This window comes from Cyrtonyx montezumae, unplaced genomic scaffold, assembly GCF_038088225.1.
Source record: "Cyrtonyx montezumae isolate F1298 unplaced genomic scaffold, pur_monq_1.0 scaffold_66, whole genome shotgun sequence".
NCBI lineage: Eukaryota > Metazoa > Chordata > Aves > Galliformes > Odontophoridae > Cyrtonyx > Cyrtonyx montezumae.
The window spans coordinates 249,705-318,470 of record NW_027072074.1 but is presented as its reverse complement, the minus strand read 5'-3'; the positions used below and the strand labels follow the sequence as shown (position 1 = coordinate 318,470).

The following is a 68,766-nucleotide window of genomic DNA, read 5'->3' as shown; positions in this document are numbered from 1 at the left end:
GTTATCCGTGACAGTGACCCAAGGGAAACCGAGAAGGGAGAGAGGAGAGAAAAAGAAACTGCGTCAGTGGCCGCGCGGCCGCCCGAGCAGAGCCGCGCTCCGGGGGGGAGGGGGAAACAGCGGGAAGAGATGGGTCTACAAGAAGACAACGGCACGATCTGAGAAGGAACGGGAACTTTACTAAATCGAATCCCATGGAACAATTGAGAGAGAGAGAAAGTTTCCAAAGCAAAAGCCGTGAGCTGACGTTAAGGCGGAACTGCAGGGGAAGCACACGTGCTGAACCTCCACGGCAGCCCAGAGGAACGCGCCCAGGCAGAGCGCCGCCTGGCATCTATGGGGTGGCTATGGGGCGGCTATGGGGCATCCGGTGCGGAGCTCCGCCCCTCTGCTGCTCCCACAGCATTAACTCCTTCAGTGCTGCGTGATGCTCTGATGTGGAATACGGCATCAACACCGCAACACCACAACACTGAGCCACCTCCAGGAGCGAGGCTGCTCAGCTATGGGGCGGCTATGTGGCGGCTATGGGGCTGGGTTCCGTGTGGGGCGGCTATGTGGCGGCTATGGGGCTGGGTTCCCTGTGGGGCTGCTGTAGGGCAGCAGGTTATGGTGTGGCGGTTATGCGGTGTTCTGTGGGGCGGGCTATGGGGTGCCTTACAGGCTCCCGGTGGCGGTTATGGGGCGGTGGTTATGGGGCGTTGTATGGGGTGCCCCACAGGCTCCCGGTGGCGGTTATGGGGCGGTGGTTATGGGGCGTTGTATGGGGTGCCCCACAGGCTCCCGGTGGCGGTTATGGGGCGGTGGTTATGGGGCGTTGTATGGGGTGCCCCACAGGCTCCCGGTGGCGGTGGCGGTTCCGCTGTGGTGGTATTTGGGGTCGCCCCCCACCCCGGCGCCGGAAGATGCAGCTCATGGTGGGGGGGGCGCGGCGCTTCGCACGGTACTATGGGGCGGCGGTCACGTGACCGGGCTCTGAGGGCACGGGGCTGGGGTCGGAGGTCACGGGGCAGGGGTCAGAGGTCACAGGGCAGGGATCCCCCACAGGGATCGTGGGGGGGTGGAGTTATGGGGGAATGTGGGGAGCACTGGGAGCTGAGCAGCGAGGTGAACTGGGAGCACTGGGAGCACTGGGAGCTGCTCAGTGCTGCGCTTTGGAGGCCGCGTTCGTGCACGGCCCCACACACTGCAGCGAGGCACCGCCCCATAACTCCAAGCTGGGCAGAGCTGCAGAGACCGACCCCAAACTGGACCCCAACCCGGAGCCCGACCCGGATGCATCGCTGCAGCAGGGAGTGCCCCTCCCCCAGCCCCCCCCGCAGCCCCATATCCCTCTGCCCCATATCCCACAGCTCCTCAACCTGGGACAGCGGCTCCAACGCCTCCCAGACCTCTACGGGGCTCTGTGGGGTCACTAAAGGGTCTGTGGGGTCACTGTGTCTCTCTTTGGGGCTCTATGGGGTCTGTGGGGTCACTGTGTCTCTCTGTGGGGCTCTGTGGGGTCTATGGGGTCACTGTGTCTCTCTGTGGGGCTCTATGGGGTCACTGTGTCTCTCTGTGGGGCTCTGTGGGGCTCTATGGGGTCACTGTGTCTCTCTGTGGGGCTCTGTGGGGTCACTTTGTCTCTCTGTGGGGCTCTGTGGGGTCACTGTGTCTCTCTGTGGGGTCTGTGGGGTCACTGTGACTCTCTGTGGGGCTCTGTGGGGTCACTGTGTCTCTGTGGGGCTCTGTGGGGTCTGTGGAGTCACTGTGTCTCTCTGTGGGGCTCTGTGGGGTCACTGTGTCTCTCTGTGGGGCTCTATGGGGTCTGTGGGGTCAGTGTCACTCTGTGGGGCTCTGTGGGGCTCTATGGGGTCTACGGGGTCACTGTCTCTCTGTGGGACTCTATGGGGTCTGTGGGGTCTGTGGGGTCACTGTGTCTCTCTGTGGGGTCTGTGGGGTCATTGTGTCTCTCTGTGGGGCTCTGTGGGGTCACAGTGTCTCTCTGTGGGGCTCTGTGGGGCTCTGTGGGGTCACTGTGTCTCTCTGTGGGGCTCTGTGGGGTCACTGTGTCTCTCTGTGGGGCTCTGTGGGGTCACTGAGTCACTGTGGGGCTCTGTGGGGTCACTGAGTCACTCTGTGGGGCTCTATGGGGTCACAGTCTCTCTGTGGGGCTCAGCGGGGTCACTGTGTCTCTCTGTGGGGCTCTGTGGGGTCTGTGGAGTCACTGTGTCTCTCTGTGGGGCTCTGTGGGGTCACTGTGTCTCTCTGTGGGGCTCTGTGGGGTCACTGTGTCTCTCTGTGGGGCTCTATGTGGTCTGTGGGGTCAGTGTCACTCTGTGGGGCTCTGTGGGGCTCTATGGGGTCTACGGGGTCACTGTCTCTCTGTGGGACTCTATGGGGTCTGTGGGGTCACTGTGTCTCTCTGTGGGGTTCTGTGAGGCTCTATGGAGTCACTGTGTCTCTCTGTGGGGCTCTATGGGGTCACTGTGTCTCTCTGTGGGGCTCTGTGGGCTCTGTGGGGTCACAGTGTCTCTCTGTAGGGCTCTGTGGGGTCACAGTGTCTCTCTGTGGGGCTCTGTGGGGTCACAGTGTCTCTCTGTGAGGCTCTGTGGGGCTCTATGGGGTCACAGTGTCTCTCTGTGGGGCTCTATGGGGTCACAGTGTCTCTCTGTGGGGCTCTATGGGGTCACTGTGTCTCTCTGTGGGGCTCTGTGGGGTCACTGTGTCTCTCTGTGGGGCTCTGTGGGGTCACTGTGTCTCTCTGTGGGGCTCTGTGGGGCTCTATGGGGTCACAGTGTCTCTCTGTGGGGCTCTATGGAGTCACTGTGTCTCTCTGTGGGGCTCTGTGGGGTCTGTGGGGTCACAGTGTCTCTCTGTGGGGCTCTGTGGGGTCACAGTGTCTCTCTGTGGGGCTCTATGGGGTCACAGTGTCTCTCTGTGGGGCTCTGTGGGGCTCTATGGGGTCACAGTGTCTCTCTGTGGGGCTTTATGGAGTCACTGTGTCTCTCTGTGGGGCTCTGTGGGGTCTGTGGGGTCACTGTGTCTCTCTGTGGGGCTCTGTGGGGTCACAGTGTTTCTCTGTGGGGCTCTGTGGGGTCACAGTGTCTCTCTGTGGGGCTCTGTGGGGTCACAGTGTCTCTCTGTGGGGCTCTATGGGGTCACTGTGTCTCTCTGTGGGGCTCTGTGGGGTCACAGTGTCTCTCTGTGGGGCTCTGTGGGGTCACTGTGTCTCTCTGTGGGGCTCTGTGGGGTCACTGTGTCTCTCTGTGGGGCTCTGTGGGGCTCTATGGGGTCACAGTGTCTCTCTGTGGGGCTCTATGGAGTCACTGTGTCTCTCTGTGGGGCTCTGTGGGGTCTGTGGGGTCACTGTGTCTCTCTGTGGGGCTCTGTGGGGTCACAGTGTCTCTCTGTGGGGCTCTGTGGGGTCACTGTGTCTCTCTGTGGGGCTCTGTGGGGTCACTGTGTCTCTCTGTGGGGCTCTGTGGGGTCACTGTGTCTCTCTGTGGGGTTCTGTGGGGTCACTGTGTCTCTCTGTGGGGCTCTGTGGGGTCTCTGTGTCTCTCTGTGGGGCTCTATGGGGTCTATGGGGTCACAGTGTCTCTCTGTGGGACTCTATGGGGTCACTGTGTCTCTCTGTGGGGCTCTGTGGGCTCTGTGGGGTCACTGTGTCTCTCTGTAGGGCTCTGTGGGGTCACAGTGTCTCTCTGTGGGGCTCTGTGGGGTCACAGTGTCTCTCTGTGGGGCTCTGTGGGGCTCTATGGGGTCACAGTGTCTCTCTGTGGGGCTCTATGGGGTCTCTGTGGGGCTCTGTGGGGTCACTGTGTCTCTCTGTGGGGCTCTGTGGGGTCACTGTGTCTCTCTGTGGGGCTCTGTGGGGTCACAGTGTCTCTCTGTGGGGCTCTGTGGGGCTCTATGGGGTCACAGTGTCTCTCTGTGGGGCTCTATGGGGTCACTGTGTCTCTCTGTGGGGTCTGTGGGGTCGCTGTGTCTCTCTGTAGGGCTCTGTGGGGTCACAGTGTCTCTTTGTGGGGTCTGTGGGGTCACTGTGTCTCTCTGTGGGGCTCTGTGGGGTCACAGTGTCTCTCTGTGGGGCTCTGTGGGGCTCTGTGGGGTCACTGTGTCTCTCTGTTGGGCTCTGTGGGGTCACTGTGTCTCTCTGTGGGGCTCTGTGGGGTCACTGAGTCACTGTGGGGCTCTGTGGGGTCACTGAGTCACTCTGTGGGGCTCTATGGGGTCACAGTCTCTCTCTGTGGGGCTCAGCGGGGTCACAGTGTCTCTCTGTGGGGCTCTGTGGGGTCACTGTGTCTCTCTGTGGGGCTCTGTGGGGTCACTGTGTCTCTCTGTGGGGCTCTGTGGGGTCACTGTGTCTCTCTGTGGGGCTCTGTGGGGTCACTGTGTCTCTCTGTGGGGTCTGTGGGGTCACTGTGTCTCTCTGTAGGGCTCTGTGGGGTTACAGTGTCTCTCTGTGGGGCTCTGTGGGGTCACAGTGTCTCTCTGTGGGGCTCTGTGGGGCTCTATGTGGTCACAGTGTCTCTCTGTGGGGCTTTATGGGGTCACTGTGTCTCTCTGTGGGGCTCTGTGGGGTCACTGTGTCTCTCTGTGGGGCTCTGTGGGGTCACTGTGTCTCTCTGTGGGGCTCTGTGGGGTCACTGTGTCTCTCTGTGGGGCTCTATGGGGTCTACGGGGTCACTGTCTCTCTGTGGGACTCTATGGGGTCTGTGGGGTCACTGTGTCTCTCTGTGGGGCTCTGTGAGGCTCTATGGGGTCACTGTGTCTCTCTGTGGGGCTCTATGGGGTCACTGTGTCTCTCTGTGGGGTCTGTGGGGTCACTGTGTCTCTCTGTAGGGCTCTGTGGGGTCACAGTGTCTCTCTGTAGGGCTCTGTGGGGTCACAGTGTCTCTCTGTGGGGCTCTGTGGGGTCACAGTGTCTCTCTGTGGGGCTCTGTGGGGCTCTATGGGGTCACTGTGTCTCTCTGTGGGGCTCTGTGGGGTCACTGTGTCTCTCTGTGGGGTTCTGTGGGGTCACTGTGTCTCTCTGTGGGGTTCTATGGGGTTACTGTGTCTCTCTGTGGGGCTCTGTGGGGTCTCTGTGTGTCTCTGTGGGGCTTTGTGGTGTCTGTGGGGTCACTGTGTCTCTCTGTGGGGCTCCGTGGGGTCACTGTGTCTCTCTGTGGGGCTCCGTGGGGTCACTGTGTCTCTCTGTGGGGCTCCGTGGGGTCACAGTGTCTCTCTGTGGGGCTCTGTGGGGTCACAGTGTCTCTCTGTGGGGCTCTGTGGGGTCACAGTGTCTCTCTGTGGGGCTCTGTGGGGTCACAGTGTCTCTCTGTGGGGCTCTGTGGGGTCACAGTGTCTCTCTGTGGGGCTCTGTGGGGTCACTGTGTCTCTCTGTGGGGCTCTGTGGGGTCACTGTGTCTCTCTGTGGGGCTCTGTGGGGTCACTGTGTCTCTCTGTGGGGCTCTGTGGGGTCACTGTGTCTCTCTGTGGGGCTCTGTGGGGTCACTGTGTCTCTCTGTGGGGCTCTGTGGGGTCACTGTGTCTCTCTGTGGGGCTCTGTGGGGTCACTGTGTCTCTCTGTGGGGCTCTATGGGGTCTATGGGGTCACTGTGTCTCTCTGTGGGGCTCTATGGGGTCTCTGGGGTCAGTGTCACTCTGTGGGGCTCTGTGGGGCTCTATGGGGTCTACGGGGTCACTGTCTCTCTGTGGGACTCTATGGGGTCTGTGGGGTCACTGTGTCTCTCTGTGGGGCTCTGTGAGGCTCTATGGGGTCACTGTGTCTCTCTGTGGGGCTCTGTGGGGTCACTGTGTCTCTCTGTGGGCTCTGTGGGGTCACTGTGTCTCTCTGTAGGGCTCTGTGGGGTCACTGTGTCTCTCTGTGGGGCTCTGTGGGGTCACTGTGTGTCTCTGTGGGGCTTTGTGGTGTCTGTGGGGTCACTGTGTCTCTCTGTGGGGCTCCGTGGGGTCACTGTGTCTCTCTGTGGGGCTCCGTGGGGTCACTGTGTCTCTCTGTGGGGCTCCGTGGGGTCACTGTGTCTCTCTGTGGGGCTCCGTGGGGTCACTGTGTCTCTCTGTGGGGCTCCGTGGGGTCACTGTGTCTCTCTGTGGGGCTCCGTGGGGTCACTGTGTCTCTCTGTGGGGCTCCGTGGGGTCACTGTGTCTCTCTGTGGGGCTCCGTGGGGTCACTGTGTCTCTCTGTGGGGCTCCGTGGGGTCACTGTGTCTCTCTGTGGGGCTCCGTGGGGTCACTGTGTCTCTCTGTGGGGCTCCGTGGGGTCACTGTGTCTCTCTGTGGGGCTCCGTGGGGTCACTGTGTCTCTCTGTGGGGCTCCGTGGGGTCACTGTGTCTCTCTGTGGGGCTCCGTGGGGTCACTGTGTCTCTCTGTGGGGCTCCGTGGGGTCACTGTGTCTCTCTGTGGGGCTCCGTGGGGTCACTGTGTCTCTCTGTGGGGCTCCGTGGGGTCACTGTGTCTCTCTGTGGGGCTCCGTGGGGTCACTGTGTCTCTCTGTGGGGCTCCGTGGGGTCACTGTGTCTCTCTGTGGGGCTCCGTGGGGTCACTGTGTCTCTCTGTGGGGTTCTACGGGGTCACTGTGTCTCTCTGTGGGGCTCTGTGGGGTCTCTGTGTCTCTCTGTGGGGCTCTATGGGGTCTGTGGGGTCACTGTGTCTCTCTGTGGGGCTCTGTGAGGCTCTATGGGGTCACTTTGTCTCTCTGTGGGGCTCTGTGGGTATTTATGGGGTCACTGTGTCTCTCCGTGGGGCTCTGTGGGGTCACTGTGTCACTCTGTGGGGCTCTGTGGGGCTCTGTGGGGTCACTGTATCACTCTGTGGGGCTCTATGGGGTCACAGTGTCTCTCTGTGGGGCTCTGTGGGGTCAATGTATCACTCTGTGGGGCTCTATGGGGTCACAGTGTCTCTCTGTGGGGCTCTGTGGGGTCACTGTGTCTCTCTGTGGGACTCTCTGGGGCTCTATGGGGTCACGGTGTCTCTCTGTGGGGCTGTGTGTGGTCGCTGTGTCTCTCTGTGGGGCTCTGTGGGGTCACTGTGTCTCTCTGTGGGGCTCTGTGGGGTCGCTGTGTCTCTCTGTGGGGCTCTATGGGGCGCTGTGGGTCCCGCTCACTTTTTGCACAGTGCTGTTGCAGTTCCGCAGAGCGGAGCTGAGCTCCGTGACCCCATTGGAGCGGTTCTGCCCCACTGCGCTGCCCCCCAAGGACGACCCCCGGGAGCAGGACGGCATCCCCGCCCCACAGCGCGCGGCAGTGGGGCAGGAAGGCACTGCGGTGCCCAGCCCTACAGCCCACGGCCTCTGCACCCCACTGCTGGGCGGACAGGTATGCGTCAGCGCCCCACATCTGCTCCCCGTGCCCCACATCTGCTCCCCACACCCCACAACGTTTTCGTTGCCGTCCCAGGGCAGCAGCAGTTGGATCTCAGAGGACGGTTTCTACCAACGCCCTCCCCTGATCCGTGCCCTGCCCCACGGCACACCCCCAGCCCCACATCTGCAGACCTCTCCCACAGCTGGGCTGCGATTTGGGAGCACGCAGACGGGGAGGGGCGGGAGCCCCAAGGATCCACGAAATCATTCCCACAGAAAACCGGGAGTCCCCCCCCCCAATCCCCCCGGCTTGCCGTGCCCACCCGTGTCCCCCGCAGGCAGCGAGTGCTTCCCAGCACGGCAGCACCCACGCTACGTGGCCGCCAGGAGGAACATCCCCGTGCACTTGGTGTGCTACACGCGCCGCCCCGCCGCCATGCAGTGGTACCGAGCGGCCGCGCACGGGGAGCGGTTCCGCGCTCTGAACCACAGCTCCGAGCGCTTCAGCATCGAGAGCACCAACAGCAGCATCAACCTCACCGTCCTCAGGATCGGCGTCGAGGACAGCGGCGTCTACGTGTGCGACAGCAGCAACCTCACGGAGGAGGGCAGGCAGCTGTACCTGTGCGGGACCGAGCTCAGGGTCACGAGTGAGTGGGGGCCCCAAACCCGGACTTCCTTCTCTTTATTCCTTCTTTCTCCCAGATCTGGGCACCCACGTCGCGATCCTGTGCACCGACATCCCGATGCTGCGCATCCACGTCGCGATCCTGTGCGCGCACGTCTGGATCCTGTGCGCCCACATCTCAGTCCTGTGCGCTCACAAGTCGGTCCTGTGCGCTCACAAGTCGATCTGTGCACTCACAGCTCAGTCCTGTGCTCTCACAAGTCGGTCCTGTGCACTCACAGCTCAGTCCTGTGCACTCACAAGTCGGTCCTGTGCACTCACAGCTCAGTCCTGTGCTCTCACAAGTCGGTCCTGTGCACTCACAGCTCAGTCCTGTGCACTCACAAGTTGATCTGTTTTCTCACAGCTCAGTCCTGTGCTCTCACAGCTCAGTCCTGTGCACTCACAGCTCAGTCCTGTGCACTCACAGCTCAGTCCTGTGCGCTCACAAGTCGATCTGTTTTCTCACAGCTCAGTCCTGTGCTCTCACAGCTCAGTCCTGTGCACTCACAGCTCAGTCCTGTGCGCTCACAAGTTGATCTGTTTTCTCACAGCTCAGTCCTGTGCTCTCACAAGTCGGTCCTGTGCACTCACAGCTCAGTCCTGTGCACTCACAAGTTGATCTGTTTTCTCACAGCTCAGTCCTGTGCTCTCACAAGTCGGTCCTGTGCACTCACAGCTCAGTCCTGTGCACTCACAAGTCGATCTGTGCGCTCACAAGTCGATCTGTTTTCTCACAGCTCAGTCCTGTGTGCTCACAAGTCGATCGGTGCACTCACAAGTCGATCTGTGCTCTCACAGCTCAGTCCTGTGCACTCAGAAGTCGATCGGTGCTGTCACAAGTCGGTCTGTGCACTCACAGCTCAGTCCTGTGCTCTCACATGTCGATCTGTGCGCCCACGTCTCGATGCTGTGCTCTCACAACTCGATCTGTGCGCCCACGTCACAATCCTCTGAGCCCACGTCACAATCCCGTGTGTGTCACAATCCCGTGCGCCCACCAATCCCGTGCCCCCACGTCACAATCCTCTGAGCCCACGTCACAATCCCGTGCCCCCACGTCACAATCCCGTGCGCCCACCAATCCCGTGCCCCCACGTCACAATCCTCTGAGCCCACGTCACAATCTGGGCAGGTCAGAGAGGGCACACATTGGCTTTGGGGTCCTTGGAGGGGAGCATTTGATGGGGTGTGTCACGGTGTTATCCGTGACAGTGACCCAAGGGAAACCGAGAAGGGAGAGAGGAGAGAAAAAGAAACTGCGTCAGTGGCCGCGCGGCCGCCCGAGCAGAGCCGCGCTCCGGGGGGGAGGGGGAAACAGCGGGAAGAGATGGGTCTACAAGAAGACAACGGCACGATCTGAGAAGGAACGGGAACTTTACTAAATCGAATCCCATGGAACAATTGAGAGAGAGAGAAAGTTTCCAAAGCAAAAGCCGTGAGCTGACGTTAAGGCGGAACTGCAGGGGAAGCACACGTGCTGAACCTCCACGGCAGCCCAGAGGAACGCGCCCAGGCAGAGCGCCGCCTGGCATCTATGGGGTGGCTATGGGGCGGCTATGGGGCATCCGGTGCGGAGCTCCGCCCCTCTGCTGCTCCCACAGCATTAACTCCTTCAGTGCTGCGTGATGCTCTGATGTGGAATACGGCATCAACACCGCAACACCACAACACTGAGCCACCTCCAGGAGCGAGGCTGCTCAGCTATGGGGCGGCTGTGGGGCGGCAGTGGGGCTGGGTTCCGTGTGGGGCGGCTGTAGGGCAGCTGTGGGGCTGGGGTCGCCATGGGGCTGCTGTAGGGCAGCAGGTTATGGTGTGGCGGTTATGCGGTGTTCTGTGGGGCGGGCTATGGGGTGCCTTACAGGCTCCCGGTGGCGGTTATGGGGCGGTGGTTATGGGGCGTTGTATGGGGTGCCCCACAGGCTCCCGGTGGCGGTTATGGGGCGGTGGTTATGGGGCGTTGTATGGGGTGCCCCACAGGCTCCCGGTGGCGGTTATGGGGCGGTGGTTATGGGGCGTTGTATGGGGTGCCCCACAGGCTCCCGGTGGCGGTGGCGGTTCCGCTGTGGTGGTATTTGGGGTCGCCCCCCCCCCCGGCGCCGGAAGATGCAGCTCATGGTGGGGGGGGCGCGGCGCTTCGCACGGTACTATGGGGCGGCGGTCACGTGACCGGGCTCTGAGGGCACGGGGCTGGGGTCGGAGGTCACGGGGCAGGGGTCAGAGGTCACAGGGCAGGGATCCCCCACAGGGATCGTGGGGGGGTGGAGTTATGGGGGAATGTGGGGAGCACTGGGAGCTGAGCAGCGAGGTGAACTGGGAGCACTGGGAGCACTGGGAGCTGCTCAGTGCTGCGCTTTGGAGGCCGCGTTCGTGCACGGCCCCACACACTGCAGCGAGGCACCGCCCCATAACTCCAAGCTGGGCAGAGCTGCAGAGACCGACCCCAAACTGGACCCCAACCCGGAGCCCGACCCGGATGCATCGCTGCAGCAGGGAGTGCCCCTCCCCCAGCCCCCCCCGCAGCCCCATATCCCTCTGCCCCATATCCCACAGCTCCTCAACCTGGGACAGCGGCTCCAACGCCTCCCAGACCTCTACGGGGCTCTGTGGGGTCACTAAAGGGTCTGTGGGGTCACTGTGTCTCTCTTTGGGGCTCTATGGGGTCTGTGGGGTCACTGTGTCTCTCTGTGGGGCTCTGTGGGGTCTATGGGGTCACTGTGTCTCTCTGTGGGGCTCTATGGGGTCACTGTGTCTCTCTGTGGGGCTCTATGGGGTCACTGTGTCTCTCTGTGGGGCTCTGTGGGGCTCTATGGGGTCACTGTGTCTCTCTGTGGGGCTCTGTGGGGTCACAGTGTCTCTCTGTGGGGCTCTGTGGGGTCACTGTGTCTCTCTGTGGGGTCTGTGGGGTCACTGTGACTCTCTGTGGGGCTCTGTGGGGTCACTGTGTCTCTGTGGGGCTCTGTGGGGTCTGTGGAGTCACTGTGTCTCTCTGTGGGGCTCTGTGGGGTCACTGTGTCTCTCTGTGGGGCTCTATGGGGTCTGTGGGGTCAGTGTCACTCTGTGGGGCTCTGTGGGGCTCTATGGGGTCTACGGGGTCACTGTCTCTCTGTGGGACTCTATGGGGTCTGTGGGGTCTGTGGGGTCACTGTGTCTCTCTGTGGGGTCTGTGGGGTCATTGTGTCTCTCTGTGGGGCTCTGTGGGGTCACAGTGTCTCTCTGTGGGGCTCTGTGGGGCTCTGTGGGGTCACTGTGTCTCTCTGTGGGGCTCTGTGGGGTCACTGTGTCTCTCTGTGGGGCTCTGTGGGGTCACTGAGTCACTGTGGGGCTCTGTGGGGTCACTGAGTCACTCTGTGGGGCTCTATGGGGTCACAGTCTCTCTGTGGGGCTCAGCGGGGTCACTGTGTCTCTCTGTGGGGCTCTGTGGGGTCACTGTGTCTCTCTGTGGGGCTCTATGGGGTCTGTGGGGTCACTGTGTCTCTCTGTGGGGCTCTGTGAGGCTCTATGGGGTCACAGTGTCTCTCTGTGGGGCTCTGTGGGGTCACAGTGTCTCTGTGGGGCTCTGTGGGGCTCTATGGGGTCACAGTGTCTCTCTGTGGGGCTCTATGGGGTCACTGTGTCTCTCTGTGGGGCTCTGTGGGGTCACAGTGTCTCTCTGTGTCTCTCTGTGGGGCTCTATGGGGTCACAGTGTCTCTCTGTGGGGCTCTATGGGGTCACTGTGTCTCTCTGTGGGGCCTGTGGGGTCACAGTGTCTCTCTGTGGGGCTCTGTGGGGTCACAGTGTCTCTCTGTGGGGCTCTGTGGGGTCACAGTGTCTCTCTGTGGGGCTCTGTGGGGTCACTGTGTCTCTCTGTGGGGCTCTGTGGGGTCACTGTGTCTCTCTGTGGGGCTCTGTGGGGTCACTGTGTCTCTCTGTGGGGCTCTGTGGGGTCACTGTGTCTCTCTGTGGGGCTCTGTGGGGTTACTTTGTCTCTCTGTGGGGCTCTATGGGGTCTATGGGGTCACTGTGTCTCTCTGTGGGGCTCTATGGGGTCTGTGGGGTCAGTGTCACTCTGTGTCTCTCTGTGGGGCTCTGTGGGGTCACTGTGTCTCTCTGTGGGGCTCTATGGGGTCACTTTGTCTCTCTGTGGGGCTCTGTGGGTATTTATGGGGTCACTGTGTCTCTCCGTGGGGCTCTGTGGGGTCACTGTGTCACTCTGTGGGGCTCTGTGGGGCTCTATGGGGTCACTGTGTCTCTCTGTGGGGCTCTATGGGGTCACTGTGTCTCTCTGTGGGGCTCTGTGGGGCTCTATGGGGTCACTGTGTCTCTCTGTGGGGCTCTATGGGGTCACTTTGTCTCTCTGTGGGGCTCTGTGGGTATTTATGGGGTCACTGTGTCTCTCCGTGGGGCTCTGTGGGGTCACTGTGTCACTCTGTGGGGCTCTGTGGGGCTCTATGGGGTCACTGTGTCTCTCTGTGGGGCTCTATGGGGTCACTGTGTCTCTCTGTGGGGCTCTGTGGGGCTCTATGGGGTCACTGTGTCTCTCTGTGGGGCTCTGTGGGGTCACTTTGTCTCTCTGTGGGGCTCTGTGGGGTCACTGTGTCTCTCTGTGGGGTCTGTGGGGTCACTGTGACTCTCTGTGGGGCTCTGTGGGGTCACTGTGTCTCTGTGGGGCTCTGTGGGGTCTGTGGAGTCACTGTGTCTCTCTGTGGGGCTCTGTGGGGTCACTGTGTCTCTCTGTGGGGCTCTATGGGGTCTGTGGGGTCAGTGTCACTCTGTGGGGCTCTGTGGGGCTCTATGGGGTCTACGGGGTCACTGTCTCTCTGTGGGACTCTATGGGGTCTGTGGGGTCTGTGGGGTCACTGTGTCTCTCTGTGGGGTCTGTGGGGTCATTGTGTCTCTCTGTGGGGCTCTGTGGGGTCACAGTGTCTCTCTGTGGGGCTCTGTGGGGCTCTGTGGGGTCACTGTGTCTCTCTGTGGGGCTCTGTGGGGTCACTGTGTCTCTCTGTGGGGCTCTATGGGGTCTGTGGGGTCACTGTGTCTCTCTGTGGGGCTCTGTGAGGCTCTATGGGGTCACAGTGTCTCTCTGTGGGGCTCTGTGGGGTCACAGTGTCTCTGTGGGGCTCTGTGGGGCTCTATGGGGTCACAGTGTCTCTCTGTGGGGCTCTATGGGGTCACTGTGTCTCTCTGTGGGGCCTGTGGGGTCACAGTGTCTCTCTGTGGGGCTCTGTGGGGTCACAGTGTCTCTCTGTGGGGCTCTGTGGGGTCACAGTGTCTCTCTGTGGGGCTCTGTGGGGTCACTGTGTCTCTCTGTGGGGCTCTGTGGGGTCACTGTGTCTCTCTGTGGGGCTCTGTGGGGTCACTGTGTCTCTCTGTGGGGCTCTGTGGGGTCACTGTGTCTCTCTGTGGGGCTCTGTGGGGTTACTTTGTCTCTCTGTGGGGCTCTATGGGGTCTATGGGGTCACTGTGTCTCTCTGTGGGGCTCTATGGGGTCTGTGGGGTCAGTGTCACTCTGTGTCTCTCTGTGGGGCTCTGTGGGGTCACTGTGTCTCTCTGTGGGGCTCTATGGGGTCACTTTGTCTCTCTGTGGGGCTCTGTGGGTATTTATGGGGTCACTGTGTCTCTCCGTGGGGCTCTGTGGGGTCACTGTGTCACTCTGTGGGGCTCTGTGGGGCTCTATGGGGTCACTGTGTCCCTCTGTGGGGCTCTGTGGGGCTCTGTGGGGTCACTTTATCACTCTGTGGGGCTCTATGGGGTCACAGTGTCTCTCTGTGGGGCTCTGTGGGGTCACTGTATCACTCTGTGGGGCTCTATGGGGTCACAGTGTCTCTCTGTGGGGCTCTGTGGGGTCACTGTGTCTCTCTGTGGGACTCTCTGGGGCTCTATGGGGTCACGGTGTCTCTCTGTCGGGCTCTGTGGGGCTCTATGGGGTCACGGTGTCTCTCTGTGGGGCTGTGTGGGGTCGCTGTGTCTCTCTGTGGGGCTCTGTGGGCCTCTGTGGGGTCACTGTGTCTCTCTGTGGGGCTCTATGGGGCGCTGTGGGTCCCGCTCACTTTTTGCACTGTGCTGTTGCAGTTCCGCAGAGCGGAGCTGAGCTCCGTGACCCCATTGGAGCGGTTCTGCCCCACTGCGCTGCCCCCCAAGGACGACCCCCGGGAGCAGGACGGCATCCCCGCCCCACAGCGCGCGGCAGTGGGGCAGGAAGGCACTGCGGTGCCCAGCCCTACAGCCCACGGCCTCTGCACCCCACTGCTGGGCGGACAGGTATGCGTCAGCGCCCCACATCTGCTCCCCGTGCCCCACATCTGCTCCCCACACCCCACAACGTTTTCGTTGCCGTCCCAGGGCAGCAGCAGTTGGATCTCAGAGGACGGTTTCTACCAACGCCCTCCCCTGATCCGTGCCCTGCCCCACGGCACACCCCCAGCCCCACATCTGCAGACCTCTCCCACAGCTGGGCTGCGATTTGGGAGCACGCAGACGGGGAGGGGCGGGAGCCCCAAGGATCCACGAAATCATTCCCACAGAAAACCGGGAGTCCCCCCCCCCAATCCCCCCGGCTTGCCGTGCCCACCCGTGTCCCCCGCAGGCAGCGAGTGCTTCCCAGCACGGCAGCACCCACGCTACGTGGCCGCCAGGAGGAACATCCCCGTGCACTTGGTGTGCTACACGCGCCGCCCCGCCGCCATGCAGTGGTACCGAGCGGCCGCGCACGGGGAGCGGTTCCGCGCTCTGAACCACAGCTCCGAGCGCTTCAGCATCGAGAGCACCAACAGCAGCATCAACCTCACCGTCCTCAGGATCGGCGTCGAGGACAGCGGCGTCTACGTGTGCGACAGCAGCAACCTCACGGAGGAGGGCAGGCAGCCGTACCTGTGCGGGACCGAGCTCAGGGTCACGAGTGAGTGGGGGCCCCAAACCCGGACTTCCTTCTCTTTATTCCTTCTTTCTCCCAGATCTGGGCACCCACGTCGCGATCCTGTGCACCGACATCCCGATGCTGCGCATCCACGTCGCGATCCTGTGCGCGCACGTCTGGATCCTGTGCGCCCACATCTCAGTCCTGTGCGCTCACAAGTCGGTCCTGTGCGCTCACAAGTCGATCTGTGCACTCACAGCTCAGTCCTGTGCTCTCACAAGTCGATCTGTGCGCTCACAAGTCGATCTGTGCGCTCACAAGTCGATCTGTTTTCTCACAGCTCAGTCCTGTGCTCTCACAAGTCGGTCCTGTGCACTCACAGCTCAGTCCTGTGCACTCACAAGTTGATCTGTTTTCTCACAGCTCAGTCCTGTGCTCTCACAGCTCAGTCCTGTGCACTCACAGCTCAGTCCTGTGCACTCACAGCTCAGTCCTGTGCACTCACAAGTCGATCTGTGCGCTCACAAGTCGATCTGTTTTCTCACAGCTCAGTCCTGTGCTCTCACAAGTCGATCTGTGCACCCACGTCTCGATGCTGTGCTCTCACAACTCGATCTGTGCGCCCACGTCACAATCCTCTGAGCCCACGTCACAATCCCGTGTGTGTCACAATCCCGTGCGCCCACCAATCCCGTGCCCCCACGTCACAATCCTCTGAGCCCACGTCACAATCCCGTGCCCCCACGTCACAATCCCGTGCGCCCACCAATCCCGTGCCCCCACGTCACAATCCTCTGAGCCCACGTCACAATCTGGGCAGGTCAGAGAGGGCACACATTGGCTTTGGGGTCCTTGGAGGGGAGCATTTGATGGGGTGTGTCACGGTGTTATCCGTGACAGTGACCCAAGGGAAACCGAGAAGGGAGAGAGGAGAGAAAAAGAAACTGCGTCAGTGGCCGCGCGGCCGCCCGAGCAGAGCCGCGCTCCGGGAGGGGGAGGGGGAAACAGCGGGAAAAGATGGGTCTACAAGAAAACAACGGCACGATCTGAGAAGGAACGGGAACTTTACTAAATCGAATCCCATGGAACAATTGAGAGAGAGAGAAAGTTTCCAAAGCAAAAGCCGTGAGCTGACGTTAAGGCGGAACTGCAGGGGAAGCACACGTGCTGAACCTCCACGGCAGCCCAGAGGAACGCGCCCAGGCAGAGCGCCGCCTGGCATCTATGGGGTGGCTATGGGGCGGCTATGGGGCATCCGGTGCGGAGCTCCGCCCCTCTGCTGCTCCCACAGCATTAACTCCTTCAGTGCTGCGTGATGCTCTGATGTGGAATACGGCATCAACACCGCAACACCACAACACTGAGCCACCTCCAGGAGCGAGGCTGCTCAGCTATGGGGCGGCTATGTGGCGGCTATGGGGCTGGGTTCCGTGTGGGGCGGCTATGTGGCGGCTATGGGGCTGGGTTCCCTGTGGGGCTGCTGTAGGGCAGCAGGTTATGGTGTGGCGGTTATGCGGTGTTCTGTGGGGCGGGCTATGGGGTGCCTTACAGGCTCCCGGTGGCGGTTATGGGGCGGTGGTTATGGGGCGTTGTATGGGGTGCCCCACAGGCTCCCGGTGGCGGTTATGGGGCGGTGGTTATGGGGCGTTGTATGGGGTGCCCCACAGGCTCCCGGTGGCGGTTATGGGGCGGTGGTTATGGGGCGTTGTATGGGGTGCCCCACAGGCTCCCGGTGGCGGTGGCGGTTCCGCTGTGGTGGTATTTGGGGTCGCCCCCCCCCCCGGCGCCGGAAGATGCAGCTCATGGTGGGGGGGGCGCGGCGCTTCGCACGGTACTATGGGGCGGCGGTCACGTGACCGGGCTCTGAGGGCACGGGGCTGGGGTCGGAGGTCACGGGGCAGGGGTCAGAGGTCACAGGGCAGGGATCCCCCACAGGGATCGTGGGGGGGTGGAGTTATGGGGGAATGTGGGGAGCACTGGGAGCTGAGCAGCGAGGTGAACTGGGAGCACTGGGAGCACTGGGAGCTGCTCAGTGCTGCGCTTTGGAGGCCGCGTTCGTGCACGGCCCCACACACTGCAGCGAGGCACCGCCCCATAACACCAAGCTGGGCAGAGCTGCAGAGACCGACCCCAAACTGGACCCCAACCCGGAGCCCGACCCGGATGCATCGCTGCAGCAGGGAGTGCCCCTCCCCCAGCCCCCCCCGCAGCCCCATATCCCTCTGCCCCATATCCCACAGCTCCTCAACCTGGGACAGCGGCTCCAACGCCTCCCAGACCTCTACGGGGCTCTGTGGGGTCACTAAAGGGTCTGTGGGGTCACTGTGTCTCTCTTTGGGGCTCTATGGGGTCTGTGGGGTCACTGTGTCTCTCTGTGGGGCTCTGTGGGGTCTATGGGGTCACTGTGTCTCTCTGTGGGGCTCTATGGGGTCACTGTGTCTCTCTGTGGGGCTCTGTGGGGCTCTATGGGGTCACTGTGTCTCTCTGTGGGGCTCTGTGGGGTCACTTTGTCTCTCTGTGGGGCTCTGTGGGGTCACTGTGTCTCTCTGTGGGGTCTGTGGGGTCACTGTGACTCTCTGTGGGGCTCTGTGGGGTCACTGTGTCTCTGTGGGGCTCTGTGGGGTCTGTGGAGTCACTGTGTCTCTCTGTGGGGCTCTGTGGGGTCACTGTGTCTCTCTGTGGGGCTCTATGGGGTCTGTGGGGTCAGTGTCACTCTGTGGGGCTCTGTGGGGCTCTATGGGGTCTACGGGGTCACTGTCTCTCTGTGGGACTCTATGGGGTCTGTGGGGTCTGTGGGGTCACTGTGTCTCTCTGTGGGGTCTGTGGGGTCATTGTGTCTCTCTGTGGGGCTCTGTGGGGTCACAGTGTCTCTCTGTGGGGCTCTGTGGGGCTCTGTGGGGTCACTGTGTCTCTCTGTGGGGCTCTGTGGGGTCACTGTGTCTCTCTGTGGGGCTCTGTGGGGTCACTGAGTCACTGTGGGGCTCTGTGGGGTCACTGAGTCACTCTGTGGGGCTCTATGGGGTCACAGTCTCTCTGTGGGGCTCAGCGGGGTCACTGTGTCTCTCTGTGGGGCTCTGTGGGGTCTGTGGAGTCACTGTGTCTCTCTGTGGGGCTCTGTGGGGTCACTGTGTCTCTCTGTGGGGCTCTGTGGGGTCACTGTGTCTCTCTGTGGGGCTCTATGTGGTCTGTGGGGTCAGTGTCACTCTGTGGGGCTCTGTGGGGCTCTATGGGGTCTACGGGGTCACTGTCTCTCTGTGGGACTCTATGGGGTCTGTGGGGTCACTGTGTCTCTCTGTGGGGTTCTGTGAGGCTCTATGGAGTCACTGTGTCTCTCTGTGGGGCTCTATGGGGTCACTGTGTCTCTCTGTGGGGCTCTGTGGGCTCTGTGGGGTCACAGTGTCTCTCTGTAGGGCTCTGTGGGGTCACAGTGTCTCTCTGTGGGGCTCTGTGGGGTCACAGTGTCTCTCTGTGGGGCTCTGTGGGGCTCTATGGGGTCACAGTGTCTCTCTGTGGGGCTCTATGGGGTCACAGTGTCTCTCTGTGGGGCTCTATGGGGTCACTGTGTCTCTCTGTGGGGCTCTGTGGGGTCACTGTGTCTCTCTGTGGGGCTCTGTGGGGTCACTGTGTCTCTCTGTGGGGCTCTGTGGGGTCACAGTGTCTCTCTGTGGGGCTCTGTGGGGCTCTATGGGGTCACAGTGTCTCTCTGTGGGGCTCTATGGAGTCACTGTGTCTCTCTGTGGGGCTCTGTGGGGTCTGTGGGGTCACAGTGTCTCTCTGTGGGGCTCTGTGGGGTCACAGTGTCTCTCTGTGGGGCTCTATGGGGTCACAGTGTCTCTCTGTGGGGCTCTGTGGGGCTCTATGGGGTCACAGTGTCTCTCTGTGGGGCTTTATGGAGTCACTGTGTCTCTCTGTGGGGCTCTGTAGGGTCTGTGGGGTCACTGTGTCTCTCTGTGGGGCTCTGTGGGGTCACAGTGTTTCTCTGTGGGGCTCTGTGGGGTCACAGTGTCTCTCTGTGGGGCTCTGTGGGGTCACAGTGTCTCTCTGTGGGGCTCTATGGGGTCACTGTGTCTCTCTGTGGGGCTCTGTGGGGTCACAGTGTCTCTCTGTGGGGCTCTGTGGGGTCACTGTGTCTCTCTGTGGGGCTCGGTGGGGTCACTGTGTTTCTCTGTGGGGCTCTGTGGGGCTCTATGGGGTCACAGTGTCTCTCTGTGGGGCTCTATGGAGTCACTGTGTCTCTCTGTGGGGCTCTGTGGGGTCTGTGGGGTCACTGTGTCTCTCTGTGGGGCTCTGTGGGGTCACAGTGTCTCTCTGTGGGGCTCTGTGGGGTCACTGTGTCTCTCTGTGGGGCTCTGTGGGGTCACTGTGTCTCTCTGTGGGGCTCTGTGGGGTCACTGTGTCTCTCTGTGGGGTTCTGTGGGGTCACTGTGTCTCTCTGTGGGGCTCTGTGGGGTCTCTGTGTCTCTCTGTGGGGCTCTATGGGGTCTATGGGGTCACAGTGTCTCTCTGTGGGACTCTATGGGGTCACTGTGTCTCTCTGTGGGGCTCTGTGGGCTCTGTGGGGTCACTGTGTCTCTCTGTAGGGCTCTGTGGGGTCACAGTGTCTCTCTGTGGGGCTCTGTGGGGTCACAGTGTCTCTCTGTGGGGCTCTGTGGGGCTCTATGGGGTCACAGTGTCTCTCTGTGGGGCTCTATGGGGTCTCTGTGGGGCTCTGTGGGGTCACTGTGTCTCTCTGTGGGGCTCTGTGGGGTCACTGTGTCTCTCTGTGGGGCTCTGTGGGGTCACAGTCTCTCTCTGTGGGGCTCTGTGGGGCTCTATGGGGTCACAGTGTCTCTCTGTGGGGCTCTATGGGGTCACTGTGTCTCTCTGTGGGGTCTGTGGGGTCGCTGTGTCTCTCTGTAGGGCTCTGTGGGGTCACAGTGTCTCTTTGTGGGGTCTGTGGGGTCACTGTGTCTCTCTGTGGGGCTCTGTGGGGTCACAGTGTCTCTCTGTGGGGCTCTGTGGGGCTCTGTGGGGTCACTGTGTCTCTCTGTTGGGCTCTGTGGGGTCACTGTGTCTCTCTGTGGGGCTCTGTGGGGTCACTGAGTCACTGTGGGGCTCTGTGGGGTCACTGAGTCACTCTGTGGGGCTCTATGGGGTCACAGTCTCTCTCTGTGGGGCTCAGCGGGGTCACAGTGTCTCTCTGTGGGGCTCTGTGGGGTCACTGTGTCTCTCTGTGGGGCTCTGTGGGGTCACTGTGTCTCTCTGTGGGGTCTGTGGGGTCACTGTGTCTCTCTGTAGGGCTCTGTGGGGTTACAGTGTCTCTCTGTGGGGCTCTGTGGGGTCACAGTGTCTCTCTGTGGGGCTCTGTGGGGCTCTATGTGGTCACAGTGTCTCTCTGTGGGGCTTTATGGGGTCACTGTGTCTCTCTGTGGGGCTCTGTGGGGTCACTGTGTCTCTCTGTGGGGCTCTGTGGGGTCACTGTGTCTCTCTGTGGGGCTCTGTGGGGTCACTGTGTCTCTCTGTGGGGCTCTATGGGGTCTACGGGGTCACTGTCTCTCTGTGGGACTCTATGGGGTCTGTGGGGTCACTGTGTCTCTCTGTGGGGCTCTGTGAGGCTCTATGGGGTCACTGTGTCTCTCTGTGGGGCTCTATGGGGTCACTGTGTCTCTCTGTGGGGTCTGTGGGGTCACAGTGTCTCTCTGTAGGGCTCTGTGGGGTCACAGTGTCTCTCTGTAGGGCTCTGTGGGGTCACAGTGTCTCTCTGTGGGGCTCTGTGGGGTCACAGTGTCTCTCTGTGGGGCTCTGTGGGGCTCTATGGGGTCACTGTGTCTCTCTGTGGGGCTCTGTGGGGTCACTGTGTCTCTCTGTGGGGTTCTGTGGGGTCACTGTGTCTCTCTGTGGGGTTCTATGGGGTTACTGTGTCTCTCTGTGGGGCTCTGTGGGGTCTCTGTGTGTCTCTGTGGGGCTTTGTGGTGTCTGTGGGGTCACTGTGTCTCTCTGTGGGGCTCTGTGGGGTCACTGTGTCTCTCTGTGGGGCTCCGTGGGGTCACAGTGTCTCTCTGTGGGGCTCCGTGGGGTCACAGTGTCTCTCTGTGGGGCTCTGTGGGGTCACAGTGTCTCTCTGTGGGGCTCTGTGGGGTCACAGTGTCTCTCTGTGGGGCTCTGTGGGGTCACAGTGTCTCTCTGTGGGGCTCTGTGGGGTCACAGTGTCTCTCTGTGGGGCTCTGTGGGGTCACTGTGTCTCTCTGTGGGGCTCTGTGGGGTCACTGTGTCTCTCTGTGGGGCTCTGTGGGGTCACTGTGTCTCTCTGTGGGGCTCTGTGGGGTCACTGTGTCTCTCTGTGGGGCTCTGTGGGGTCACTGTGTCTCTCTGTGGGGCTCTGTGGGGTCACTGTGTCTCTCTGTGGGGCTCTATGGGGTCTATGGGGTCACTGTGTCTCTCTGTGGGGCTCTATGGGGTCTCTGGGGTCAGTGTCACTCTGTGGGGCTCTGTGGGGCTCTATGGGGTCTACGGGGTCACTGTCTCTCTGTGGGACTCTATGGGGTCTGTGGGGTCACTGTGTCTCTCTGTGGGGCTCTGTGAGGCTCTATGGGGTCACTGTGTCTCTCTGTGGGGCTCTGTGGGGTCACTGTGTCTCTCTGTGGGCTCTGTGGGGTCACTGTGTCTCTCTGTAGGGCTCTGTGGGGTCACTGTGTCTCTCTGTGGGGCTCTGTGGGGTCACTGTGTGTCTCTGTGGGGCTTTGTGGTGTCTGTGGGGTCACTGTGTCTCTCTGTGGGGCTCCGTGGGGTCACTGTGTCTCTCTGTGGGGCTCCGTGGGGTCACTGTGTCTCTCTGTGGGGCTCCGTGGGGTCACTGTGTCTCTCTGTGGGGCTCCGTGGGGTCACTGTGTCTCTCTGTGGGGCTCCGTGGGGTCACTGTGTCTCTCTGTGGGGCTCCGTGGGGTCACTGTGTCTCTCTGTGGGGCTCCGTGGGGTCACTGTGTCTCTCTGTGGGGCTCCGTGGGGTCACTGTGTCTCTCTGTGGGGCTCCGTGGGGTCACTGTGTCTCTCTGTGGGGCTCCGTGGGGTCACTGTGTCTCTCTGTGGGGCTCCGTGGGGTCACTGTGTCTCTCTGTGGGGCTCCGTGGGGTCACTGTGTCTCTCTGTGGGGCTCCGTGGGGTCACTGTGTCTCTCTGTGGGGCTCCGTGGGGTCACTGTGTCTCTCTGTGGGGCTCCGTGGGGTCACTGTGTCTCTCTGTGGGGCTCCGTGGGGTCACTGTGTCTCTCTGTGGGGCTCCGTGGGGTCACTGTGTCTCTCTGTGGGGCTCCGTGGGGTCACTGTGTCTCTCTGTGGGGCTCCGTGGGGTCACTGTGTCTCTCTGTGGGGCTCCGTGGGGTCACTGTGTCTCTCTGTGGGGTTCTACGGGGTCACTGTGTCTCTCTGTGGGGCTCTGTGGGGTCTCTGTGTCTCTCTGTGGGGCTCTATGGGGTCTGTGGGGTCACTGTGTCTCTCTGTGGGGCTCTGTGAGGCTCTATGGGGTCACTTTGTCTCTCTGTGGGGCTCTGTGGGTATTTATGGGGTCACTGTGTCTCTCCGTGGGGCTCTGTGGGGTCACTGTGTCACTCTGTGGGGCTCTGTGGGGCTCTGTGGGGTCACTGTATCACTCTGTGGGGCTCTATGGGGTCACAGTGTCTCTCTGTGGGGCTCTGTGGGGTCAATGTATCACTCTGTGGGGCTCTATGGGGTCACAGTGTCTCTCTGTGGGGCTCTGTGGGGTCACTGTGTCTCTCTGTGGGACTCTCTGGGGCTCTATGGGGTCACGGTGTCTCTCTGTCGGGCTCTGTGGGGCTCTATGGGGTCACGGTGTCTCTCTGTGGGGCTGTGTGGGGTCGCTGTGTCTCTCTGTGGGGCTCTGTGGGCCTCTGTGGGACTCTGTGGGGTCACTGTGTCTCTCTGTGGGGCTCTGTGGGGTCACTGTGTCTCTCTGTGGGGCTCTGTGGGGTCGCTGTGTCTCTCTGTGGGGCTCTATGGGGCGCTGTGGGTCCCGCTCACTTTTTGCACAGTGCTGTTGCAGTTCCGCAGAGCGGAGCTGAGCTCCGTGACCCCATTGGAGCGGTTCTGCCCCACTGCGCTGCCCCCCAAGGACGACCCCCGGGAGCAGGACGGCATCCCCGCCCCACAGCGCGCGGCAGTGGGGTAGGAAGGCACTGCGGTGCCCAGCCCTACAGCCCACGGCCTCTGCACCCCACTGCTGGGCGGACAGGTATGCGTCAGCGCCCCACATCTGCTCCCCGTGCCCCACATCTTCTCCCCACACCCCACAACGTTTTCGTTGCCGTCCCAGGGCAGCAGCAGTTGGATCTCAGAGGACGGTTTCTACCAACGCCCTCCCCTGATCCGTGCCCTGCCCCACGGCACACCCCCAGCCCCACATCTGCAGACCTCTCCCACAGCTGGGCTGCGATTTGGGAGCACGCAGACGGGGAGGGGCGGGAGCCCCAAGGATCCACGAAATCATTCCCACAGAAAACCGGGAGTCCCCCCCCCCAATCCCCCCGGCTTGCCGTGCCCACCCGTGTCCCCCGCAGGCAGCGAGTGCTTCCCAGCACGGCAGCACCCACGCTACGTGGCCGCCAGGAGGAACATCCCCGTGCACTTGGTGTGCTACACGCGCCGCCCCGCCGCCATGCAGTGGTACCGAGCGGCCGCGCACGGGGAGCGGTTCCGCGCTCTGAACCACAGCTCCGAGCGCTTCAGCATCGAGAGCACCAACAGCAGCATCAACCTCACCGTCCTCAGGATCGGCGTCGAGGACAGCGGCGTCTACGTGTGCGACAGCAGCAACCTCACGGAGGAGGGCAGGCAGCTGTACCTGTGCGGGACCGAGCTCAGGGTCACGAGTGAGTGGGGGCCCCAAACCCGGACTTCCTTCTCTTTATTCCTTCTTTCTCCCAGATCTGGGCACCCACGTCGCGATCCTGTGCACCGACATCCCGATGCTGCGCATCCACGTCGCGATCCTGTGCGCGCACGTCTGGATCCTGTGCGCCCACATCTCAGTCCTGTGCGCTCACAAGTCGGTCCTGTGCGCTCACAAGTCGATCTGTGCACTCACAGCTCAGTCCTGTGCTCTCACAAGTCGGTCCTGTGCACTCACAAGTCGATCTGTGCACTCACAAGTTGATCTGTTTTCTCACAGCTCAGTCCTGTGCTCTCACAAGTCGGTCCTGTGCACTCACAGCTCAGTCCTGTGCACTCACAAGTCGATCTGTGCGCTCACAAGTCGATCTGTTTTCTCACAGCTCAGTCCTGTGCACTCACAAGTCGATCGGTGCGCTCACAAGTCGATCGGTGCTCTCACAGCTCAGTCCTGTGCACTCAGAAGTCGATCTGTGCACTCACAGTTCAGTCCTGTGTGCTCACAAGTCAATCTGTGCTCTCACAAGTCCGTCCTGTGCACTCACAAGTCGATCTGTGCGCTCACAAGTCGATCTGTTTTCTCACAGCTCAGTCCTGTGCTCTCACAAGTCGATCTGTGCGCCCACGTCTCGATGCTGTGCTCTCACAACTCGATCTGTGCGCCCACGTCACAATCCTCTGAGCCCACGTCACAATCCCGTGTGTGTCACAATCCCGTGCGCCCACCAATCCCGTGCCCCCACGTCACAATCCTCTGAGCCCACGTCACAATCCCGTGCCCCCACGTCACAATCCCGTGCGCCCACCAATCCCGTGCCCCCACGTCACAATCCTCTGAGCCCACGTCACAATCTGGGCAGGTCAGAGAGGGCACACATTGGCTTTGGGGTCCTTGGAGGGGAGCATTTGATGGGGTGTGTCACGGTGTTATCCGTGACAGTGACCCAAGGGAAACCGAGAAGGGAGAGAGGAGAGAAAAAGAAACTGCGTCAGTGGCCGCGCGGCCGCCCGAGCAGAGCCGCGCTCCGGGGGGGAGGGGGAAACAGCGGGAAGAGATGGGTCTACAAGAAGACAACGGCACGATCTGAGAAGGAACGGGAACTTTACTAAATCGAATCCCATGGAACAATTGAGAGAGAGAGAAAGTTTCCAAAGCAAAAGCCGTGAGCTGACGTTAAGGCGGAACTGCAGGGGAAGCACACGTGCTGAACCTCCACGGCAGCCCAGAGGAACGCGCCCAGGCAGAGCGCCGCCTGGCATCTATGGGGTGGCTATGGGGCGGCTATGGGGCATCCGGTGCGGAGCTCCGCCCCTCTGCTGCTCCCACAGCATTAACTCCTTCAGTGCTGCGTGATGCTCTGATGTGGAATACGGCATCAACACCGCAACACCACAACACTGAGCCACCTCCAGGAGCGAGGCTGCTCAGCTATGGGGCGGCTGTGGGGCGGCAGTGGGGCTGGGTTCCGTGTGGGGCGGCTGTAGGCCAGCTATGGAGTGGCTATGGGGCGGCTGTGGGGCTGGGTTACCTATGGGGCGGCTGTAGGGCAGCTGTGGGGCTGGGGTCGCCATGGGGCGGCTGTAGGGCAGCTGTGGGGCTGGGTTCCCTGTGGGGTGGCTGTGGGGCGGCTGTGGGGCTGGGTTCCCTATGGGGGAGCTATGGGGCTGAGCTCACCAGTGGGGAGCTGTGGGGCAGCTATGGGGTGGCTATGGGGCGGCTATGGGGCTGGGTTCCCTATGGGGTGGCTGTGGGGCGGCTGTGGGGCTGGGTTCCCTGTGGGGCAGCTGTTGGCAGCTGTAGGGCAGCTATGGGGTGGCTATGAGGCGGCTGTGGGGCTGGGTTCCCTATTGGGTTGCTGTGGGGCGGCTGTGGGGCTGGGGTCGCCATGGGGCGGCTGTAGGGCAGCTGTGGGTCTGGGTTCACTATGGGGTGGCTATGAGGCGGCTGTGGGGCTGGGTTCCTTATGGGGCAGCTATGGGGCAGCTATGGGTTTCGGTATGGGTCCCGCTATGAGGCAGCTATGGGGCAGCTGTGGGTCCCGCTATGGGGCAGATGTGGGTCCCGCTATGGGGCCCGCTATGGGGCAGCTGTGGGTCCCGCAGTGGGGCAACTGTGGGTCCGCGGCGAAAGGGGCGGGACCTCTTCCTCCGCCCGCCTATCAGCGCCCGGCCCGCGCGAGAATGGGGGCGGGGCCGCGCGGCGCGGCAGCCAATGGGAGGGCGCGGGGGGCGGAGCGTCGGGCGGCCGTTGGGCAGCGCGCGGCGGTGGGCGCGGAGCGGGGACCCCCGAACCCCGCCGAACCCCCCCGAGTCCTTCCGGAACTCCCCGAACCCCTCCCGGAACTCCCCGAGCTGTCCCTGCGGGGTCGTGCCGTGGGGCGCTATGGGGCGGCGATGGGGCTGAGTTCGCTGTGGGGCGGGGGAGCGAGGCTGCTCAGCTATGGGGCAACTATAGGGCAGCTGTGGGGCTAGGTTCACTATGGGGCGGCTATGTGGCGGCTGTGGGGCTGGGTTCGCTATGGGGCGGCTATGTTGCGGCTATGGGGCTGGGTTCCCTATGGGGCGGCTATGTGGCGGCTATGGGGCTGGGTTCCCTGTGGGGCCGCTATGTGGCGGCTATGGGGCTGGGTTCCCTGTGGGGCTGCTGTAGGGCAGCAGGTTATGGTGTGGCGGTTATGCGGTGTTCTGTGGGGCGGGCTATGGGGTGCCCCACAGGCTCCCGGTGGCGGTTATGGGGCGGTGCTTATGGGGCGTTCTGTGGGGCAGCGCAGCGCAGTGAGCAGATGTGCGCAGTACCGCCGTGCGTACAGATGAAGCGGCGCCGCAGTTGTGAAGTGAGCGATGTCCGCGCGCAGTGCGCAGTTCCGGGAGAGGCGCGCGGTTATGGGGCAGTGCGGATCCGTTCCCCGCCGCGCAGCGCCGCAGAGCGCCCTCATGGGCGCCCCGTGCGGGTGGGCCCTTCCCGGTGCTCACACTCTCCTGGGACCGGCAGTGTGTGCAGTGGGGCCGGCAGCGCTTCCCAAGGCACTGGCAGCCAACCCGGGCTCGTTACAGAAACAATGAGAATCTCGAAAACTGATTTTTTCCTCCTGCTGGATGTATTATGAATATTTGTATTGTTGTGCTTCCGTACACTGAATGTGAAGGGGCTGCCTGATGGTGTGTTAAATGGAGGAATAATCTCCAGCCAGAGCCTGTAACCTCGTTTATTTACAAGAAACCCCTCTAACTCTTTGCCTCACTTCAGAAATGAGCACTGCCAATAAAGGCCTGCTCTTATTGGCATATATATGGACACAGATCCATGAAGATCAACACGGACACGTTCTCCTCGACATCACCGTGCAGCATAAGGGAACTTCAGCAAGGGCCTTCCCATGCCCAGTTTGAGACCTGGCAAACACAGGGTGTGGAGGGGCACTTTCACCCCCACGCTCTTCAAGCACCCCATGGGACCACACGGACGGTCTCTTCCTCAAATAAGCTTCTCACCAACGCAGAGCTGTAACGGCCAGCTCCGAGGGCTCGTTTGTGCTGTGCCTGGAGAAGGAGTGCTCTCAAAGCCGTCCCCCACTCCATAAGCACAATGTCGATCACAGTTTAAATTGGGCTGTAACAATGAAGGCACAGGATTAGTGCGCTTACAGGGGCTGCTCCCTGCATCCCTCTCAAACTCTCCTTGCTTACCGTGACCTACCAGCCCTAATCCAGCAGAAATAGGCAGCAGCTCATTCAAGGAAGGCTGGTGGATTAGTGGGGCGGTCAGAAGACCACCACATCAGGTTTGCTCACGTACTGGTGTCTCTGCGGACGCAGCCAAATTCCTCACGTGCTCTGCTGTGACTGCTGCGGACAGGACACTTGCCTCCTTTCCTCAGGTACCTGGTGGGAGCTGGCTCGCTCTGCTCTGCGTGCCGCTCCTCCTGCAGTGTCAGCCGGCCCCTGAAAATCACCGAGATCCTTGTCGAGGAAGCTCTGCTGCCATTACCGGTGCGGCCTTTCACCCTTCAGGACATTTGATTCAAGCCGAGAGGGAAAAGCGACTCACTGGGACGGGGCTATTTCCAGAGCAGGACTCCTGAGAGCCCTCGTCTCAGCGCTCCCAGAGAGGACCTGTACTGTTCGCTCCCTACAAAGCAACAGCCTTTTACATTTACTTTTTCCACTTCATTCCAGAAATGCACACTCTGATACCGTATCCTCATTTTCCTGTAAATAATTCAGAGGCTGCAACAGAACTGTCACGGTAGGAGCCTTAGCGAGCTAATGTTCCTCCTTACGGCACCAATCTAAGGAGTGCAGCTGCAAACCTCGAATGTCACAACGCTCAGAGACCTTCTGGTGCAAACAGACAAAGCAGCAAGCTGCCTGCTGGCACCTCACAGGTCAGCAGCAGAGGGGTGGGAACCTCAAACTAACACCATCCCTGCCTGCCTGTCCTGCTCACTTGCACAGAACCACAGCGGTTGGAAGGGACCTCCAGAGATCAGCGAGTCCAACCCCTGCCAAAGCAGTTCCCTACACCAGGTTGCACAGGTAGGCGTCCAGGTGGGTCCTGAGTATCTCCAGGAGACCCCACCGCCCCCCGGGCAGCCTGTGCCACTGCTCCTCACCGTCACCGTAAAGAAGGTTTAATAAGAGCAAGTGTAGAGTCTTGCAGCTAGAGAGTGCGTGCCCCAGTACAGGTTGGGGGATGAGCTGCTGCAGAGGAGCTGTGCAGAGAGGGACCTGGGGGTCCTGGGGGGTGACAGGTTGGTCATGAGCAGTGCGTGCAGCTGTGCCACTGCTCCTCACCGTCACCATAAAGAAGTTCTTGCGCACATTTTGCGGAACCTTCTGTGCTGCAGTTTCTGTCCGTTCCCCCCCGTCCTGTCCCCACACACTGCTGAAAAGAGTCTGGCCTCGCCACTGTGCCCCCCACCCCTCCGATATTTCTCCCCCTGGATCAGGTCCCCTCTCACTCTTCTTTTCTCAGGGCTGAACAGACCCAGTTCACTCCGCCTTTCTTCGAGGGGAGATCCTCCAGGCCCTTCCCCATCTTTGTGGCCCTGTGCTGCACTCTTTCCAAGAGATCCCTGTCTGTTTTGGACTGGGGAGCCCAGAACTGCACACAGTGCTCCAGATGAGGCCTCCCCAGGGCAGAGCAGAGGGGGAGGATCACCTCCCTCGACCTGCTGGCCACGCTCTGTTTAATGCATCCCAGAATGCCATTGGCCCTCCTGGCCACGAGGGCACACTGCTCATGGTCAACCTGTCACCCACCAGGACACCCAGGTCCCTCTCTACAGAGCTCCTCTCCAGCAGCTCATCCCCCAACCTGTACTGGTTCATGCAGTTATTCCTCCCTAGGTGCAAGACCCTACACTTGCTTTTGTTAAAGCTCATCCGGTTTCTTCCTGCCCAGCTCTGCATCCTGCCCAGGTCTCGCTGGATGGCAGCACGGCCTTCAGGCGTGGCAGCCAATCCTCCCAACTTCGGATCCTCAGCAAACTTGCTGAGGGTGGCCACTATCCCCTCATCAAGGTCATTGATGAAGATGTTGAACAAGACTGGACCCAGCATGGACCCCTGGGGGACACTGCTGGTTACAGGCCTCCAACCGGACTCTGCACCGCCAACGACAACCCTCTGTGCTCTGCCAGTTCTCAACCCACTGCACTGCTCACTCATCTATCCCACACTTCCTCAGCTTTGTTATAAGGATGTCATGGGAGACAGTATCAAATGCCTTGCTGAAATCAAGGTAGACCACATCCACCGCCCTCCCCCCATCCACCCAGCCAGTGACAACATCATTAAGGTCACCAGGTTGGTCAAACACGACCTCCCCTTGGTGAACCCATGCTGGCTACTCCTGATAACCTCCTTTTCCTCCAATATAGTTGCAATATACTTCTGGGTATACCTGTCTCAGAAGAGAAGGACTCCGTACCCCAGAGGACTTTGTTTTGCTTTGCATTTCTATGTTTTTCTGCTCAGACGGAAAGATGAAAGCTGCGTGTCACAAGTCATGAAATAGAAAAACACTCTCCTGTGGTAATCAGTCCAGCAGCGGGTGCTCGCTGCCATCTTGCCTTCAGCGTTAGCATAAGGCCTTTGGTTTAACCAACACTCTCTTGCTCATTTTGTTTGATTTATTACCTTCGATTCCAATGATATTGTATCATTTTGCATTCTGATATCTATTTAGTAAATTAGCTTTCCTCCTCAGACCGTTGTGGCTGTTTTGTTCCTAGGCCCATCTCCCTTTTCCCTTTCCCCCTTCCCCTTCCAACTCTAAGGACTCTACGATTCTGTAATTCAGTGGTGTGCAAGAACAGGACAAGGGGCAAACTGCAGCACATGAAGTTCCATACAAACAAGGAAGAACTTTACTGTGAGAGCCCCGGAGCCCGCTGCCCAGAGAGGTCGCGCCGCCTCCTTCCCCGGAAACAGTCCAGAGCTGTCCGGCCGCCGACTGCGCGCTCTATCAGGGGGTGGGACTCTATGATCTCCAGAAAGAAGGCTGACGCCGCCAGAAAGCGCTTCTGCTGTGCGGAAAGCGGAGAGACGAGAGCGATGTGAGCGGGACGCCGGCAGCCGCTGTCCAGCGCCGTGCGGCGCGCAGGAGCGGAAGTGCGGAGCCCAGGAGCGGAAGTGCGGCGCGCCGGAAGTGTGGCGCCGCGCGGCTGCCGGCGGCTGCGGTCAGGGTCTGAACCTCCCGGCGGGAGCGTGGCGGAGCGGGGCTGAGCCGTGCTGGGCTGAGCTGTGTGGCACAGCGAAGATGAACGCGGTGCTCGCCATGAAGCAGTACGTGTCCAAAATGATCGAGGACAGCGGGCCAGGCATGAAGGTGCTCCTGATGGACCGGGAGACGGTGAGCGGCGGGGCCGGGCCGGGCCGGGCCGGGCCGGGCGGGGCGCGGGGCCGTTATTCGGCGCGCGGTGACGCGGCGCTCCCCGCAGCCCGGCGCGGTCAGCATGGTGTACACGCAGTCTGAGATCCTGCAGAAGGAGGTGTACCTTTTCGAGCGCATCGACTCCCCCGGCAGAGAACCCATGAAACACCTGAAGGCCGTCTGCTTCCTGCGGCCCACTGAGGTGAGAGCCCTCCCCGAGGGGATGGGGGATGGGGCTGACCCCTCTGATCCCCACTCTGTCGCTGTGTATTCGTTCAGGAGAACGTGGACTATCTCATCCAGGAGCTGCGGAGGCCAAAGTACAGCATCTATTATATCTGTAAGTACGTTCTGTTCAGAGCTTCTGACGTTCAGTGAAGCACTGATGGGAGATACCGACCCCCCCCACTGCAGAGTGCTGCTGAGATGCTGAAAATGTCTGAATTGGAGGTTTTACATTGTTTACCTTGTCAGATCTAAATTTACCCTTTAACGTCTTTGTCGATGGCACAGACAGTGGGATCGAGTGCTCCCTCAGCAGTTTGCTGATGGCACCGAGTGGACTGGTGCAGTTGGCACGACAGAAGGAATGGATGGCATCCAGAGGGACGTGGGCAGGACGAGGAGTGGGCTCGCATGAACCCAGCAAGGCTCACTAGGGCTGAGGGCGCGGTGTTGGGTTGGGGCTCTCCCAGATACGAGTACAGACTGGGAGAGGAGCTCAGGAGTCCTGGTGAACGAGAAGCTGGAGATGAGCCAGCGGTGCACGCTATCAGCCTGCAAGGCCAACTGTGTCCTGGGCTGCACCTGTAGAGGGGTGGCGGTGGGGCGGGGGGGGGGTTGTACCCCTCTGCCCTGCCCTCGTGAGGCCCATCTGGAGTAGTGCATCCAGGACTGGGCCCCAGGTGCCCATGGAGATTATCGCAGAGCTGGAGCGCCTCTCCTGCAGAGAATGGCTGAAGGAGCTGGGGTTATTCTGCCTGGATGAGAGAAGGTGCTAGGGAGACCTGAGAGCAGCAGCGGTACTTAAAGGGAGCTTGTAAGCTGGAGAGAAATCAACTTTTTGCACAAGTTGATAGCGATAGGACAAGGGGGAACGGTTCTAAGCTACAAGAGGCAAGCTGATTTGGGGGTGCGGGGGGGGAAGGGGCATCCAGTCCATGGCAGGGGCATTTAAATGAACTCTGAGATCTCAGATCCCTTCCAACTGAAGCCATTATATGAAGTTCTTTTGGAAAAAGTTACGTGCGTATAAGGTAAAATAGCCAAACTGAAACAACTGATAAATGATCTTTATAAAGCAATGCCACGATCTGTGTTACTCTTATATGACTTATTCCTGAAAACTTGGATTGTAAAGCTTCACAGTGCTCCATGAGCGTGAAATAAGTTTGATACTGACTTCAGGGTGCCTCCATTACAATGAAAACAGGGAGAGATGAGGCGCTGGCCTGAATATCGAAGGTCAGTCATTTAGGGACACAACTTCACATCCCAGTGCTGGACTGAACCCGCCGCGCTGCATCTCGTAGTGCCCGGTGGGTCAGGCAGGTGTTCCTCACGCGTCCTGTTGGTGCTGTGGAATATCGTAAGGGTTTGGAAGTGAAGCACGGTAACTCCAGCGGCCGTTCTGCTGTGACGTAACCTCGTGCACGTGAGGTTCTGGGCAGTGATCTGAGGCGGCCTGTAGTTGGTACTGTCCCCCGCAGTGCCGGAGGAGCAGCTCTGGGTTGCAGGGTGCGGGCTTTGCGAGCGGTGGTGGTGACCTACTGCCGCGGTGATGCGGAGAAGCTCCACTTGTGTTAAGTTGTCCGCAGTGTTAAACTATTTGATACTGGTCATCTCTTACCTTTACAAATCTACTAACTACAGCTGTCAGCGTCGCCCAATGGAGCGTGTGCTGAGCAAGGAGAGGTAAGAGACCATCTGCATAATAATCTGCATAATAATCTGCATAATAATTGCAGGGGTGAGGGCAGGTGGTCTCTGCTGTAATCCACTCCTGCTCCAGGGGAGAAGCGGGTCGTACTGTGCTGTGGTGTTTTCTGTGTCGCTTACAGAGCCCGGCTGATCTTTTGCTGCTATTTTCTTCCAGATTTCAGTAATGTGATCAGTAAGAGCGATATCAAGGCGCTAGCTGAGGCCGATGAACAGGAAGTTGTGGCAGAAGTTCAGGTGAGTTTTGAGTCTTTTAAGTAGATTTTTTAATTCAGAAGCACTAGGAGGTGAACATACGAGCTAGCAAACGTGCACGTGGCAGTGGGAGGACTCTGTAGGTCCTGAACAGTATGCAGCAACTGCAGAAAACCCACGAATTCTGTTTCTCCCCGCCCTCCAGTTGCTGAAGCCACTGCTGGCACTGCTGGCACTGCTGGCACTGCTGGCATCTGCATTTCCCAAGGCTGCGACGTGTGGTCTGGGGCATCGGTAGAGAGTGACGTGCATGAAAAGCACGAGAGAAACTGACGGTGAAGGTGTGAGCAGAAGTGGTGGGATTTTGAGTATGGAGGCAGGAGAAACGCTCAGAGTCGATGTGTGCAGCGCTTAGGATTTCGATGTTGCCGATACACGCGCTCCTGTCGGCTGGACAGGAGTTGGCAGGGCACTAACTGTTTGCTTTCACTTGTTGGCAGGAGTTCTATGGAGATTACATTGCTGTGAATCCACACGTTTTTTCTCTCAACCTCTTGGGCTGCTGCCAGGTATGATGAAAGCCAGTGCTGCTCCCGGGCCTTGTTTTATGGTTAACAGAAAGCCCAGTGGGCACAGCAGACTGGGCTTGGTGGTGGTTCCCCGCAGGCAGAGTGCTGTGTCCAGCTCAGAAGGGCTGGCTGGTCTTCACAGAACAGGATCTGGTGTTCCGGATACACTTTTGGTACTGCTCCTTTAGTCAAAATACAGTCCCCTTGGAGGGAAGTGCAGCTTTATGGGAGAAGGGGTTTGGGAATGGCATATCCGTCTCATACAAAACCTTTCCTTCTAGGGTTGCAACTGGGATCCAGCCCAGCTGTCCAGAACAACTCAAGGGCTGACTGCTCTGCTTTTGTCCCTGAAGAAATGCCCCATGATCCGGTACCAGCTCTCTTCTGAGCCAGCAAAGAGGCTTGCTGAATGCGTGAAGGTACAGTGAGCAGTATTAAGTGAGCGTGGCAACTTCTTTTTGTTTAATCTTTTCTCTTAATGTTGTTCAGCCAGTCCTTGTAAGTTCTTCCATGCATTGTGGCTTTGGGCGGGTCACATCCCTCGTTTCTGCCTCCCCCTGACCCATCAAAGAAGCAAGGGTCCTTATTTCTCACAAGTCCCATGAGCTGCAGTGCATCACCCGATGCCTTTTGAGAGCAGGTGTTTTCTCAGTAGCAGCGTAGGCATAGACAGGATAGCAGCACAACTGATTTCTCTCCAGCTTTTCTCTTTTTATTCACAGCTGTTGAAGAAGTAAGGGGGAACTTTTTCCAGGTATACGTATAATCGAGTGTTGTTTTGGTTGTTTTTTTCCTTCCCTTTCTCACCAGCAAGTAATCACTAAAGAGTATGAGCTGTTCGACTTCCGCCGCACAGAGGTTCCTCCGTTACTCCTCATTCTGGACCGCTCAGATGATGTGATCACCCCACTTCTGAACCAGGTGAATCATCTCACGTGTGTGCAAGGGGCTGAGACAACAGCGTGAGTTCTGGGAGTGCACAGAACGCTGTGGCAGTGGCTTACAGCCAGACAGGGCTGGTTTGTGTTTGAGGCTAGCAGGTGTTGCCCGTGCTCTTTTTAAATCCTTTTATGTCGTGACTCAGCTTTTCAGACTATGGAGCCTGGGTTGTGCACGTTGGCTTCAGAGGCAGATGTGGCCAGAAATGAGACCGCAAAAGCTTTCGTATGACATACTTTGCACTTAGATCCCGGTGTGTCCGCAGTGTTATTTGAAGTGGTGTATTTGTGCAGGCTGCTTGTCCTTTCTGTGGGGGAGGCTCTGGACTCTTAAGTCGCCCTGGGCTGTCCCAGCTGCAGGCAGCCTTCAGGAAGGTGGTGGTGTAGGATGGTGATCGTTGTGCATTGGGACAGTCTGGTAGCAGCCGAGCTCACCTGTGGTCTGTAGAGTTGAGGACGGCCCTCAGCAGCGCACCCGAGGCGTTGTCTGCCGCGTGGAGATTCTGTCCAGAAGAGAGAGCCAGGTGAATGTGAACGCAGCATCAGGCGTGTCAGCACTCTGATTGGCGTTCACTTTTCTCTCTAAGTTAAAACCAGTCTTCCCAGGGTAAATATGTAACTCACTGATGTACAGGACCGTGGTCTCCTATTGTTGTAGAAGGAGCACAGGAGCGTGTAGGAAATCGTAGTTTAAGTGCAGAACCTCTGCAGCCAAAACTGCATGCCCATTCACAGGAGGAGGAATGGGAGATAATGGTGGCAAATAGAGCTGCTGGAGCAGGGATCCTAATCCCAATTGTTCTGCTTTTAGGGCCGTTTCCCATGAATATACGTGCAGTGAGCATCCTCAGATGGGAGTGGTTTTCCTGTGTGTTTGCATCGACACCTCTCAGTGCGATGCCCTCGTGGCGGCATCAGGATTTCTTTTGGTTGTAATGTTCTGACAGAAGTTTGAGGAGTGGACTTTGAATCCACTGCGTCCCTAGAGGAATGGAAAACGAGCTTGTGTTCAGCCTGAAATCTTTTCCAGTGCTGTGTGATACCGTACTAAAGTCGGTACTTGTCTTTCTCTTTCCCCCTCTGTGTCAGTGGACGTACCAGGCTATGGTTCATGAATTGCTGGGGATCAACAACAACCGCATTGACCTCTCACGTGTCCCGGGCATCAGTAAGGATCTCCGAGAAGTGGTCCTGTCTGCCGAGAACGATGAATTCTATGCCAATGTAGGTGGCTCTGTCTTCTGGTGAGCGTCTCCATGCGTGTGGTGCCGCAGTCAGGTTCCCTTCTTGGAGCCTTTCAGTCTTTCAGTGACTTTGAGCATTAAGGTGAGGAAAACTAATGGAGGGTGAAAGTCACTGTGTCACAGAAGCAGCGTCTGATGTGCAATAAGGCAGTGTTTTGATAGCATTAAATAAAACCCGTACCAATCACAAAGCTGCTTGCTGAAGTTCGGATGTCAGGCAGGTGATCTGCAATGGCACCTAAATGTTTTGGGTGCTGAGGGCCCCTGCGTTTTTAGCTCTATCAAAACTTGCGTGCTCGTGATTTTCTCTCAGATCCGCTCCTTTTTCCGTGCAGAACATGTACCTGAACTTTGCAGAGATTGGCAGTAACATCAAGAATCTCATGGAGGATTTCCAGAAGAGGAAACCTAAGGAGCAGCAGAAGCTGGAATCCATAGCAGATATGAAGGTACACACAGGACTTGTTAAAGCCATCTGTTGCGGGACGGTGCAGGTCACTGCTGACCGTATGCTGACAGTGCACGTTCAGTTCAGACCTCTGCAGTGAGTGATGTGTGGGGGCACTGTGTTTCTTTCCCGGGGTCAGTCCCTGCAGCCGGCCGTTGTGCAGCACAGCCTGCAAGCCTCTCGTCCCGACCGCTCCCTGAGCTGCCGCTCAGAGCCCGCTGGGTCCCAGGAGCCCCACGATTGAGTGACGAGCTCTAGCTCGGGTCCTTGGCTTAACGCAGTGTTTGCGTCTGAGGCGGGTCCCTTGGCAGCTGCTGCAGCACGGGCTGCTCATTTCGTCACTACGGAAGAGAGAAAGTGTCCTGGCAGTGGCTCTGCTGTTGCTTTATGTGTCCTTTTATTTTGAGTGTAAACGAAATGTACAGCAAAAGTTGTCCAGTCTTTCAGTCTTCTGGGTTGGAGGTACCTGACCATCCGTGTTCCTGCAGCTTGTCAGTGGATGTGTGCAACCCAGCCATAAGTGGTGTAAACTGTGTCTTGCTGTCTGTTGCTTTTCTTCTCTAGAATGCGCTGCTCTGTTTTCCCACCCACAGGCGTTCGTGGAGAACTACCCTCAGTTCAAGAAGATGTCAGGCACCGTAGCAAAGCACGTGACAGTGGTAGGAGAGCTTTCTCGGCTGGTTGGTGAGCGCGGCCTGCTGGAGGTGTCGGAGGTGGAGCAGGAGCTGGCCTGTCACAATGACCATTCCAGTGCCCTCCAGGTACCTTGGGCCCAGAACCTAGCTGTGCTCCTTTGAATTTGGGTAACTTGCTCCTGTTGGTCTCTTGCTGATGGCTGTTTGGTGCTGAGGATCAGGGGTTTTGGCGTGCAGATGTCCTGCAGGGTAGGGACGTACAATGTAGGGATTCTTCTTCTTCTACCTACTCGGTTCAGATGGGGATGAATTGTTAGTAACGCTTTAGAAGCACCTCTGCAGGTTCTGTCCTTGCATCTCACAGTACAGCATTCCTGCATTAGATGTACTTGGTTGGGATATGACAGACTGCCTGCACAGACACCAGGAAAACGAAACTTGGACCCTTAGCAGAAGCTTCTTGTAATTGTTGGGAAGAAGATGAAATGAAATCCATGGCTAAACCAGACTGCTCCTTGAAGGGATGATTTTTACTTTTTTTTAATATAAAACCCTGGTAAGCCTCTTAGATAAAAGATGTCTTTGGCAGGGAGGACTGAAAAAGCCTGAAAGAGACTTGTGTTGAAGATGATATAGGCTGAAGTTTTGACCCCGCGCTGCCTCGCTGCATTCCACGACCTGACCTCATATCTGCCAGTGTGGCAGCAATGATGGACGGTGGCTGCTGACTCCTTGAAGAAAATAGTGTTGTTAAGAATGACCATTGCAGCACAGTTCAACCACCGACTCGGTACTGGAAAGCGAATCTTTTTTTTTTATATCTGGGATAGAATTTACACCATATAATGGACTTAATTTACGCTTTGATTAGAAAACAAAAATGAACATTTTCAACAGGTGTGAAATAGATGGGTTTTTACCTCTGTTATTCTGTTCTCCGAGTGGGTGGCTAAGTAACATCAGCTCTTTGAGCATCGTCATCTATTACCGGATCCTGAGCTGATGTGAATCAGTGCAGACCTGCACAAGTCACGACAGCTGGATAGCTCTGAGAGCAGATAGATGTGATTTAATAGCTTACATTGGGTAATGTTGTGGTGACTGAGTGTTGAAGTGGGGCTGTAACTCTATAGTACGTTTGCTGAACACAGCCCCTGAGGTTGTGTTGCCGTGTCGTCCTGTGTGGGTCAGGCTGTCAGATGTTTGACTTCTAATCTGTCAGTACACCGTGTCTGTACCGGGGTCTTTTGTTCCTGATGTTACAAGCAGATACTCGGCTGAAGGCTTCGCACAGAGCACGAGTGTTGCAACGTGGGTGTCATTTTGGAAAACGTTGGTCTTTTTGTCATCGGTTATCTCAGATCCCTGGCCAAAGGGATGACAGACTTCTGGACGGGGAGCAGTTGCGTGTTACGGCTTTATTAGGGGGATACGTGGCAGTGCTGGAAAGCGGGTGGAGGTGCAGGGAGGTCAGCCCCCACTTCATGCTGTGGTGGTAAGGTTGTTGGCTAGAGCCACCTCGATGCTAACTCAGGTCTCAGTCGGCACCGAGCGGCGTTTCTGTGGTTTTGAAGGCACACAGGCTGCCCGGTTTTGTTTACGTGCCTAAAGGGCTCTGCTGTGTTTCTGTCAACGGAGAGTGACTGAAGACCACATAGCAGCTAGAAAATCAAAGCAAAGTGAAGAAATGGAAGTGGTATCTTTCTACACGAGAGAGATCATCATCTCTCTAGTTGCAGTGCCCCAGGCTGTTCCCTGCTGCATCCTCCTAATGGCAGCGAAGGGGCAAGGACGCAGGCACAGTGAAGTGCACTAGTGCGCAAAATAAAGGCAGAGTTGTGCTTCCACTGATGTAATCTCAGCAATTGGTAATGTCTGTGGTGGCCAAGGGCCCTCGACTACCGCACGTTTTGGTTATTCTTTTTCCGGTCTCTTATTAATCCTGACATTGTACATGAAGCTTGAGAGGTGAACGGGAGGTTTTGGATCCCGTTCCTCGGATGGACAATAGCTGTTCTGTTTCCCAAGCTTCCCGCTTACACAGGCGTTGCCGCTGTGCTGCCAGCCCAGGACCCCAAATCCGGCAAGCAGGCATCAGTGGTGACGCCTCTTCCTTCAGATACATCTCCAGGCTTGGCAATAGGAAGGCTGTTGCTCCCACTGCTCACCTAAGCTACCAGCTTGGCTTCAGTCTTTCTTCTTGTTAGCTCCGGCATCTCCGCTCTATGGCTCTGTGCAGCGACTGGGAAGTTGCAGAGAGGAAATAAGTGCTTTTGTTGTAATGTGAAGGAGTAGCACTCGGAAGGCCAACGGTCAGCTTGTGCGAGCTACCGTGTCCTGCCTGCATCCCTTGGAGGTGCATGGCACGCTCGGGGGTTCTGAATCTTCTCTGGGAATGGTCTGTGCTTTGGCGGGCAGGCTCCCCGATGTGCACGGTGCTCACAATGCTGCCACGCTCTCTCCGGCAGAAAGAGTAATAATTTGCGTGTTAGAAGTGAATAACCGTGGCTTGCTGCATTTACCTCCCCAGTAGTCTTCCTTTGCCTTCCCATGCTTTAATTCTCCCTTTGCTTCAGGATGCTTTATGTTTACTCCCACCCCCCACATCTCACACCCAGAGATTGTCTGAGACCACGATGCTTCATCCCTACTCCTTCCGCAAGAAAACAGACGGTGCATAGTTTAGCTAGCGCTCTTTCATTGCTGATTGGCACTGTGGTGGCTCAGCTTTTGCTGTACTCAGGTTGGAAAAGGAGTGAGCGGAAACTGAAAGTTTCTACAAGCATCTGCAGGTGCCCCATCTGGGAGGAGTGCACTGCGCTGGGTGCACTGTGCAGCGCTTCATGGAGCATCACAGAGAATTCCCAGCTTCGTGAGATCAACTTACAGTGCATTACACCCCAATAAATCTATCCGCAGAGCACACAGAAAGCTCGGCTCTGTTGCTTATGTCACAGTGCACGCAGTTTGGTTACTAGGCAGTGGGACTGATATTCATCTGATTTAATGTGCTTTGAAGGCCCCTCCGTTAATCCCACTTTGCATCTTGCTGCAGAACGTGCGGCGCCTCCTGCGTAACCCCAAGGTGACAGAGCTCGATGCTGCCCGGCTGGTGATGCTCTATGCCCTGCACTACGAGCGGCACAGCAGCAGCAGCCTCCCAGGTCTGATGGCAGATCTCAAGGACAGGGGCGTTTCAGAGAGATATCGAAAGGTAATGCAGTATTTCTCCTGCTGGATGAATGGCTGTGGCGGGAGGGCACGCAGCTGTCAAACTGTTCCTGGTTGGTGGCAGTGCCCGTTGCTTGCCTGGACATAGCACAGTACTTTTTTCTGTTGAATTGCACCACACCTCTCAAAAGGAGCACGGGGCTTGACTGGGGCCTGCAGGTGTTAAAGGCATAAATAAACTTAATTTCCATTTCCAAAATCAGTGATATTATGAAGAATTGAACAAAGCAGAGATGCTGTGCTTGCCTGGAGTCTAGACCGGTGTGTGGCATGCAGACGGCATGGTGCGCGCTTCCTTTCTCCCTCTCCACCTCCTGCTGAGTCGGCAATAGCTGTAGCAAGGAACTTAACCAGAACAGTAAGGGGGGCTTGGCTGGGAGGGAGAGCGTGGCAGAGCTTGACCAACGTAGTGAGCAGCTGGAGAGGAGGTGGAGAGGCGGAATGATGTCACTGTGTAAGAGATGTGCTGTCACTGCATGGGACTGTGGAACTGAAAGCCTCTCCTTATGCAGGCAGAGCCGTGGCACGCATCTTGTATTCATACAGTACTTCCTTCTTTCCTCTCTTTGGACTGCATCAATCTCCGACTTCTCGGTCATTGTTCTGGTGCCTCCATTTGACCTGATCGAACAACTGCCTGGAATTTTGTTTCCCAGATTAATTGGACTCTGGTTTTGCCTCTCTCCCTACAGCTCGTGTCTGCTGTTGTGCAATATGGAGGGAAACGGGTCCGGGGCAGCGACCTGTTCGGTCCCAAGGATGCTGTAGCCATCACCAAACAGTTCCTCAAAGGACTGAAGGTATGGATCTGCCACGGATGAAATAGCGACGGCTTTAGTCAAAGTTGCAGTGGTGGGGCAGGATTCTTGTGCCACGTGTTTTGGCTTTCAGAGGTGTCATAGACTATGACTTCTTGACAGGGGGCCTACGTGCTCCATGGGCAGAAAGGTGGCGGGGGGATTGGCCTAAATAAAAGAGGAGCAACAAAAAAAAAGAACAGCAGGAATGATCCGAGGAAAAAAACTTATTTAGTTTGTATTGAACTGCTGTGACTGGGACTGAAGCTAATAAATCAGGCAACGAAAGCGAGTTTTTGATACTGAGTCTGTGATGCTACAGTGACCACCAGGGAGCCAGAGAGAGACAGAGATCCTATGACCTCTCTGCTCTTTGATCTTTTCCCTCCCGCTGGAAGACAGAAAATAATAAAATGAAGTCTTCTGAGAGTGCCGTATCTTTTCCTGGCCCATGGGGGCTGTCGTTCATTCTTCTCTTCAGAAGACAGAGCTGCTGCAGTAACTCTTAAAAGTCCCACCGTGGCGTGATGCTATGAATGTGGAGTACTGATACAAAAACTAAAACCGTGACGCAGAGGTTTCATGTTTTTTCCAAGATTTAGCAGTAAGTGCACTGAACGTTAGAGGTGTGATTCTCATTTTAGACAGCGGAGGTTGGTTGCTGAAAAGCCCCTCTAAGTCTCGGCTCAGTGGTTGGTATTTGCTATATCCATCGGATTACTGGGCTCTGAGCGTGGCTTTGCTGTCAGCTCTGTCAGCATGCTGCCGTGCTGTATTAATTCATAACAGGAGCTTCTTTTGCACTGTAGGGTGTTGAGAATGTGTACACACAGCACCAGCCTCTCCTTCAGGAAACGCTGGATCAGCTCATCAAAGGAAAGCTGAAGGATAGCCAGTACCCCTACTTGGGTCCCAACACCCTCCGTGACAGGTATGTGGGGTCTTGCTGGGCAGCGCCAGGAATTGAGTCGCATCTGCTCCTCTCATTGCTCCCACTTGCTTTCTTGTTTGCCCAGAGGTGAAAAATCAAGCTTGCAAAGAAATGATTCAATCGAGTAGGTATTAAAGTTCTCAGGTAGATGGCAGACTATTAAAACTGAAATACAGTCTTCTTTTCTCCATGTTCAATGCTGACCAAGACATGACATTCCCATTGAAAGTAGGTAGGGATAAGGCCATTGCACCGAGCTGCCGGGATGTTCACGTGGTGGATTTCAGCGTGCCCCCTAACTTCAGTCCACGCCATCTGGCTTTTATTTGCAGAGAACCGAAGCCAGTCCAGCTGCTAACTCTCCCTTCTGAGCCAGGTACTATTTGTGATTGGAACGGGATCTTGCAGAATGTGGCCGAGAGCTGAAATTGGCAAGAACTGGGGCTGTCGGGTTCTGGCTGACCTTGCTAGAGCTAGGCTGATCTGTCAGTGAAGTCATTAAAGATGAATATGGGCCTCAAGGGGGAGGGCGCTGAGCTGATAGAGAGGGCTACAAGTTCTCTAAGAGCCTTCACTGATCTGTTTGGTGCCTCAGTTTCCTTTCTGTAAGTTCCATCAAGTTCTGCAAAATGCTGGTTGAGCGTTTCTTACTCCTCGTGGTAGTGGTGTCCTTTGAGGGGAAGATCTTGCCTTGGTTCATGTGGGTGATGTGTGGTGAGACCATCGCGGCTATCCTCTGAATCTTCTCACATGTTTGCTGAATGCCCCAGGGTTTTGCTTGCGGCATGACAACCATCATCACGCCCTTGGCACGCTGCATATGACTGGCTTCTTATCAGCAACTGCCACCTTCGTAGTGAGGCAGAAAAGAAAGTCCAGGTAGCAGTTCTCAGCAAATGAGGTGGCTGCTGCCGGGAAGCTCGAGTTAAATTAAACCTCTAGGTTCACTTGGGGCAGGGGGGAGTGGGCCTGGGGGCCGAGAGTCAGCAGTGTCAGGTGGGTGGGAGGGGCAGGAGCCACTGTTTGTGTGTGGCTCTTTGAGGTGAACACACACACACACTGGTCTCCACGCTTGGCCCGGCCTTGGGGCATTTACATCTACCTGATGAAAGCAAAAATGTGTTTTGTAACGGGGGGGCATCCAAATTCTATGCCAAGCTGACAGCAGGGGATATCAATCACTTCCTTTATGAATTGAAAAAAAATCTCGTCATACAAGAATCAGTTTGTTTATGTATGTCATTGGTAGACCAAAATCTACCTGCCTCACTGTAGATTTTCCCTTAAAAACTACAATGGTGGATTTTGCACAGGATACACGGGCGGTTATTTAATGAGTGTGAGATATCAAGGCCCCTCCATAGCAACAGATACAGCAGCAAGAATGCCATTCTCCATCTCCTTGAAACGAGATGCATTTCAGCCCAACAAAAAGAGCTGGAGGGATGGGATCGTGAAGCAGTGTGGGCAGAACAGCAGACACTGCGTCCGTGCAGCCCTGAGCCCAGCTGCTTCTGAGCTAACTGCAAGCACGTGGCTTTCTGACCTTTGTTTTCTCGTTCTCAGTACCCATTTCCATTCTGCTGAGCTGTGTCACTTAGATTCCTCTCCAGATGTTTAAGGGCACGTGGTTTCTGGGGCCGTTCCCTTATGGGAAAATCTTATTCAGCGTAAGACACGAGAACTCTAGGAATCAGAGGTTCTGTAGCTTTGACAAAACATCGATGCCAAAATACTTCTGTGCCTGGCCTTTATTGGCTTGTTAAAATGGAGGTGCAGCACTTCTCTGTCTCTTGAGTACGAATATTACAGATCATGAAAATGGGTCCTCATCTGAAGACAGCTATTAACTATCAGTTTTGGAAGAAAAAGGGCCGCTGTGTGCTGTTGTCATAGTGCCACGTGAGTGGAGTGAGGAATCTACATGACATACTTTCAAAGAACTTTCACTGCAGCCCGAGGCAAACAGGGCTCAACCGTCTCCTGTCTGTGCTCCCAGGGGGCGGCGTTACCGACATTGGCAGCGGTTCAGCAGCAGGTCGGGGCAGAAGGCTTTGTATTGGCTGATCGAAGGGAGGCAGCTGCTCACAGCAGCGGATTTAAAGGGATTCTCTTTAACTGCTTCTTTTTGTATTGCACACCACACTGTTGCGAGGGAGGAAAAGCTCACGGTGCGAATCTGTGCAATTTGGCAGCAGTGGGGAAGAGGGATTCATTGCAGAACACTGCGCAGGGTTCCTCGGAGAGCAGTAAGCAATTCTGCTTTCTTTTACTGCTTTTTCCTGCTGTGTTAAATAGCGCCCTTTTGACGCATGCCACAAGCCTGCAGTCCCTTCCACCTTTCTGCTGGAAAGTACCAACCAGAAAAGCTCGTTCCCATTGCTGTGGTCAGTGGGAGCCCAGCTGCGCTGAGCGCTGTGAAGTGCCTCTGAAGGTTGGTGACACACTCAGAGCACTGGCTAGGAGTAAAGCTAGGAGCAGAGCCTGCCCTCTGGTGGAGCTCCTGGTTTTGTGCTTTGGAATTGCCTGGGAATTTCTTTATCAGGGCATTTGTCCCAGCAGACCAAGTGGGCCTGATGGTGCTTACACACGAGAGCTCACCGGTGCCATCCAGTGCTGGGTACGCTGTGACTCACAGCCTGAGTGTGGTCTTTCTCCCGTGATTGTGTTGAAGGACGAGTTGCTCTTGAGTGCTTGAGGAGAGGAAGAAGTTGGAAGCAGCTCGCCATTATGAATGTGACACACATCTGAAGGGATGGGTGAGATGTCTCCCTAGGCAGCAAATATAAAACCCCTTTCTTGGAAACATCAGCTTTCAGCATGTGATATGGCACCACTCAGCTGTGTCATTTTTCGTCTGAGCTCACACAGTGCCACCCTAAAGTTGAGGGAAGGTAGTGCTGCTGCTCTACTTCATGTATATCATGTACTTCATGATCATGTGTGTTACCTTGGGTTGGTGTGACTGCTGTTTTGCGTGGTTTTTTCGAGCCAAAACTCTGACTGTGTCCTTGTTTGTTCAGAGCAGTTGCTTCATCCTCTGTGAAAAGCTCGAGCATTCAGCTGTTCAGTTGGCAGTTAAGCCAAGGAGACCCACTGCGTAGCCACATCCACAAACTGGAGCTGAAGAGCGCAGCAGCTGGAGGTGGTGTTCCTGTAGATTGCTTTCCCACTAGTGCTAGTGGGACTTGTCTTGGGGTTATTCATGTTCCACATTGCTCGTTGTTTGTCGTGACAGAAGCAATTGTTCCCTGGGCACTCCATGCGAACACCCAAATCCTTTTGTTCTTCTTGCGGCGCAAATGTATGTGTGTGTATATATATATTTTCTTTGCTAGTGATGTGTATATATAAAACCCACTCCAAACTTTGATCTATAGGATTTCTTAGTTCAGCTTCCCTTAGCAGTTTGATATGTAATCCTCATGAGTGCTGTGTTAAGTGGCTCTTCCTGGCAGTATAAGTCTGCTCATGCTTTCATTTCTGGTGGTAGAGGAGTGCTAGAGTGACACAGAGAGGAATGATCTCATTTGTTGCTGCTTCTCCTGTTTATACTTAGTTCCTTTTTAGCCCGATGTAGTTTGAAGCAGACTTTGTCACTTTCAAACCTATTTTAATGCATTTGTAAATGCCTTTGTGAGATACTTCTCTGTTCTTGGCCCTGAGGTTGAAGAACTATCAAATCTTCCATCTTGCTTAAGCAAGAAACACAGTTTCCCTTCCTCAGCCAAGCGTTGTGTCTGTGAAGTGACCGCTGGTAATACGCAGCCACCTCGTTTTTGGAGGTCCAACATCGTGTGAGAGCAAATCCTGTAACCCTAAGTCCTCGGGAAAAGCTGCGATGCCGGGACTTGGCACTGTTTGATGAGAATGAGCAGGGTACGTGTCTGAGTGACACTGAAAGACGGCGGCAGGCTCATGGACTGGTTCGTGTTAAGACGATGGGTTGATGGTTAGGATGTATTGGTGGTTGGACTTAATGATCTCAGTGGTCTTCTCCAGCCTTAATGATTCTTGGATTATATAAGTGGGCACAGTGGACAATGGTTAGCACTGAACTTGATCTCTGTGGTGTTTTCTAACCTTTATGATTCTGTGATATTCCAGAGGAGCACGTGGGAGCTGGCCACACTTCTCCAGTGAAATCCTTAGGTCTCTTATAGTTCCAACCTAAAATGCATAAATGATGGTATTGGAGGTTGATGCTGTGGGCTTCAGTCTGCTGCTAAGATCAGCTGCCTTCTTCGTTTCCCTGTTCCTGTGATCCAGTTAGTAAAGATATCTTAACCTGGCAGGTCCGTACTGACCCACAGGACTTAGGGAACTGTGGCTTCCTCACCTGAAAGGTATTTTCATTAGAGCTGTGGCATGGTCTGCTAGGCACATCTCTATCGTGATAAAAATGGGTTTGTAAGGATTATCAATAGACCTCTTTTTTTCTGACGATCTACAGCTTCTTACCAGAACACTTCGTTGCTACCCTTTCCTTCCCTTTGGTTTCCATTCCCAAGAGACTTGGGCACACTTACATCTAGTTTTCAAAGCAGCCTGTCTGAACGCAGGCAAAAAGATGAGGTGGTGGCAAAAGCTGATTTCTGGGTGGCAAGCACACTGCTATCCCTGAGAGTGGAAAGCTTAAGGAACTGGGGAGAGCGGTGCAGGGAAGGCCCAGCTTTCCCTTGAAAGCAGAATGTGCAGGGGATGTGCCAGGTTTTGCCTTTGCTAGATGCAGACACTTCCCTTCTCCCTTTCTCCTTTTCCCTCTGTGAAATCCTGTATTTCGGGGCTACTTAGGAAATGTAACCTCAGAGGTAAACTCAAGCATAAATCCCCCGTTCTGTAATCATCCAGCAAAACTGCAGCTGGTCTGTGCCCTTCCAAGCAAGCCCGAGAGCTCTGCAGCCCCACTGCTGTCCTCGTTTGACTTCAAATCAGTCTGAATTGAACAGCCGCAGCAGCATCTCCGTCGTGCATTAAACACTGGTGATGTGTCACGGTGGAGCTCCGCAGGGATGCGGGTGTGGGTGTGCTGAGGAGGCTGCCAGCACCGTGAGCAGTGTGTAAATGTTCAGGAGAGGTGGTGTTGTAACGGCGATTTAATGGGCCTTGTGTTGTTGTCGGTCTTCACGTTTCATTTCTGTGATGCACTGGGATGATGTGGGGAGATAAAGCAGCAGGATTGCTGCCTCCGTGCCCGTGGCTGCTGCAGGAGTAATGCCGTTCTGTATTACAGGCCCCAGGATATCATTGTCTTCATCATCGGAGGGGCGACGTACGAGGAGGCACTGACCGTGTACAACCTGAACCGCTCCAACCCGGGTGTCCGAGTAGTCCTGGGCGGGACCACCATCCACAATAGCAGGAGGTAACAGCCCTATTGCCAGGCATTCACCACTGCTGACACAGATGTGAACTGGCGGTGCCTGAGGGATCTTCATTGCTCAGTAAAACATGGCAGCGTGTCTGAGCGCTCTGAGCCCCGCGCTGCTCATTGTGGCTGAGGGACGTGTTATCACGCTGAAGGTTTAACGCGTGCTTTGCTGAATGCAAGGGCAAAGAAGTGGATTTGTATATATTTTCCTGCTTATAATTCGCCATACCCTGTACTGTGAATGAAAAGCCGTTGCAGCACGCAGGGATGCGGAGCTGACTGTGGTCTCACTGCTTCTGTTGGAATGTGGAGCAGTTGCATTCAATAGCAGTGAAGTTAACGCACCAAGGGTTAGAATGGAGTTCTGTGATCACGCTGCTCGCAGACCCTCTGCCACCATCGAGAGCACTGGCTGTGCCTTTTGCATTTCTCCCTGGGGAAAGAGTTTTCTCTATGGGTTTGTTTTGCACTCCAAGCTGTTCATAAGTTCATAAGGTTGGAAAGGACCTACAAGGTCATCTAGTCCAACCATCCTCCTATTACTATCCCTACCCAACTACTAAATCAAATCCCTCAGCACCTCATCTAAATGCTTCTTGAACAGCGCTAGGGATGGTGCCCCCACCCCCTCCCCAGGCAGGCCATCCCAGGGCCTGACCACTCCTTCAGAGACAAAATTCCTCCTCAGATCTCATCTCAATCTTCCCCGGCGCAACTTGTGGCCATCCCCTCTCGTCCTGTCGTTATTTATCAGGGAGAAGAGGCCCACCCCCTCCTCACCACAACCCCCCCTCAGGAAGTGGGAGAGTGCAGTAAGGTCTCCTCTGAGCCTCCTCTTCTCCACCCCAACCCATCCCAGCTCCCTCAGCCGCTCCTCATTGTGCTCCAGACCCCTCCCCAGTTTTGCTGCCCTTCTCTGAACACGCTCCAGGGCCTCCATGTCCTTCTTGCAGTGAGGGGCCCAAAACTGAACACAGTACTCGAGGTGCAGCCGTACCAGAGCTGAGTGCAGGGGGATGCTCACCTCCCTGCTCCTGCTGGCTGCACTGTTTCTAATCCAGGCCAGGATGCCGTTGGCCTTCTTGGCCACCTGGGCACACTGCCGGCTCATGTTAAGCCGAGCATCAACCAACACCCCCAGGTCCTTTTCCTCTCTCCATTCTTCAAGCCGTTCTGCCCCAAGCCTATAGCACTGCTGTCTGGGAGGGCTGACAGTTGTGAGGGCTCGGTGCTGCAGGACAGAGCAGGTCAGGGAGCACACTGAGCTTCACAGATCTTCTGGGCACTGTCTGGGATGTTCTGGCAGCTGGCTGAAAACGTAGATCACGGTGGGGATTGTTGTCAATCAGCACAGCTTGCTGCTAGCCAAGCAGAGGCAATTGTTGCATGTGTTGCAGAAAGCTCAGGTGAGAAACAGGCTGAGGAAATTGGGACTGTCAGACCCATGCTGGACAAGGTTCCAGACTTTAGGATTCTGAACTTGATCGGTTTCGGGTGACCTCTTTCCTTTCCATCCCATTGGGTGCCTAACTAAGCAGATAGTTTACTTTGAAAGCGCTTCTGCTCCCTGACGGATGTGCCTCTGTCTCTCGCTTCCACTGAACGACATCTGAGCAGGAAGAATGCCCTCCGTTACAGAATCGCCCCCTGCAATATCCCATCATCTTATTCCAGGAGAATGATTTTTGTTCTTGTAGGAAGCAGTCCCCTGTCTTGTGTACGTGAGGTCTATCAGGACGCCAGAGGTCAGTCAGTGGGGCAGCCTCCGTAGGACAGTGCTCTCAGGAGGAGGGAGTGTGACAGGCGACACGCGTCTCTCCCATGTTTTGCAGCAGGGAGTGTGGTGAAATCCAGTCCCGGGACAGCCCTGGGGTGTCCAGCAGCTGCTTGGAGCTGAGAGGGAGCACCAAGCTGGGAGGGAAGGGCAGCTCCAGCATGACCCGAGGAAGCACCCACAGAGCGGTGCTGCACGGGAAGAAGTTGTGCTTCTCAGCATTGTGGGCAGCATTTCCAGGGCTGACCAACCACTCTGGGTGCCCCAGCAGTGCTCTGGAGCTCAGGAGGCACACAGTGTCGGTGCCATAGGCTTTGTGTGTCAGAAGTACAGCTGCCAAGCGCTTCCTTGACCTCAGTACTGACAGGAGAACGCAGGTATGGTGCATGAGCTAAACATGGTTTTGGTTTTAGGCCATGTCTGTGCACTGCTGCTGCCTTAGAGTGCAGTGTGCTGTTTTTAATGCTCTTGCACTTTCGCCCTCCCCTTTCACATTTTCAGACTCCAAAGCTGCCTACCCAGAGCAGTGACAACTCTTAAGCAAGGTGTTCCAGTGGTTACTGTCATTGCTTTGCTAAGAAAAAAATGCCCAAACCACTGAATTCCCTCTCCAAAACGTGGCCCTTTCTTTTGCTGGACATCAACTGACGAGAAAGCTTCTGAGCTGGTGGTCGCCCAGGAGCAAAGTGCTGTCATGTGCTGGGTTACAGAGGCAAGTCTGTGTTAGCCCACACGCCAGCCAGTGCCTGCCCAAATTACCAGGCTTCCCTAACCTACTTTCTAGAGTGGCTTTGAACTAAATCCTGTGCTAGCCAGACCTGGAACTAGAGAGATCAGCTAGAAACTAGCTGCTCTTAGGAAAAGAAAGAAATTAAGTGGATTGTCGTCTTGTAAGGACGCAGAAGAGCTGTCTCATGTTCAGCCTGACATCCAGTGCGACCTCTCAGTCTGCCATTGCATTTTGAGGCTGATTTTGACATCTTCCCACAGCCCCGCATCAAACCTTGACCAGTGTCTGTACTGAGAACCTGGATGATGCTGTCATCACACCACACTAAATACAATAAAACAGAGCGAGTCTAGGAAGGTGGCACAGTTTTTTCACTCCAGATTGGAGGTCAAGACCTGCCCTGGCAGAGTATCGGTGCAGCACAATCAGCAAAAAATCAGTGCAGGAGCGGGAATGGAGGAAACCTGGCAGTGTTTGGTCTAGAAGGAAAATTTATAACGTTATTAATTTATAACATATTATTAATTTTATAACAAAGCTGAGGAAGTGTGGGATAGATGAGTGAGCAGTGCAGTGGGTTGAGAACTGGCAGAGCGCAGAGGGTTGTCGTTGGCGGTGTAGAGTCCATTTGGTGGCCTGTAACCAGCAGTGTCCCCCAGGGGTCCATGCTGGGTCCAGTCTTGTTCAACATCTTCATCAGTGACCTTGATGAGGGGATAGTGGCCACCCTCAGCAAGTTTGCTGAGGATCCGAAGTTGGGAGGATTGGCTGCCACGCCTGAAGGCCGTGCTGCCATTCAGCAACACCTGGGCAGGATGCAGAGCTGGGCAGGGAGAGACAGGAGGAGCTATAACAAAAGCAAGTGTAGGGTCTTGCACCTAGGGAGGAATAACTGCATGAACCAGTACAGGTTGGGGGATGAGCTGCTGGAGAGGAGCTCTGTAGAGAGGGACCTGGGTGTCCTGGTGGGTGACAGGTTGACCATGAGCAGTGTGCCCTTGTGGCCAGGAGGACCGATGGCATTCTGGGGTGCATGAAACAGAGCGTGGCCAGCAGGTCGAGGGAGGGGATCCTCCCCCTCTGCTCTGCCCTGGGGAGGCCTCATCTGGAGCACTGTGTGCAGTTCTGGGCTCCCCAGTCCAAAACAGACAGGGATCTCTTGGAAAGAGTGCAGCACAGGGCCACAAAGATGGGGAAGGGCCTGGAGGATCTCCCCTCGAAGAAAGGCGGAGTGAACTGGGTCTGTTCAGCCCTGAGAAAAGAAGAGTGAGAGGGGACCTGATCCAGGGGGAGAAATATCGGAGGGGTGGGGGGCACAGTGGCGAGGCCAGACTCTTTTCAGCAGTGTGTGGGGACAGGACGGGGGGGAACGGACAGAAACTGCAGCACAGAAGGTTCCGCAAAATGTGCGCAAGAACTTCTTTACGGTGACGGTGAGGAGCAGTGGCACAGCTGCACGCACTGCTCATGACCAACCTGTCACCCCCCAGGACCCCCAGGTCCCTCTCTGCACAGCTCCTCTGCAGCAGCTCATCCCCCAACCTGTACTGGGGCACGCACTCTCTAGCTGCAAGACTCTACACTTGCTCTTATTAAACCTTCTTTACGGTGATGGTGAGGAGCAGTGGCACAGGCTGCCCGGGGGGCGGTGGGGTCTCCTGGAGATACTCAGGACCCACCTGGACGCCTACCTGTGCGACCTGGTGTAGGGAACTGCTTTGGCAGGGGTTGGACTCGCTGATCTCTGGAGGTCCCTTCCAACCGCTGTGGTTCTGTGCAAGTGAGCAGGACAGGCAGGCAGGGATGGTGTTAGTTTGAGGTTCCCACCCCTCTGCTGCTGACCTGTGAGGTGCCAGCAGGCAGCTTGCTGCTTTGTCTGTTTGCACCAGAAGGTCTCTGAGCGTTGTGACATTCGAGGTTTGCAGCTGCACTCCTTAGATTGGTGCCGTAAGGAGGAACATTAGCTCGCTAAGGCTCCTACCGTGACAGTTCTGTTGCAGCCTCTGAATTATTTACAGGAAAATGAGGATACGGTATCAGAGTGTGCATTTCTGGAATGAAGTGGAAAAAGTAAATGTAAAAGGCTGTTGCTTTGTAGGGAGCGAACAGTACAGGTCCTCTCTGGGAGCGCTGAGACGAGGGCTCTCAGGAGTCCTGCTCTGGAAATAGCCCCGTCCCAGTGAGTCGCTTTTCCCTCTCGGCTTGAATCAAATGTCCTGAAGGGTGAAAGGCCGCACCGGTAATGGCAGCAGAGCTTCCTCGACAAGGATCTCGGTGATTTTCAGGGGCCGGCTGACACTGCAGGAGGAGCGGCACGCAGAGCAGAGCGAGCCAGCTCCCACCAGGTACCTGAGGAAAGGAGGCAAGTGTCCTGTCCGCAGCAGTCACAGCAGAGCACGTGAGGAATTTGGCTGCGTCCGCAGAGACACCAGTACGTGAGCAAACCTGATGTGGTGGTCTTCTGACCGCCCCACTAATCCACCAGCCTTCCTTGAATGAGCTGCTGCCTATTTCTGCTGGATTAGGGCTGGTAGGTCACGGTAAGCAAGGAGAGTTTGAGAGGGATGCAGGGAGCAGCCCCTGTAAGCGCACTAATCCTGTGCCTTCATTGTTACAGCCCAATTTAAACTGTGATCGACATTGTGCTTATGGAGTGGGGGACGGCTTTGAGAGCACTCCTTCTCCAGGCACAGCACAAACGAGCCCTCGGAGCTGGCCGTTACAGCTCTGCGTTGGTGAGAAGCTTATTTGAGGAAGAGACTGTCCGTGTGGTCCCATGGGGTGCTTGAAGAGCGTGGGGGTGAAAGTGCCCCTCCACACCCTGTGTTTGCCAGGTCTCAAACTGGGCATGGGAAGGCCCTTGCTGAAGTTCCCTTATGCTGCACGGTGATGTCGAGGAGAACGTGTCCGTGTTGATCTTCATGGATCTGTGTCCATATATATGCCAATAAGAGCAGGCCTTTATTGGCAGTGCTCATTTCTGAAGTGAGGCAAAGAGTTAGAGGGTTTTCTTGTAAATAAACGAGGTTACAGGCTCTGGCTGGAGATTATTCCTCCATTTAACACACCATCAGGCAGCCCCTTCACATTCAGTGTACGGAAGCACAACAATACAAATATTCATAATACATCCAGCAGGTGGAAAAAATCAGTTTTCGAGATTTTCATTGTTTCTGTAACGAGCCCGGGTTGGCTGCCTGTTGCTTGTGAAATTTTGGCTGCCCCACTAAAAACACTTGGATTACGATGTGATTTTGAGAATGATAAGGAAGGGCTTTCCTGTACAACGAGCCCAGGCAATGCACCCTGCAGGGCTGTGCCCCGTGGAAAAGATCCCATATGTGCCCGCTGTGTGCATCGCTCCTGCTCAGTGTGGCTCTTCTGCTGCACCGGGCAGAGCCGCCTGCTGCATGAAAACCTGAGCACAGAGCTCCTCTCTGTTCTCCCAGTGATGTGATGAGCTGTAATGAGGGCTGGGAGGCTGAAGATCATTAGTTGTGAGTTCTTTTGAGAAATACCTATGTAATAAGTTTTTAAATTGCAGTTATGATAAACGTGAGGGTTCATTTTTGACTCGGTGTCTGGCCACAGCATTTATTGAGGACTGAGGCACCCAGATAAATTAGGCCAGATTTGTGCTGGATTGAAATCTGTGGGTTCCCAGGGACTTTCCCCTTGGAGGATTTCAGTACAGTTTTTTTTTGGAGGGGCCATGTGCTTATACCAAAGAGCTTCTGGAGCCTGTGGATTTGCTGTAGCTTTAGGGCTAGGACTAACAGCAAAGCATGTAATCATGGGGCTGCGGAGCCCAGTACATTTGGCTGGGAGCTGTAGAGCTACTGCCATTTCCTAAATAAAAAGCAAAGTGATTCCTTCCTGTTGGCAAACGGCTTCAGCACCAATCCCGAGCACACAGCTCAGTGCCTCTCCTGCACAGCCGCCTGCATTGCGAGGAACTTCCACTAGAGAACGGGTTAAAAGAGATCAGGAATGTCTAAAAAGGGATGAATGAGGCCCAGGGAATATAGGGTGTGAGGGGCTGACTCATCCAGGGAACAGGTTAAGCAGGAATCTGCTGTGACTAATCCGAGGGGATGCCAGCCTGACCCACTTACCCACTTCAACAATAGCTCAGCTGCCTCTTGGTGCTGAATGCAGCTGGCTGAGCCTGCTGCGTGATGCTGGTGCCCACAGGGGAACGCCTAGGCTGGCCCTTAGGATCCGGGCCTGGAGGGAGCAAGGCGTGGGAGCGGTTGGAAGCATCCCTCGTCCCCTCCATGCTTTTGTGTCCTTTGTGTGATGGTGTGATGGGGAGGCCGTTGTGCCGTAGGTGCTCAGGGCTGGTTGCCGTGTCTGCTTTTAAGAACTTTCTGAACTTTCTCACCGTAACAAATGAACAGGAGTCCCCTTTAAAAGGAAGAGCAAGTCATCCTGTGTGGTCAGTCTGCCTGGCTCTAAAGTCTAAAGATAAAACTGGTGGAGGGATGATGACTACGGCTCTGACTGTAGTTGTGGTGCTTGTAGACCACCAGCAAAACACACCTCCTGTACCTCAGGTGTATTTCTGAGCAGTGCAGGGTTGGCGTCTGCATATTGATGCAGGCGTTCGCATGACTTTGATTTTAATTTTTTAATTTAACTTTCAGGATTCACAGCCGTGGCAGGTAGACCTACCTTACCCCTCCCTCTTCTGGGGGAGTAGAGATTGTGTAGGATTTGCGGCATATCCTGGTTTTTCTTTTATTTTTTTGCTTTTTTAAGCGTTAATGTTGGGATAACTTGATCAGCATATTGAAGGCATGAGTCGACGTGGGAGCTGGTGAAGTGTGCTGCAGTGCCAGAGTAACAGTCCTCCTGGTAACATCCTCCTCAGAGCTCACACGGGAATGTTCCTGTGGTTTTGCACAGTGCCCAGCAGCCTCCCAGGCTGCACAGAGCAGCGCTGCAAATATCCCCAGTCCTGCGTGGTGCTCACGCAACACCGCTTGTTCCCGCTTGGCTTCACAGGTGGGAGCGCTGTGCAAAAGCATGGAAAAGCCTACAACTGAACAGAAACAGCGAAAGAAGCTTTTAAGGATCACCCGTTCAAATCTTTTTTTTTTTTTCTTATTCCCCTTGAATTAGTCTCAAACCTTAATCCACTTCTAGACCTATTTAGACAAGGGTGCTCCCCTCGCTTGCTATCCTTTGTTGGATTAAGCTGCACGTTGATTGTGCAGGGGCTGGGGCTGCTGGAATGCAGTGTGCTGCAGCTCACCCAGGGTCAGAGAGCACACAGCAGGTACCTGCTTCTCAGCCCATCTACCCTCATAATGGCTGTGTGCTCATGAAAGCTGTAAGCCTGGAAACAAACTGCCATGGCATGATGCCGGGATAAAATTGGCCTCTGAAGACTGCTTGGCGACAGAATGGGTGTTTGCAGATATACTGAGCTAGAAATCCTCTCACTGCATAACCAAGGAGCCGTAGTCCTGCCCGCAGCTGGAGTTCTGTGGTGGCAAACAGGACTGCCTCTGCGGTGATCTCGTCTGTACGAGGGCTTTAAGGTGCTCTGCAAACAAGAACAGAATTTTTCACACTGTCACGTAGCCTCAGTGCTCTTGAAGATAGAACTGAGAATTTTGCTGTGATTTAAATGGGAATATGTTTGGGCTAGGACAGAGTGATCTTGTAAGCTCAGATTTGAGTGTCTCAATCACCAAAACAGGGCACAGCACAGACCCACCTGTCCGGGTTCCTGCCTGCCCCCGACTTTCCCCCTCCAGTTGGCCAACTCCAGCCCATGGTCCACAGCACAAGAGTTTGTTGAGAAGCCCAGATGCGTCTCTGAATGAGTTGTCCTTTGGTTTTCCTTTAGAATCATTGCTCCGGCGCGTGGCTGAGCCATTTGTTTGGCTTTAGATCCTTAGGGCCCCAAGGAAAATCAGAGAGAGAAGACAAAGGATGAAGCTTACCGTGTCTTTAAAGATTTTCCTGAGTCCTTGAGCTCTGAGTGGTGCCCAGAGGTTTCCATGGGGCTCATTGGTTGAATTTGAACAACAGTCCATAAAACATGGTTCAGACAGGCTGAATTCAGAGTGAGAATCCCAGGCAGGTGGGAGCCTTGCAACGGGCTGAGAGGAGGCTGAGCGCAACCCAGGACTGTTTTCAGAACGCCCTGCTGCAAAATGCCAAAGATGCCGCGGCGGGAGGTGCCTGCCTCTTCCTGCTCTCTCATCCTCACAGGAAGGCTGAGAGCAAGCAAGCTTTGGTCTTCCTGGCTTTGTTGCCAATAATCAGACAGGACTGCCAGCAAACCCTGGTGCTGAGCTGGATGAGCCAGGAGCCCATCTTTGGAGCCCTACAGGATGGGATGGGATGGAATGGGATGGGATGGGATGGGATGGGGTGGGGTGGGGTGGGATGGGATGGGATGGGATGGGATGGGATGGGATGGGATGGGATGGGATGGGATGGGATGGGATGGGATGGGATGGGATGGGATGGGATGGGATGGGGCATTTCGGGAGGAATGGAGCTGCTCAGTGGAGTTGATGCTTGCTGGCTGCCCAGGCTTTGGTGCCAAGGGTGTGGTTCAGAGGCCAAGTGGATGCTTTCTGTTGGCTGAGAGACTAACCTGAGCTTTGCTTGGCAGCTTTCTCGAGGAGGTTACAGCTTCAGGTTTCTGCGGACGAAGCACCGAGGGTTCCCATGCCACGCTGAGGCCAAGCAGCAGGCGGTGAAGCTCGAGGAAATTCCTGCCTCCCCCATCCTCTGCACTGGCATTGGTGTCTGCGTGAAGGAACGTGCCCCAGACTGCAGGACCCACACTGTCTTCGCCCTGATGCAGGACACTGCAAACACTAGATGTCTGTTGCAATGCTGCCCTGAAGATGTGTCTAGACACACAAGTCCTCTAACAAACATCTAATGACACGGTCCAGACCTTCGTGTGCATCTCTGGAAGGTGAAGCTGATGGGCACTGTTCTGCTATATATTTTGAGTCCTATTAAGTACCCATTTTGGCTTAACCTCTTTTCTATTAAAGTGTGCCACTCCATGCTTCACCTTCTCCATTAACTTCTCTTTACCTTAAGAAACCTACACCACTCTGTGACCCTTTCATCACCCCCATGTGCTGAAAAGGCATTGTGATCTCTGTTGAACAATAAAAATGACTCCATCAGTCATTAAACATATTGGGTTTGAAAGAAAATAAGAACACTGCAATGATGGAGCAGAGCTGGGGGAGGAGGTGGCTGCTTGGCATTCTTATCACGGAGCTGGAGCAGGGACAGACAGACAGACAGGGCTGCAATCCCAGCAGTGCCTCCTGCCAGGAGCATTCAGGAGGGACGTACAGACTCCTTGTCCCATCGAGAGGAATCTTTTCAGAATTATTTTTAATTTAGGTACAGGAACTGTGAAAATCAGCACAGGTTGAGTTGAAACAGACATCAGCAGACCGGATGCGTGACTTCTGGGAACATCTGCTGCCAATGAGTACGTCTCCTTATCTCCGGCCTTTCCTTAATTAAGTAAGACTGAACCTTCCGTTCCCTGAGAGCTCTGCAGGGCTACTGGATGGAAACTGCTTGAATTCAGACTCATTTCTCTGGCTTAATTCCCTGAAGCAAGGTCACTGCGAGCCTGGGCGCTTGTCCATCCAAAAATCTGCAGTGCTGAAGGATTGGTGCTTCATGGGCCATGGAGCTGCTGCAGAGCTCCTGCATGAGAACAATGGGGTTAGGGCACAGGGCAGGGTTCCCACACCCGTTGTTAGGGAGCATTTCCTTCCTAACTCAGGACGACCAGCATTGTGTTCAGAGAGAGCGGCTCTTGGAGGGGTTTCCAGTTCATTGCCTTCATCCTGGCACGTAGGAATCTGACAACATTTTGCTGCTTTTAGGACAAATGCCCTGCAATGCCACCGTCCTTGGAAGGCAGCGGCTTTGCTGCAGTTCTGGAGGCAGGAGGTAGAGGTACCATCCCAATGAGATGTCCAGGTTTTATTTAACCAGCAGACTCTTAATTTCCTAATCCAGCATCTCAGTTTCCCACTGGCACACTAAGTTGTGTTCCTGGTACCAGCTCCTCTGGTGGATTGAGAGTCCCTACAGCTTTCAGCCTTTCCCAGGTGAAAATGGGCTTGCTTCTGAAGCGCCTCTCATACACATTGGTACTTAGAGGCCAATGCAGACACCAAAAGTTTGCCCAAGCCCAGCACAAAGTCTTTGGCGCCCGTGGATTGTTGTTTTCCCCCTCGCTCTCCATGTCATGAGCTCAGGGTCTTGGCATAACATGGACTCACCACATGCAAGCAACTGGGAAGGGTTTGCTCACAAACTGCTGCAGGATGGATGCGAGTGAGGCTCGTGTACAGCCCTGAACCCACCTAGACCGCACCAGTCAAGCCAGAAAACATCTGCAGCTCACATGTGATGCTTGCTAAAGTTGAGGCGTGCGTTAGAAATTTAACTACACAACAGTGCTCAGATTTGATGTGCTGTAATTTGTAGCCTCTGAATTTCTGCTCTTGGTTCATTCAGAGCTTTCTGCTGTGCCAGTGGTTGCGCAGGGTGTAACCAGGGGAGAACAGGGGGGAATTAGTTTGCCTTCTGGCAGCCACACAGTTCTCTGGATGGGGGAGGGGAAGAAGCAGCTCCCAGGGGCCATCTCAGGAAAGAAGAGCTGAAACATCTGGGGGTCTGGGGCATCATGAACCTAAACCAGGATTCCCTCAGAAGTCCCCAAATCCTGCTGTCAACCTGAGCCCTTAGGCCCCACATCCCAGTAGCAAGGAGCCATGGCCCCACAGGGGATGCAGCTCCTCCCCACCAAGCCAGCCTTTCCAGAAAATTATCTTCAGAGACAAGGAAACACACATGCTTTGTTAAACTCAACACATGTCCTAAGCAGCAGTTTTATACTTGATATCCAGAGGCAAAATGATCCAGGGGCTGTGGGGACTGTTAAATATATAAATAAGCTGAGAATGTTTGTTGTGCTGCTTTTGCAGTAGGAAGATATTTTGGTATTTATTATGAATGAACACAATGCGGGGGAGCAGAGCATCAGCATCAGGGCTGAGCGAAATAAATGGGACATCTGAGAACAGAAAGGACACAAACACAGATTGAGACCCTGACCCCAGCACAGCTATGGCACTACAGAACCAATCGTCTTCATTTTATAATGCTGCCATTGAGCACTTCTGCTGCTGCCTTGCCTCCCGCACCCAGAGGCTGCTCCCAGCTCGTGGTCACGTTGCTGGGATGTCCATGAGGTACTCCGGATGTATCAGCAAGCACCAAGTGCACCGCTACTGGCAGTGCAAACGTGGAAAACAAATCGTCCCAGCACACAGGGTGCACAGAGGCTCTTAAACTACGAGTTGAGTTTATTAGCAGCTAATAAAGGACTCCGTTCTTCCATGAGCCACCGTGGATTGTAAGATGCACTGATTTCACTGCGGGCTGCGTGCATGCGGCTCCGGGCATTAGGCTGTATCAGCCAGGAGCACAAATCACAGGACAGTTGGGGCTGGCTGTGGCCAGGATGGGGGGACAGGGAAGGGGATGAGGACATGATGGAGGGCTATGGCCATGCACGAGCCCTCTGTCCATGTGCCACCCTGCAGACATAGCACAACCAGCGTACCTGCCAGCCATGGCCCACATCAGGCACCGAAGCAGGAGCTGGACTCCCTCCTATCTCCCTTCCTTCCTTGTGAGTTGATATTTCCAGCTCACATCCCATCCCAGTGTGAGTCACTGCTGTGGGCTGGAGCATCCAGCTGCAGCCCTGGGGCTTTTCCAAAGCATCCAAAGGATTTCTGGGAACATCCTGAGGATTTTGGCCTGAACTCAATTTCTCCTCCTTGCACGATGTGTGATGTCAAATGCTTTTTTTTTCACTGCCAGGATGCACTGAAGGGATGCTCATTAGGACCCACCCCAATGGACCTGAATGAAAGGACGCTAATTGCTATTTAACCACGTTTTAAAAAGACATACATACAAAGACATAGGACCTCCTCCTTGGAGATCTCCAGCCCTGCATGGATGTTTGACTTGGCACAAGCTCTGGGTGAGATCCTGTGTCCCTGTGACACTCACTTGGTCCTTCAGCACCGCTTGTGTACTGTGATCCAGCTTTGCCCCAGGACTTGATCCCTGCCCTGCAGTGCTGTGCTGCCCACCCCTCACTCAATGCCTTCAGACATGCAGCACTCAGTGACGAGTGTACTGAAAAAGGGAAGCGATACCAGAGCGTATAGCACTGCCTAACTCACCAAAACTGCTGAAAACTCATCGTTCAGAACAGGGAACTGAGAAAACAACATTCACGGTGAAAACAACATCCAGCCTGAGGCTGAGCCCTGCAGAATGCCCAGGTCCTGAAGGGTGGCCAGGCCCTAAGACCATCCCCACTCTGAGCCCCTCAGAGTGGATCTATCCACGCCATCATTTGTTGCTGTATGCCATGAGCATCCTTGTGAGAACTGCCTGTGACATGGAGCGGGGAAGGTTGGCTGCTGCCCCAGAAAGCCATGCTGCCAGTCAGTGCAACCTGGACAGGCTGAGAGTGGGTGGAGAGGGACCTGATGAAGTTCAATGAGGGCGACTATATGCCATAGACCCGGGGAGGAACAACCTGCACACCAGTACAGACTGGAGGCTGAAGTGCTGGAAAGGAGCGCAGATTGGAGCCCGGAGAATTTCATCCGAACATGAGGTAGAACTTCAGTGCTGGGAGGGTGGCAGTGCCCTGGCACAGCTGCACAGAGAGGTGAAAAGTATCATCCTCTGGAGAGCTTAAAACTCACCTGACACTTTCCTGTGTGACTTGCTGTAGGGAACCTGCAGCAGTGTCCTCCTTGCAATGGGTCAAAGCACAGCCTGCCATCAGTAGAGCATGGGTGTGTGCCAGGCGGATGACCCAAGGAGGGCTGTCACCGTAACCTGGCAGATCGACTGATCAGCAGTGATTGATCCATTTATCCCGTTATCTACCTCCTGACAGGACTGTTTCTCTCTACTGTTTGTTGTTGTTGTTTTTTGCACATCTCTCTCTCCCCAGACCTATCGGTGTTCCTATACTGAGAGCTCTGGGCTCACCGCTCAAATATGGTGGAGGAGAACAAATGAGCAGAAAAAGGGCTTAAAAAAAATTCTCAGTTCTGGGGTGGCCTGAATATGTTATTTTTTCTGCTCAGCGCTGGACATGGATCCTTCTCCCCACTCTCCCTTCTTCTCCCTTTATTTCCAAATCCTCAGCCACTTTGAGCCCTTCCTGTGCCACCAGGCCACTTCCCCCAGTCTGGGAAGTTTGGCGGCAGTGCGTGCCGGGGGTGGGACACAGCACCTCGCTGCCCCACATCCAGACACAGACAGTGAGTCAGAAACAAAGAAGAAAACCCTCGTGGGCTGCGATTCGCCCTTTCTGGTGAACTCCAGACGTCATACGCACACAGCTATAGATGGAGCTCGGGAGCCCAGGCCAGCCCAGTGTGAGCCCACGAGAGCTCCGTGATGGTGGTGGCAGGGGGGGACGCAGCGGCTGCATGGCTAAGAGCGCATCACCCAGGCCAGCTGTAACGGGAGAGCGCCTGTGAGCCACAAAGGACAAGGGCAGAGCAGAGGGGCCCTGTTCTCTCCCTGGGAGAAGCCCCTCGGAGCCCTCCCGGCCCTTCTCCCTCCAGCTCAGCACCACGAAGAGCGATGAAAAAGAATAATTCAGCCAAACGGGTGAGTGGGATCGCTTCGGCTCAGGGACTGGGTGGGCTGAGGGGCTCCGGGTGCTGTGGGAAGGGGGTCTGCTGCTTTCCAGTTGCGCCTAACAAGCAAGAAAAAGCCCAACCGGATCACAACAAAATGCAGGCCGGCACCCACCACCCACAGCCTCCCCGTTCCCTGCATCCAACAGCAGATGCAATGCGCAGAGCTTTCCTTTCTGATCGCAAGGAAAGAAACAAACCCGGCGGCCCCACTGCTGCCTTAGCCCTGTGCCATGTGCTGTGCCCGCAGATCCTATCTGCACCCGCGGGGTTAATTAACCTTAAATATCTGCAGCAGCGTGGATGTCACCCTTGGAGTTAATTGCTGATAAAAGGCTCAGAAATGCCATTTTCACCACAGCAGAAAAAAATATATATCCGTTAGGTGGAATCCTCCCCTGTCTGCACACTATGCAAAGCGAAATCAGCCCCAGCAGCCGTTTTTATGTAACGCACGGGTGCTCGCCTCCTGTCCCCGTGCTCCCGTTGTTGCCCCACGGCTGCAGCCCCACATCCGCGCAGAGCGGATGGAGCACAGCCTGGCATTCACCGGAGGCAGGGGAAGGACGGAGAGAACGGGAGTGGGGAAGCGCGAGTAACACTGTTTTCTCCCATTTTCTTCCCTTTCCCTTTGTGTTAGGGGCAACAGGATGGAAACCAGCAATCTGTGCAGCCCGAGAAGGTTGGCTGGGTGCGGAAATTCTGCGGGAAAGGCATTTTTAGGGAAATCTGGAAAAACCGTTATGTGGTATTGAAGGGAGATCAGCTTTACATCTCGGAGAAGGAGGTAGGCTCGGTGTCGTTTTCCTCTCCCTTCCCCCCTTTCCTTCCTTTGCATATGAAACGCTCTTTGAGCCCCGGGGGCCGCCCCGCACTGGGGATGGGGAAGGGACGGAGACCGCCCCCTTCCCGGGTCTTGCCTTCCCCTTGTGCTCCCGTGGCTTCTGTTCCCCGTCCTCAGCAAAGCGGAGAAATCCGGGCACCCCCTGGAATCGTGCCCCCACCGCTGACTGGCTGCATGTGGGGCTTCTGTGGGGTTTAACACGCGGGGATGTGGCTCACGGCTGGGCTGTCCTCGCACAGCCTTCCCTCCTCCCTTTATCGGGATGCAGCCGTCAGGAAAGGACCCCCAGGCCGGAGCGCTCCTCCTTCCAGCCCTCTGTAAGAGCTGAGCTGTGCTCCAAGAGGTCACGGGGCTGCATGGAGACAGGATGGGGACACCTGGACTAAAAATGACCCGCTTGGGTTTTGGTGGGTCCCAAAACTGGCACCGTGGGGCTGGGGGCTACTCAGAGCCATACCTGGCCCGACTTCATCCGTTCGGATCCGGAGAGGTAGAATGGTCCTGAGTGTAATTTGATTTAGAGGCTAACCGAAGATCAGGTGGATCGGGGGCAGTCAGAGTGCAGGAACATTTGAAAAGCAGCTGGAAAGCCCCGGCGGTTCTCAGCCATGTGCTGGCGTTGCATGGCTCACCCCCAGGGATCCCGTTGCTGCTTGGGGAATGGGTGCTGCCTGAGTTCCAGGAGACACCAATCCTCAGGAGAGAGGAGGCTGCAGGCAGCTCGGCCTATGATGAACCTGCAGGGAAGGGACTGCGGCCAAGTCCAAGAGATGGTGAAGCTGCTGTGTGCCGTCCCAGTTGGAACTGGTAGAAGGACCCAAAAGAGGCTGGGCTACACGTACTGGCAGATGGAGGGGCTGTGGGATGTGGGACAGTGTCAACTGAGTGCACTGTGGTGGCTGGAGGAGGTGTGAAAGGCAGGGCCATAGTGGGGACACTGTGGGCGCTGCCCCATCCCAGGGAGCTGCACTGTTCTGGGGGCAGCTGGGCACGCAGTAGGTGTGAATACAGGGATCAGTGGCAGTGGCCATCGGCTGGAAAAAGATGTTTGTGCCTGTGCTTCTTGGGAGCTGCCTCCCCAAACTCTGGGGGCTCCAAGTCCAGAAGGGCCACCTGAGCAGCCATGGGGTGCCAGTGCCCAACAGTTGGAGGTGTTCTGGGGAGCATGCATTTCTTTCTTAATGGCGAAAAACTTGAGACGTGTGCAGCCGAAGCAGCCCCATGGCTCTGTGTTATGCATATGTGTGTGAGAGGTCATAAATAACACGCAGCAGCAACTGCCTATGTCTTTATATGGAAGAATCTGTGGTGGTGTAGAAATGTGGTTGCAGAAGTAACATCTGGTTGTGTGCATGTGCGCTGAAGTGACTCCATGTGCCTGTGTGGAAGAGACAATCCTCCCGTGCCACTGCTTCGTGGGAACCCTTGTGTAACACTGCTCTGGGCACCTGGCTGAGTGGGAGAACGTGTGTATGTGCACAGACAGAGGACACGTGTGTGCGTGCGCGTGTGTGTGCATGGACATGTGCATGGGTATGTATGTGTAGACAGTTCTGCTGCATATGCATGAACATGTTCACACATACATCCAGTGTGTGTGCACAGACAAGGCTCATATCTGCTGTGTGTGCATGGACAAGAGAGTGCACGTGTGTGTCTTCATAGACATGTCTGGTCTGTGAACACGTATGTCAGGTATGTACATGAACGATTCTGGTGTGTGTGCATGGACAGAGAGCACATCTCAGGTGTGTGCATGAACATGTCTGGTTTGTGCATAGACAAAGGGCATATGTATATGTCCGCATGGACTTGTGTGCTATATGCATGTGTGTGTCAGGTGTGTGCATTGGAAGTTCTGGTTTGTGTGCAAAGACGTGTATGGCTATGTCAGCTGTGTGCATTAATTCTGGTGTATCTGCATGGATGTGTGTGCTGTGTGTCTGGACTAACAGCACATGTGTATGCGTGCACACATGTGGTGTATGCACAGGCATGTCAGGTGTGTACATGGACAATTCTGCGTGTGCATGGACATGTGTGGTATGTGTGTATGGGTGGTGGGCATGTATGTGTGTGGATGGACAGACACGTGTACGTGTGTGCAGATAGATGGCACATTATGTGTGTGCATGGACAGAGGGCACATATCTGGGACGTGCTTGGACATCTCAGGTGTGTGTGTGGGCTTGTGTGGATGTGTGTATGGACAGAAGACACACACATGTCTGCATGGACATGTCTGGTGTGTGCACGGACATGGCCAGTGTGTGTGCATGGGCATACCAGCTCTGACTGCCCATTGTTCTGCTTTTCCAAGACTTTTTGCTCAAAGGCAGCATGATTTTTAACAGTGAAACAGCACCAGGAATCACTCGCACAGCAGCAGGTCCCCCTGCACGGGTTCGTGTGTCCCACATCCCTCCTGCCAGTATAGCAGCGCATCGGGATTGGCAACGGAACAGGACAGAGCCCTTCTGGTCTTGACACATCACACTGTGCCCAGTGGAAAACACAGAGCTGCTGCCAGGCCATGCGGGTGAGCAGTGCTCTGCTCTGCTCTGAACTCGAGGGTCACAACCTGTGGGGTGTAGGGAAATGCACTGTGCAAACCCTGAGGAAATGTGAGGAAAAATCTCTGACAGAAGCAGGTGGAATCCTGTCTGCAGCATGAGCTCGGAGGTGGCTCTCTTCTCTGCTCCAGCAAAACATCAAAGTCCTCTGGGATAAATTTTGCTCCGTCAGAGCCCTTGGAATGTGGTGGATGTGGTAGATGAAGTTCCCGTATTTAACCTCAGTGCTCCCTGTCAGCTCCTCCTGGGCTCACGACATGTAGAGAGTAGGGAAAGCAGGCAGTGAATGTCAGGTTCTCCATAGGAGCTCAGAAGGGACGGGTGACAGGTCCCACGGGCAGGCTGAGCCCTGTACTCCAGATCACAGTGCCAATCCTGTCGCACCTGCATGGTGCCTGCTGGGCATCCCCCTGCTTTTCCATTTGGGACCTCTGCTTGGCTCCGGTTGTTCGTTTTGGTTGGAAAAAGACGGAAAGCGATTCTGTCTCCTTGGTGGAAAGCAAATCTGAAAGGAGAGGAAATGCTTTTTGTTGTCTGATAGTCCTGGAGAATGCGGGCAGGGCTTGGGGATGTGCTCTCACGTAAGGCATCAGTGTAATCTGCCCCAGCACGACCCTTCCCTTTCCCATACAGGCACTAGAATGGGGTTGTGGGGCCATGTACCTGTCTAGAGGTTTTGTGCCCCGTTACGGGCCAAACTCATTGGACTTCTGCAAAAAAACCCTTCATTATTCAGCATTTGGTCACCAGACAAAAAAAAAAAAAAAAAGCACTCGGGGCAGCAGTGGGGGGGATGAGTGTCCCCCCAACAAATCGCTCTCTGCTGAGCAAAGCCAGTTTTTGACCAAAGGTGTCAGTTTTGTATTTTCTCTTGCGCTCTCGTCCATGCTGTCTCCTTGCCCCCTGCACATTAATGGTGGTGGTTGTGCTGCTCCAGGCCCAGCAGTGGTATTGCTGGGCAGACACACACAGCCGGGCTCCCACCAGCTCCTGCAGGGAAGCCCGGTGCTGTCAGGACAGCGTGAGCAGTGCTGCGACAATGAGATATAAATGAGGAGATGCTTCTTGGGGCTTCTTTAAGCCTTGGCTTTATTGCTACCAACTGCGACGCTTCAGTTCCCACAAAAGCACGTGAAAATGAGTCTGTTCTGCTCCCCGTGCAGTGCTGCGCCAGTGAGCGAGGCTCTGCATACCTGGAAGGGCTGTGCCTGCGTGTGTGTTTGCATATAGGTATGTGCATGGGTGTATTTGTGTGTGTGCATGTTCATATGCCTATGGATGCATGTGTGTGCGTACGTGTATGTATTTGTGCGCATCTTTGTACGTGCGTATGTGCACGTGTGCTTGTGTGTACGTGGCCTGTAGTTGCTCCATAGGTGGTTCAGGTTGGATATTAGGAAGAATTTCGTGGTTGGAAGCACGGTGAAGCAGTGGGAGCGCTGCCCCCACCCCTGGAGGAACCGCAGAAACGTGGATGTGGTGCTTATGGACGGGTTGGCAGTGCTGGGTTAGTGGCTGGACTTGGTGATCTTAGAATTCTTTTCCAACCTTCATGATAATATGAATCTATCTGTGCGTTCACAGCAGCACCTGGGGCTCCCGTGCGTGGTCTGTGCGTACAATGCACCCTGCTAAGCTCCTGCCCGTGGGGAGGCAGCACAGCATGCCATGCAGCAAGTGGGAACACTCAACCATCTCCACGTACATGGCTTCTATTGTTTTAGCTACACCGCATGGAAATGTCTGTCCCTTGCCGTGGGGTGGAACTTCTGGGGAAGTGAAACTTTGGTCCCAGCTGGAGGGGAGTGGGCTGCCGGCTGCTGGCCCCAATGCTGCTGTGCACTGCTGCTTGCTTTGGTCTCTGGTTACGCCTGGAGCCATATGGTCACCTCTTGGATGTGACGCTCAGTTTTGTGATTTTCTGCAGCCTTCTGCGTGGGTTCTGAACACCACGTTTCAGCAGGGCACTGCTCTGATAAGTCTTCCAAACGAACCCAAAAGGAAGATAAACTCCTCAGCATTCAGAGCTGGAGAAATGTGAATTGCCAGTGGAGTCACCCAGGGGCTATGTTAATGAATTCAAGCCACGCTTCGGGGCTGGAGGGCAGATGTCACATCTAAGCACAGAGTCATAGAACTGTTTGTTGGAAAGAAAACCTTGAAGGTCATCTCACCCAACTCCCCTGACATGAATGTGTGCCCCAACCCCAAAACAGTAGTGAGAGGCTGACTCTGCCCCTAATTGCAGCCCGACACCTTCCCTGTAGTGCACATGGATGTGGTTTGTGCCCAGTTCTCTGGGGTTTTAACAGTTCTATGCATGCATAGATTGGATGGAGAGATGCTCTGCACCTCGTGCAGGACTGGGGACAGTGGGAAGTGTTCGGTGCTTGTCCTGCAGAACGGGTGCTCCTAGGGACGAGGCACTGGGCTCCCTGCAGTCACAGCATGGGGTGAGTGTATGAGATAGGAGGGCTAGGGAGTCCCACTGACCTACATCAGTGAACATCTGGAGCAAGGACTGCCCACAGTCAGGCTCAGGGGATAGGCTTCTCCTACCCCACAGATGGGCAGGGCTAAATTCAGCCCAGATTCTTGGAAAGAAGTGGATTGCAGGATGGCACCACAGCAAGAGGAAAGCTGATTAGAGATAACCAAGGAGGAAACACAGATACACATGGTGTGCCATTCATAAAAGCTTATACACAGATCTTTGCTTTGAGCAACAGTCAGTATTTGCTTCTGGGCCTTGGGCCTGCACCCAGTGCTTGGGGACAGCTTGGGGGCCATTGGGACCACAGACACTGGCCAGATGGCTTGTCTCATTTGGTTGCAGCCTTTTTGCCAGCCTTATTGCTTACACTGACTGAAAAATTGTATGAGATTCCTTCCATGTCCCCCCAAACTAGGGGTGAAACATACAGCAAAAGGGATGGAGTCCCTCCAAGGAATCACCCACCCCCCAGAACCAGCTGTCAAGCTCTAGCAATACCAGTGGGCTAAAAATAGGAAGTGCTAATCTCTGTCCCTCCAATGTTTGGAGTGCTGTCCCAGAAAAGCAGTGAGTGATGGTGGGACTGCCTCATGCACTGAGCAGGTGGAGGTACTCCCTGCAGGCAGCTCCTGCCCTCGTTGCCAGCCCCCGTCTTGCCCTCTGTGGGGGTGCATAGGCGCAGGGAAAACCCAACCTCCCCTTTGGAGGCAGTAGAGGTGGTTTGGTGACTTGCTGGGGATCCAAAAAGGAATTCTGTAAAACATCAAGAACCAACCTTGGGACCTCAGTTTTCATTATCCTTCTAAATACAACTCTTTCGTTCTCAGAAAGACAAAACTATTGCATGGTAAAGCTCTATTTCCCCCCCAAACCCAAGCAAAGCACCAATGAATAGTGCTGTCTGTGCCCTAGATGAACAACTCTTGTGTGTCTCAGCACTTGCTCCGGGTGTGCACCCAGGCACCCACACCATTTGCACCTGTGCCAGCCAATGCCCACACAGTTCTCGTTTCTTGTTTTTTTTTGCAGGTAAAAGATGAAAAAAATGTGCAGGAAACGTTTGACCTGAGTGATTATGAGAAGTGTGAAGAGCTCAGGAAGTCCAAAAGCAGAAGCAAAAAGAACCACAGCAAATTCACCCTAGCTCACTCCAGGCAGCCTGGAAATATGGTAGGCAAGAACACAGAAAGTCATCAGCCCCGGCTTGTTGCAGGTTCTGAGGGTGACACCAAGAAGCGCAGGCTGCACAGAAGTGCAAAGCGAGCTCCTAGCTTAATACATCCCGGTCCTCACCTTGGGACTGGTAGCAGTAGTGAGTGCTGCAGGGAGGAGTGGGGAACCCTGCTGCTACAGGGCTGCTGTGCCTAGCAACCGTGGTGGAGCACGCAGCTCTGGGTCCGAGCACCGACTCTGGGGAAGCAGAGATCAGGGTCATCTGCCACGAGCAAGGATGGAGCTGTTTGCCTCTGACAGCTGCTGCTCAGCTGACTGCACTCCCTTATTCCCAGGGGGGGCAAGGAAGGAAGGGGCACTGATGCTGCATGCCTGGATTTTGGTGAAGAGCTGCAGGGAATTTTTTCCAAGAGCACTGGAAAGCAAAATGTGCCCAAATGGGGCACAGCTGTCAGGATGCAGGAGACCCAGTGCTCTCAGCTCCTCGCAGACAGAGGCAGTCTCCATCCCACGCTGTCTCTGGCTCAGATGCGCCCACTCACAGCCATACACATGCTCTGGGTTTGCACTC

At 55.9% G+C, this 68,766-nt stretch overlaps 2 protein-coding genes across 6 annotated transcripts in view; both read left to right on the top strand.

Moving 5' to 3' along the window:
• The first annotated feature begins 30,396 nt into the window (after positions 1–30,396).
• VPS45 (vacuolar protein sorting 45 homolog) lies at positions 30,397–56,181 on the top strand. Of its 3 annotated transcripts, XM_065750161.1 has the most exons (15): positions 30,397–30,530; positions 30,619–30,753; positions 30,831–30,891; positions 32,647–32,726; positions 33,185–33,253; positions 33,535–33,672; positions 34,064–34,174; positions 35,281–35,415; positions 35,771–35,884; positions 36,477–36,644; positions 39,574–39,732; positions 40,442–40,549; positions 41,356–41,477; positions 46,711–46,842; positions 55,987–56,181. In XM_065750161.1, the coding sequence occupies exons 1-15, from the start codon at positions 30,438–30,440 to the stop codon at positions 56,072–56,074; spliced, it is 1,713 nt and encodes a 570-aa protein (XP_065606233.1). In that variant the 5' UTR covers positions 30,397–30,437; the 3' UTR covers positions 56,075–56,181. The 3 variants fall into 3 exon arrangements, with proteins under 3 accessions (XP_065606233.1, XP_065606234.1, XP_065606235.1); XM_065750163.1 differs by lacking the exons at positions 30,619–30,753; positions 30,831–30,891 and having other exon boundaries at positions 30,419–30,530; XM_065750162.1 differs by lacking the exons at positions 30,619–30,753; positions 30,831–30,891; positions 32,647–32,726.
• Positions 56,182–60,694: 4,513 nt separating this feature from the next.
• Positions 60,695–68,766, top strand: part of PLEKHO1 (pleckstrin homology domain containing O1) — an 11,062-nt gene continuing 2,990 nt past the window's right edge. Inside the window, exons 1-3 of one of the 3 annotated variants that reach the window (XM_065750166.1) lie at positions 60,695–61,082; positions 61,761–61,898; positions 68,052–68,192. In XM_065750166.1, the coding sequence (XP_065606238.1) occupies positions 61,056–61,082; positions 61,761–61,898; positions 68,052–68,192 (306 nt within the window). In that variant the 5' untranslated portion in view covers positions 60,695–61,055. Of the gene's footprint in view, positions 61,083–61,751; positions 61,899–68,051; positions 68,193–68,766 lie in introns of all 3 variants that reach the window. The other 2 variants (XM_065750164.1, XM_065750167.1) reach the window with 2 other exon arrangements.

Coding starts and splice junctions, on each gene's coding strand:
- VPS45 (XM_065750161.1), top strand. CDS start 30,438: ATGAACGCGGTGCTCGCCATGAAGCAGTACGTGTCCAAAATGATCGAG. Junction 30,754..30,830: donor GCTTCCTGCGGCCCACTGAG/GTGAGAGCCCTC, acceptor GTATTCGTTCAG/GAGAACGTGGACTATCTCAT. Junction 35,416..35,770: donor ACGATGAATTCTATGCCAAT/GTAGGTGGCTCT, acceptor TTTTCCGTGCAG/AACATGTACCTGAACTTTGC.